The sequence below is a fragment of the Pelobates fuscus genome, chromosome 3 (genome assembly GCF_036172605.1).
Source record: "Pelobates fuscus isolate aPelFus1 chromosome 3, aPelFus1.pri, whole genome shotgun sequence".
NCBI classification, from domain to species: Eukaryota; Metazoa; Chordata; class Amphibia; order Anura; family Pelobatidae; genus Pelobates; species Pelobates fuscus.
Window position 1 is genome coordinate 52,696,681 of NC_086319.1, and position 60,948 is coordinate 52,757,628.

General features: G+C 39.6%; 1 protein-coding gene across 1 annotated transcript; it reads right to left on the reverse strand.

The window, feature by feature from the left end:
- Positions 1–30,177: 30,177 nt before the first annotated feature.
- On the reverse strand, positions 30,178–58,998 carry IRAK3 (interleukin 1 receptor associated kinase 3). Its single transcript, XM_063445134.1, has 13 exons — positions 58,765–58,998; positions 47,413–47,595; positions 44,667–44,734; positions 42,173–42,233; positions 40,415–40,566; positions 38,976–39,040; positions 37,273–37,387; positions 36,857–36,975; positions 35,793–35,991; positions 34,689–34,751; positions 33,494–33,658; positions 31,565–31,955; positions 30,178–31,524 (listed from the first exon to the last, which is right to left on the reverse strand). Exons 1-12 carry the CDS (start codon positions 58,889–58,891, stop codon positions 31,569–31,571), a joined length of 1,704 nt encoding a protein of 567 aa, XP_063301204.1. The 5' UTR covers positions 58,892–58,998; the 3' UTR covers positions 30,178–31,524; positions 31,565–31,568.
- Between the last annotated feature and the right edge of the window lie 1,950 nt (positions 58,999–60,948).

The window sequence follows — 60,948 nt, forward strand, 5'->3', positions numbered from 1 at the left end:
CTGCTCTCCTGCATAGACCAAGCCTGCTGAGGTTACCCCATGGCTTACACGACGACAGCTAAGTACTCACACTTATTTCCATAGGGGTAATACCACGTTAACCACCAAGATTGGGGTGCGGGGGCCCGGGGCCTACATTTGGGGACACCATGGGTATCTAGGGAGGAAAAAACGATTATAAATAGGATGGCGCAAATGAGAGAAGGATCTTAGTACATGCAGCAACCAACAAAAACAAATCCTGGTAAAACGATTTGAACATAAAATAACTTACAGTGGTGATGGTGCGCAAAAAAATAAATAAAAAAAAATATATATAAATTCGTATTCACTATGGACCTCTTATAGAGAGTGAAAGTAACCCTGTGTACATAAAATGAGGTGTTTACAGAGTGGAAATACAAATAATTGAAAAACAAACAGTGGTTGTGGTGAAACAAAGCACAATCTGTAGGTATACTTGCAAACTTGGAAATCACTCTGACACCTATTAAGGAGACAAAAACAGAAAAAGAGCTCCTAGTGCAGCATAGTAATTAACTTATAAATATATAGAATAAAGCAAACAGAGGTGCCTTTTAGGTGTTACACTCACAAGATTGGAGTGGTAAAAGCACCACTCGTTGCTATAGCACTCAGGGAGGATCAGCCCCTAGAGTGCGTGGGATCCGTGGAAAGGAAGCTTGCAATCCGGATCTCAGGTAAGTATACTTTATTAATTTAAATTTAAAAACAGCAAAACTTGTTGTGGAGGTAGTTAGTCCGCTCACCAGCCTCAGGAAACCGCAAAGAAAGTTCCATATACTCATGTAATGTAAAAAAATCTTCCGGCTGCTATCCTGGCTGCTGTTGCTGACTGTCTCCAAATCACTTCCTGGTTCCGGGTCCGTAATATTAAAAAGAAAAAAATATATATATATAGTTTTTATTTATTTTTTTTATTTATTTTTTTTAATATAAACTTGGAACAAGGGTTATATTGCCTAAACCGAGTGTTTCACATATTTCTGTGGGCAATAAGAAACTCTACAAAAACTTATTTCATTCAATTAGCATTATGAATTTAAGTAGATATATACATTTAAAATTCTAAATAAAAAAGACAATTTCTTTTCTTAAAATGGCAGCACACATTCTCATAATACCACTAAAAATCCATCTAAAAACCGGATTAGGGAACAAAAAACATATACACCCCTACATAAATGGGGGTATTTACCACTTTGAAACTTATTTCATGGCAGCTCATTTGTTTAGAAAAAAAGAGAAAAAGAAACAACTACTTTTGAAAATACTTAAAACTTGATAAAATGGGGTATATTGCCTAAACCAAATTTTGCACATATTTATATATGTGATAAGAAATTCCAAAAAACTATTTTAGCTTAATTAGCATCGTGAATATAAATACATATGTTCACGATGTAACAATCAGTAAAAAATATATACTACAAAAAAAATATATATATATTTTAAGATATAAAAACATACATTTATTTTTAAATACTACAGAAAATTACAAAGTTCAAAATCTTTGTTAAGACCGGACGGAGTTAGTGTTTCCATTTGAAATATCCATCTCATCTCCTCCTGTCCGATCTTACGAATAAAATCACCTCCCCTCCAGTCCCGCTGTACCTTCTTAATGCCTACGAACTCTAGTCCCCGTGGATCCTGTCCATGCACTTTTTAAAAATGTTCTGAGACACTATGACTTTCTAATCCTTTTCTAATATTATAAATGTTTCTTATCCTTACGTGGAGTGGACGGGTCGTCCTTCCCACATACTCCAATCTACATGGGCATTTCAACAAATAGATCACATTATTGCTGTGACAAGAAATGTGCTCTTTAATCTTGAATTCTCTTTGCGTTCTCTCTGACCTAAATTTTTCCACTTTGCTCTCTTTAATATTCCCCATATTCCTACAGGCAAGACACATCTTGCATCTGTAGAAACCGATGGGGTGTCCTAGGAAATTCTCCGTTACTCTCTTAGGCTTGTTTCTCAAATAACTGTGTACAAGATTGCTTCTTAAACTCGGAGCCCCTCTAAAGGTAATTTTGGGTTTGGAAGGGAGAAGCCCACTTAAGTCTTTGTCTGTTTTTAATATTGGCCAGAATCTGTTGATAGTTTTTTTCAAATATTTATGCTGATTATTAAAATCAAAGACTAACACTTCATTAAAACTTTCCTGATTCATATTTTTCACTTTTTCTTTTTTAATTAGATCTATTTGTGCAATTGGTTTCACCTCGTTAAAAGCTTTTTTTAGGATGTCTTCTGGATAGGATTTTTCCCTAAATTTCTTTAGAAGGTCTTCAGCCTGCTGATCAAACACTTTTTCCTATGTACAATTCCGTTTCAACCTAAGTAGTTGGCCCTTGGGTATGTTGTTAAGCCATGGTGAATAGTGCCCACTGTGATATGAAACATAACCATTCACATCAACTTTTTTTTAAAAAGTCTGTGTTTTCAGGACCCCATTTTCTATGTATATCTTGAGATCTAAAAAATCAATGGATAAAGTGCTGATATTACTTGTAAGGCGTATGCCCCAAGTATTATTATTTAGGTATTCTAAAAAATCTCTAAAATGGTCTTCTGTGCCTTCCCAAATAAAAATCATATCATCAATATAACGGCGATAGGCCCGCACCCGCGCAGTCCAGCTATGTTCATTATAAATAAAAGAATTCTCCCAGTGGGCCATAAAAATATTTGCATAGCTGGGTGCGTAAGTGCTGCCCATCGCCGTTCCTCTTTTCTGTAAATAAAAGGAAGAGCCAAACCAGAAGTAATTGTTATTCAGAGTCCATCTAATACATTCTACTAAAAAATCAATTTGTGCAGGTAATAGTGTCTGATCTTGTTCTAAGAAATACTTGACTGCTGCACATCCTATATCATGTGGTATACATGTATATAGAGAAGTGACATCACAGGTTACCAGGCAATATCCCTCCTTCCATTCTAAGTCCTTCAGCATCCTCAGGATGTCTGTTGTATCCTTCAGAAAGGACTTAGTTTTAAAAACCACTGGTTGAAGAAAGGAATCAATATATTTCGATAAATTGTTCGAGATAGAGCCAATCCCCGAGACAATCGGTCTTCCTGGTGGGTTATGGAGATCCTTATGCACCTTTGGTAGAATGTAAAAAACTGGGGTCCTGGGTGATGCAACATTTAAAAATTCATATTCCTTTTGCTTCAGGATACACGCCAGTTTACCTCTATCCAAAAGTACTGTTAAGGATCTTCTCATCTTCCCCAACGGATCTCCATTGAGTTTTGTATAAACCTCAGTATCCTCTAATTTGCGTGCACATTCAGCCAAATATTTCTCAGTGTCCATTATCACCAAGCTACCGCCTTTATCTGCGGGCTTGATGACAATGTGATCATTTTCTCTCAGACCTCTAAGGGCTGCCATTTCACCATGTGTAAGGTTCCAATTCTTATTCCCTTTTTCCAGTTTCATTAAAAACTGCCTTCTCAAATGCCTCAATGCTTCCATGTTTGAGGTGACTAGGGTTAAAATTTGATTTGTTATGGAAAGTTGTATGTTTAAAACTATCTACTTCATCTATCTTTTGTCCTGTAGTAAAATTCGTATTTAAAAAAAACTTTTTAATAGCCAATCTCCGACCATATTTCATCAGATCAATGTATGCAGAAAATGGATTAAAGTGCCGCATAGGTGCAAACTTAAGACCCTTATTAAGGACCATTATCTCACTGTTTGTTAGGATGTGTGAGGAGATATTATTAATCCCTATTGGAGCTATCGGTCCTGTCTCTTTCCCCTTTTTCTGTTTTCCTCCTCTGCATCCCCGAAACTTATTTTCCTTGACCTTTTTATAGGGAATTCGTTCCTCCTCGGTTTTCTTTCTAAAAAATCCTGCTCTGCATCTTCATTTCTCAGGATCTCAAACCTATTATGAGAGGTGTTCCCTCTAGGGCTTAATAATCTATCTGATCTTCCATTATCCTTTTTGGGGGGGTTTGGTTTCTTAGGAGATTGTCTTTCTTCATTATATCTCCTGTACCTGTTATACCTGGGTTTAACCTCAACCCACTCCTCCCTTCTATTTCTTAAATTATTAGATCTAGAGTCTTCTCTACCTGGAGTCTCAAAATTATGTTGTGGTGTTCTGCTCTGAGGTTTGTTCAAGTTTCCCTGATTCTTCCTATTTGTTTCATACTTTGGGTAGCTCCCCTTAGTAGACTTATCCCTTTTAAAATTCCTCACTCTTCCTTCTTTGTAGTCCTCCTTGTCTCTTTTATATTTTCGGATTTTTGTCTCTTTAATCTCCCTCTCTAATCTTTCCAGGCTATTCTTAGTTCTCTCTGATAATTCCTCAAAATCCTCTGTCCCTATACATGGTTCCAAACTATGTTGTATGGCATGTATTTCCTCATCTATCTTAGTAATTGATTCTGATCTGCATGCTATGAGTATACTCATGCATTCAAAAGAGAAGCGCTCCAGAGCCTCATCCCAGATTCTGGAGTACTTCTTATTCTCCTTCTCAAAAGTGGGGGTTTTGAAGAAGCGCAAGCCTCTTGGTGTAATTTTTTCAGCTAGATATCGCTCCATTGTGGCAATTTCCCACTTATATTTAGTTTCTTTGATGAGTAGTTTCTCTAGATTTCTAAATATTTCCTCAATGTCATTCCCCATTCTGTCTACTTTTTCCACTTTCTCTTCATCTTTATCAAACTTATATGATGATTTTTTTCTATAATCAAAAATAGACATGTTTATGCAGCCCCCTATTTACTATTACCAGACAAAAGAGTCAAAAGAAAAAACGATTATAAATAGGATGGCGCAAATGAGAGAAGGATCTTAGTACATGCAGCAACCAACAAAAACAAATCCTGGTAAAACGATTTGAACATAAAATAACTTAAAGTGGTGATGGTGCGCAAAAAAATAAATAAAAAAAAATATATATAAATTCGTATTCACTATGGACCTCTTATAGAGAGTGAAAGTAACCCTGTGTACATAAAATGAGGTGTTTACAGAGTGGAAATACAAATAATTGAAAAACAAACAGTGGTTGTGGTGAAACAAAGCACAATCTGTAGGTATACTTGCAAACTTGGAAATCACTCTGACACCTATTAAGGAGACAAAAACAGAAAAAGAGCTCCTAGTGCAGCATAGTAATTAACTTATAAATATATAGAATAAAGCAAACAGAGGTGCCTTTTAGGTGTTACACTCACAAGATTGGAGTGGTAAAAGCACCACTCGTTGCTATAGCACTCAGGGAGGATCAGCCCCTAGAGTGCGTGGGATCCGTGGAAAGGAAGCTTGCAATCCGGATCTCAGGTAAGTATACTTTATTAATTTAAATTTAAAAACAGCAAAACTTGTTGTGGAGGTAGTTAGTCCGCTCACCAGCCTCAGGAAACCGCAAAGAAAGTTCCATATACTCATGTAATGTAAAAAAATCTTCCGGCTGCTATCCTGGCTGCTGTTGCTGACTGTCTCCAAATCACTTCCTGGTTCCGGGTCCGTAATATTAAAAAGAAAAAAATATATATATATAGTTTTTATTTATTTTTTTTATTTATTTTTTTTAATATAAACTTGGAACAAGGGTTATATTGCCTAAACCGAGTTTTTCACATATTTCTGTGGGCAATAAGAAACTCTACAAAAACTTATTTCATTCAATTAGCATTATGAATTTAAGTAGATATATACATTTAAAATTCTAAATAAAAAAGACAATTTCTTTTCTTAAAATGGCAGCACACATTCTCATAATACCACTAAAAATCCATCTAAAAACCGGATTAGGGAACAAAAAACATATACACCCCTACATAAATGGGGGTATTTACCACTTTGAAACTTATTTCATGGCAGCTCATTTGTTTAGAAAAAAAGAGAAAAAGAAACAACTACTTTTGAAAATACTTAAAACTTGATAAAATGGGGTATATTGCCTAAACCAAATTTTGCACCTATTTATATATGTGATAAGAAATTCCAAAAAACTATTTTAGCTTAATTAGCATCGTGAATATAAATACATATGTTCACGATGTAACAATCAGTAAAAAATATATACTACAAAAAAAATATATATATATTTTAAGATATAAAAACATACATTTATTTTTAAATACTACAGAAAATTACAAAGTTCAAAATCTTTGTTAAGACCGGACGGAGTTAGTGTTTCCATTTGAAATATCCATCTCATCTCCTCCTGTCCGATCTTACGAATAAAATCACCTCCCCTCCAGTCCCGCTGTACCTTCTTAATGCCTACGAACTCTAGTCCCCGTGGATCCTGTCCATGCACTTTTTTAAAATGTTCTGAGACACTATGACTTTCTAATCCTTTTCTAATATTATAAATATGTTCTCTTATCCTTACGTGGAGTGGACGGGTCGTCCTTCCCACATACTCCAATCTACATGGGCATTTCAACAAATAGATCACATTATTGCTGTGACAAGAAATGTGCTCTTTAATCTTGAATTCTCTTTGCGTTCTCTCTGACCTAAATTTTTCCACTTTGCTCTCTTTAATATTCCCCATATTCCTACAGGCAAGACACATCTTGCATCTGTAGAAACCGATGGGGTGTCCTAGGAAATTCTCCGTTACTCTCTTAGGCTTGTTTCTCAAATAACTGTGTACAAGATTGCTTCTTAAACTCGGAGCCCCTCTAAAGGTAATTTTGGGTTTGGAAGGGAGAAGCCCACTTAAGTCTTTGTCTGTTTTTAATATTGGCCAGAATCTGTTGATAGTTTTTTTCAAATATTTATGCTGATTATTAAAATCAAAGACTAACACTTCATTAAAACTTTCCTGATTCATATTTTTCACTTTTTCTTTTTTAATTAGATCTATTTGTGCAATTGGTTTCACCTCGTTAAAAGCTTTTTTTAGGATGTCTTCTGGATAGGATTTTTCCCTAAATTTCTTTAGAAGGTCTTCAGCCTGCTGATCAAACACTTTTTCCTATGTACAATTCCGTTTCAACCTAAGTAGTTGGCCCTTGGGTATGTTGTTAAGCCATGGTGAATAGTGCCCACTGTGATATGAAACATAACCATTCACATCAACTTTTTTTTAAAAAGTCTGTGTTTTCAGGACCCCATTTTCTATGTATATCTTGAGATCTAAAAAATCAATGGATAAAGTGCTGATATTACTTGTAAGGCGTATGCCCCAAGTATTATTATTTAGGTATTCTAAAAAATCTCTAAAATGGTCTTCTGTGCCTTCCCAAATAAAAATCATATCATCAATATAACGGCGATAGGCCCGCACCCGCGCAGTCCAGCTATGTTCATTATAAATAAAAGAATTCTCCCAGTGGGCCATAAAAATATTTGCATAGCTGGGTGCGTAAGTGCTGCCCATCGCCGTTCCTCTTTTCTGTAAATAAAAGGAAGAGCCAAACCAGAAGTAATTGTTATTCAGAGTCCATCTAATACATTCTACTAAAAAATCAATTTGTGCAGGTAATAGTGTCTGATCTTGTTCTAAGAAATACTTGACTGCTGCACATCCTATATCATGTGGTATACATGTATATAGAGAAGTGACATCACAGGTTACCAGGCAATATCCCTCCTTCCATTCTAAGTCCTTCAGCATCCTCAGGATGTCTGTTGTATCCTTCAGAAAGGACTTAGTTTTAAAAACCACTGGTTGAAGAAAGGAATCAATATATTTCGATAAATTGTTCGAGATAGAGCCAATCCCCGAGACAATCGGTCTTCCTGGTGGGTTATGGAGATCCTTATGCACCTTTGGTAGAATGTAAAAAACTGGGGTCCTGGGTGATGCAACATTTAAAAATTCATATTCCTTTTGCTTCAGGATACACGCCAGTTTACCTCTATCCAAAAGTACTGTTAAGGATCTTCTCATCTTCCCCAACGGATCTCCATTGAGTTTTGTATAAACCTCAGTATCCTCTAATTTGCGTGCACATTCAGCCAAATATTTCTCAGTGTCCATTATCACCAAGCTACCGCCTTTATCTGCGGGCTTGATGACAATGTGATCATTTTCTCTCAGACCTCTAAGGGCTGCCATTTCACCATGTGTAAGGTTCCAATTCTTATTCCCTTTTTCCAGTTTCATTAAAAACTGCCTTCTCAAATGCCTCAATGCTTCCATGTTTGAGGTGACTAGGGTTAAAATTTGATTTGTTATGGAAAGTTGTATGTTTAAAACTATCTACTTCATCTATCTTTTGTCCTGTAGTAAAATTCGTATTTAAAAAAAACTTTTTAATAGCCAATCTCCGACCATATTTCATCAGATCAATGTATGCAGAAAATGGATTAAAGTGCCGCATAGGTGCAAACTTAAGACCCTTATTAAGGACCATTATCTCACTGTTTGTTAGGATGTGTGAGGAGATATTATTAATCCCTATTGGAGCTATCGGTCCTGTCTCTTTCCCCTTTTTCTGTTTTCCTCCTCTGCATCCCCGAAACTTATTTTCCTTGACCTTTTTATAGGGAATTCGTTCCTCCTCGGTTTTCTTTCTAAAAAATCCTGCTCTGCATCTTCATTTCTCAGGATCTCAAACCTATTATGAGAGGTGTTCCCTCTAGGGCTTAATAATCTATCTGATCTTCCATTATCCTTTTTGGGGGGGTTTGGTTTCTTAGGAGATTGTCTTTCTTCATTATATCTCCTGTACCTGTTATACCTGGGTTTAACCTCAACCCACTCCTCCCTTCTATTTCTTAAATTATTAGATCTAGAGTCTTCTCTACCTGGAGTCTCAAAATTATGTTGTGGTGTTCTGCTCTGAGGTTTGTTCAAGTTTCCCTGATTCTTCCTATTTGTTTCATACTTTGGGTAGCTCCCCTTAGTAGACTTATCCCTTTTAAAATTCCTCACTCTTCCTTCTTTGTAGTCCTCCTTGTCTCTTTTATATTTTCGGATTTTTGTCTCTTTAATCTCCCTCTCTAATCTTTCCAGGCTATTCTTAGTTCTCTCTGATAATTCCTCAAAATCCTCTGTCCCTATACATGGTTCCAAACTATGTTGTATGGCATGTATTTCCTCATCTATCTTAGTAATTGATTCTGATCTGCATGCTATGAGTATACTCATGCATTCAAAAGAGAAGCGCTCCAGAGCCTCATCCCAGATTCTGGAGTACTTCTTATTCTCCTTCTCAAAAGTGGGGGTTTTGAAGAAGCGCAAGCCTCTTGGTGTAATTTTTTCAGCTAGATATCGCTCCATTGTGGCAATTTCCCACTTATATTTAGTTTCTTTGATGAGTAGTTTCTCTAGATTTCTAAATATTTCCTCAATGTCATTCCCCATTCTGTCTACTTTTTCCACTTTCTCTTCATCTTTATCAAACTTATATGATGATTTTTTTCTATAATCAAAAATAGACATGTTTATGCAGCCCCCTATTTACTATTACCAGACAAAAGAGTCAAAAGAAAAAACGATTATAAATAGGATGGCGCAAATGAGAGAAGGATCTTAGTACATGCAGCAACCAACAAAAACAAATCCTGGTAAAACGATTTGAACATAAAATAACTTAAAGTGGTGATGGTGCGCAAAAAAATAAATAAAAAAAAATATATATAAATTCGTATTCACTATGGACCTCTTATAGAGAGTGAAAGTAACCCTGTGTACATAAAATGAGGTGTTTACAGAGTGGAAATACAAATAATTGAAAAACAAACAGTGGTTGTGGTGAAACAAAGCACAATCTGTAGGTATACTTGCAAACTTGGAAATCACTCTGACACCTATTAAGGAGACAAAAACAGAAAAAGAGCTCCTAGTGCAGCATAGTAATTAACTTATAAATATATAGAATAAAGCAAACAGAGGTGCCTTTTAGGTGTTACACTCACAAGATTGGAGTGGTAAAAGCACCACTCGTTGCTATAGCACTCAGGGAGGATCAGCCCCTAGAGTGCGTGGGATCCGTGGAAAGGAAGCTTGCAATCCGGATCTCAGGTAAGTATACTTTATTAATTTAAATTTAAAAACAGCAAAACTTGTTGTGGAGGTAGTTAGTCCGCTCACCAGCCTCAGGAAACCGCAAAGAAAGTTCCATATACTCATGTAATGTAAAAAAATCTTCCGGCTGCTATCCTGGCTGCTGTTGCTGACTGTCTCCAAATCACTTCCTGGTTCCGGGTCCGTAATATTAAAAAGAAAAAAATATATATATATAGTTTTTATTTATTTTTTTTATTTATTTTTTTTAATATAAACTTGGAACAAGGGTTATATTGCCTAAACCGAGTTTTTCACATATTTCTGTGGGCAATAAGAAACTCTACAAAAACTTATTTCATTCAATTAGCATTATGAATTTAAGTAGATATATACATTTAAAATTCTAAATAAAAAAGACAATTTCTTTTCTTAAAATGGCAGCACACATTCTCATAATACCACTAAAAATCCATCTAAAAACCGGATTAGGGAACAAAAAACATATACACCCCTACATAAATGGGGGTATTTACCACTTTGAAACTTATTTCATGGCAGCTCATTTGTTTAGAAAAAAAGAGAAAAAGAAACAACTACTTTTGAAAATACTTAAAACTTGATAAAATGGGGTATATTGCCTAAACCAAATTTTGCACCTATTTATATATGTGATAAGAAATTCCAAAAAACTATTTTAGCTTAATTAGCATCGTGAATATAAATACATATGTTCACGATGTAACAATCAGTAAAAAATATATACTACAAAAAAAATATATATATATTTTAAGATATAAAAACATACATTTATTTTTAAATACTACAGAAAATTACAAAGTTCAAAATCTTTGTTAAGACCGGACGGAGTTAGTGTTTCCATTTGAAATATCCATCTCATCTCCTCCTGTCCGATCTTACGAATAAAATCACCTCCCCTCCAGTCCCGCTGTACCTTCTTAATGCCTACGAACTCTAGTCCCCGTGGATCCTGTCCATGCACTTTTTTAAAATGTTCTGAGACACTATGACTTTCTAATCCTTTTCTAATATTATAAATATGTTCTCTTATCCTTACGTGGAGTGGACGGGTCGTCCTTCCCACATACTCCAATCTACATGGGCATTTCAACAAATAGATCACATTATTGCTGTGACAAGAAATGTGCTCTTTAATCTTGAATTCTCTTTGCGTTCTCTCTGACCTAAATTTTTCCACTTTGCTCTCTTTAATATTCCCCATATTCCTACAGGCAAGACACATCTTGCATCTGTAGAAACCGATGGGGTGTCCTAGGAAATTCTCCGTTACTCTCTTAGGCTTGTTTCTCAAATAACTGTGTACAAGATTGCTTCTTAAACTCGGAGCCCCTCTAAAGGTAATTTTGGGTTTGGAAGGGAGAAGCCCACTTAAGTCTTTGTCTGTTTTTAATATTGGCCAGAATCTGTTGATAGTTTTTTTCAAATATTTATGCTGATTATTAAAATCAAAGACTAACACTTCATTAAAACTTTCCTGATTCATATTTTTCACTTTTTCTTTTTTAATTAGATCTATTTGTGCAATTGGTTTCACCTCGTTAAAAGCTTTTTTTAGGATGTCTTCTGGATAGGATTTTTCCCTAAATTTCTTTAGAAGGTCTTCAGCCTGCTGATCAAACACTTTTTCCTCTGTACAATTCCGTTTCAACCTAAGTAGTTGGCCCTTGGGTATGTTGTTAAGCCATGGTGAATAGTGCCCACTGTGATATGAAACATAACCATTCACATCAACTTTTTTTAAAAAAGTCTGTGTTTTCAGGACCCCATTTTCTATGTATATCTTGAGATCTAAAAAATCAATGGATAAAGTGCTGATATTACTTGTAAGGCGTATGCCCCAAGTATTATTATTTAGGTATTCTAAAAAATCTCTAAAATGGTCTTCTGTGCCTTCCCAAATAAAAATCATATCATCAATATAACGGCGATAGGCCCGCACCCGCGCAGTCCAGCTATGTTCATTATAAATAAAAGAATTCTCCCAGTGGGCCATAAAAATATTTGCATAGCTGGGTGCGTAAGTGCTGCCCATCGCCGTTCCTCTTTTCTGTAAATAAAAGGAAGAGCCAAACCAGAAGTAATTGTTATTCAGAGTCCATCTAATACATTCTACTAAAAAATCAATTTGTGCAGGTAATAGTGTCTGATCTTGTTCTAAGAAATACTTGACTGCTGCACATCCTATATCATGTGGTATACATGTATATAGAGAAGTGACATCACAGGTTACCAGGCAATATCCCTCCTTCCATTCTAAGTCCTTCAGCATCCTCAGGATGTCTGTTGTATCCTTCAGAAAGGACTTAGTTTTAAAAACCACTGGTTGAAGAAAGGAATCAATATATTTCGATAAATTGTTCGAGATAGAGCCAATCCCCGAGACAATCGGTCTTCCTGGTGGGTTATGGAGATCCTTATGCACCTTTGGTAGAATGTAAAAAACTGGGGTCCTGGGTGATGCAACATTTAAAAATTCATATTCCTTTTGCTTCAGGATACACGCCAGTTTACCTCTATCCAAAAGTACTGTTAAGGATCTTCTCATCTTCCCCAACGGATCTCCATTGAGTTTTGTATAAACCTCAGTATCCTCTAATTTGCGTGCACATTCAGCCAAATATTTCTCAGTGTCCATTATCACCAAGCTACCGCCTTTATCTGCGGGCTTGATGACAATGTGATCATTTTCTCTCAGACCTCTAAGGGCTGCCATTTCACCATGTGTAAGGTTCCAATTCTTATTCCCTTTTTCCAGTTTCATTAAAAACTGCCTTCTCAAATGCCTCAATGCTTCCATGTTTGAGGTGACTAGGGTTAAAATTTGATTTGTTATGGAAAGTTGTATGTTTAAAACTATCTACTTCATCTATCTTTTGTCCTGTAGTAAAATTCGTATTTAAAAAAAACTTTTTAATAGCCAATCTCCGACCATATTTCATCAGATCAATGTATGCAGAAAATGGATTAAAGTGCCGCATAGGTGCAAACTTAAGACCCTTATTAAGGACCATTATCTCACTGTTTGTTAGGATGTGTGAGGAGATATTATTAATCCCTATTGGAGCTATCGGTCCTGTCTCTTTCCCCTTTTTCTGTTTTCCTCCTCTGCATCCCCGAAACTTATTTTCCTTGACCTTTTTATAGGGAATTCGTTCCTCCTCGGTTTTCTTTCTAAAAAATCCTGCTCTGCATCTTCATTTCTCAGGATCTCAAACCTATTATGAGAGGTGTTCCCTCTAGGGCTTAATAATCTATCTGATCTTCCATTATCCTTTTTGGGGGGGTTTGGTTTCTTAGGAGATTGTCTTTCTTCATTATATCTCCTGTACCTGTTATACCTGGGTTTAACCTCAACCCACTCCTCCCTTCTATTTCTTAAATTATTAGATCTAGAGTCTTCTCTACCTGGAGTCTCAAAATTATGTTGTGGTGTTCTGCTCTGAGGTTTGTTCAAGTTTCCCTGATTCTTCCTATTTGTTTCATACTTTGGGTAGCTCCCCTTAGTAGACTTATCCCTTTTAAAATTCCTCACTCTTCCTTCTTTGTAGTCCTCCTTGTCTCTTTTATATTTTCGGATTTTTGTCTCTTTAATCTCCCTCTCTAATCTTTCCAGGCTATTCTTAGTTCTCTCTGATAATTCCTCAAAATCCTCTGTCCCTATACATGGTTCCAAACTATGTTGTATGGCATGTATTTCCTCATCTATCTTAGTAATTGATTCTGATCTGCATGCTATGAGTATACTCATGCATTCAAAAGAGAAGCGCTCCAGAGCCTCATCCCAGATTCTGGAGTACTTCTTATTCTCCTTCTCAAAAGTGGGGGTTTTGAAGAAGCGCAAGCCTCTTGGTGTAATTTTTTCAGCTAGATATCGCTCCATTGTGGCAATTTCCCACTTATATTTAGTTTCTTTGATGAGTAGTTTCTCTAGATTTCTAAATATTTCCTCAATGTCATTCCCCATTCTGTCTACTTTTTCCACTTTCTCTTCATCTTTATCAAACTTATATGATGATTTTTTTCTATAATCAAAAATAGACATGTTTATGCAGCCCCCTATTTACTATTACCAGACAAAAGAGTCAAAAGAAAAAACGATTATAAATAGGATGGCGCAAATGAGAGAAGGATCTTAGTACATGCAGCAACCAACAAAAACAAATCCTGGTAAAACGATTTGAACATAAAATAACTTAAAGTGGTGATGGTGCGCAAAAAAATAAATAAAAAAAAATATATATAAATTCGTATTCACTATGGACCTCTTATAGAGAGTGAAAGTAACCCTGTGTACATAAAATGAGGTGTTTACAGAGTGGAAATACAAATAATTGAAAAACAAACAGTGGTTGTGGTGAAACAAAGCACAATCTGTAGGTATACTTGCAAACTTGGAAATCACTCTGACACCTATTAAGGAGACAAAAACAGAAAAAGAGCTCCTAGTGCAGCATAGTAATTAACTTATAAATATATAGAATAAAGCAAACAGAGGTGCCTTTTAGGTGTTACACTCACAAGATTGGAGTGGTAAAAGCACCACTCGTTGCTATAGCACTCAGGGAGGATCAGCCCCTAGAGTGCGTGGGATCCGTGGAAAGGAAGCTTGCAATCCGGATCTCAGGTAAGTATACTTTATTAATTTAAATTTAAAAACAGCAAAACTTGTTGTGGAGGTAGTTAGTCCGCTCACCAGCCTCAGGAAACCGCAAAGAAAGTTCCATATACTCATGTAATGTAAAAAAATCTTCCGGCTGCTATCCTGGCTGCTGTTGCTGACTGTCTCCAAATCACTTCCTGGTTCCGGGTCCGTAATATTAAAAAGAAAAAAATATATATATATAGTTTTTATTTATTTTTTTTATTTATTTTTTTTAATATAAACTTGGAACAAGGGTTATATTGCCTAAACCGAGTTTTTCACATATTTCTGTGGGCAATAAGAAACTCTACAAAAACTTATTTCATTCAATTAGCATTATGAATTTAAGTAGATATATACATTTAAAATTCTAAATAAAAAAGACAATTTCTTTTCTTAAAATGGCAGCACACATTCTCATAATACCACTAAAAATCCATCTAAAAACCGGATTAGGGAACAAAAAACATATACACCCCTACATAAATGGGGGTATTTACCACTTTGAAACTTATTTCATGGCAGCTCATTTGTTTAGAAAAAAAGAGAAAAAGAAACAACTACTTTTGAAAATACTTAAAACTTGATAAAATGGGGTATATTGCCTAAACCAAATTTTGCACCTATTTATATATGTGATAAGAAATTCCAAAAAACTATTTTAGCTTAATTAGCATCGTGAATATAAATACATATGTTCACGATGTAACAATCAGTAAAAAATATATACTACAAAAAAAATATATATATATTTTAAGATATAAAAACATACATTTATTTTTAAATACTACAGAAAATTACAAAGTTCAAAATCTTTGTTAAGACCGGACGGAGTTAGTGTTTCCATTTGAAATATCCATCTCATCTCCTCCTGTCCGATCTTACGAATAAAATCACCTCCCCTCCAGTCCCGCTGTACCTTCTTAATGCCTACGAACTCTAGTCCCCGTGGATCCTGTCCATGCACTTTTTTAAAATGTTCTGAGACACTATGACTTTCTAATCCTTTTCTAATATTATAAATATGTTCTCTTATCCTTACGTGGAGTGGACGGGTCGTCCTTCCCACATACTCCAATCTACATGGGCATTTCAACAAATAGATCACATTATTGCTGTGACAAGAAATGTGCTCTTTAATCTTGAATTCTCTTTGCGTTCTCTCTGACCTAAATTTTTCCACTTTGCTCTCTTTAATATTCCCCATATTCCTACAGGCAAGACACATCTTGCATCTGTAGAAACCGATGGGGTGTCCTAGGAAATTCTCCGTTACTCTCTTAGGCTTGTTTCTCAAATAACTGTGTACAAGATTGCTTCTTAAACTCGGAGCCCCTCTAAAGGTAATTTTGGGTTTGGAAGGGAGAAGCCCACTTAAGTCTTTGTCTGTTTTTAATATTGGCCAGAATCTGTTGATAGTTTTTTTCAAATATTTATGCTGATTATTAAAATCAAAGACTAACACTTCATTAAAACTTTCCTGATTCATATTTTTCACTTTTTCTTTTTTAATTAGATCTATTTGTGCAATTGGTTTCACCTCGTTAAAAGCTTTTTTTAGGATGTCTTCTGGATAGGATTTTTCCCTAAATTTCTTTAGAAGGTCTTCAGCCTGCTGATCAAACACTTTTTCCTCTGTACAATTCCGTTTCAACCTAAGTAGTTGGCCCTTGGGTATGTTGTTAAGCCATGGTGAATAGTGCCCACTGTGATATGAAACATAACCATTCACATCAACTTTTTTTAAAAAAGTCTGTGTTTTCAGGACCCCATTTTCTATGTATATCTTGAGATCTAAAAAATCAATGGATAAAGTGCTGATATTACTTGTAAGGCGTATGCCCCAAGTATTATTATTTAGGTATTCTAAAAAATCTCTAAAATGGTCTTCTGTGCCTTCCCAAATAAAAATCATATCATCAATATAACGGCGATAGGCCCGCACCCGCGCAGTCCAGCTATGTTCATTATAAATAAAAGAATTCTCCCAGTGGGCCATAAAAATATTTGCATAGCTGGGTGCGTAAGTGCTGCCCATCGCCGTTCCTCTTTTCTGTAAATAAAAGGAAGAGCCAAACCAGAAGTAATTGTTATTCAGAGTCCATCTAATACATTCTACTAAAAAATCAATTTGTGCAGGTAATAGTGTCTGATCTTGTTCTAAGAAATACTTGACTGCTGCACATCCTATATCATGTGGTATACATGTATATAGAGAAGTGACATCACAGGTTACCAGGCAATATCCCTCCTTCCATTCTAAGTCCTTCAGCATCCTCAGGATGTCTGTTGTATCCTTCAGAAAGGACTTAGTTTTAAAAACCACTGGTTGAAGAAAGGAATCAATATATTTCGATAAATTGTTCGAGATAGAGCCAATCCCCGAGACAATCGGTCTTCCTGGTGGGTTATGGAGATCCTTATGCACCTTTGGTAGAATGTAAAAAACTGGGGTCCTGGGTGATGCAACATTTAAAAATTCATATTCCTTTTGCTTCAGGATACACGCCAGTTTACCTCTATCCAAAAGTACTGTTAAGGATCTTCTCATCTTCCCCAACGGATCTCCATTGAGTTTTGTATAAACCTCAGTATCCTCTAATTTGCGTGCACATTCAGCCAAATATTTCTCAGTGTCCATTATCACCAAGCTACCGCCTTTATCTGCGGGCTTGATGACAATGTGATCATTTTCTCTCAGACCTCTAAGGGCTGCCATTTCACCATGTGTAAGGTTCCAATTCTTATTCCCTTTTTCCAGTTTCATTAAAAACTGCCTTCTCAAATGCCTCAATGCTTCCATGTTTGAGGTGACTAGGGTTAAAATTTGATTTGTTATGGAAAGTTGTATGTTTAAAACTATCTACTTCATCTATCTTTTGTCCTGTAGTAAAATTCGTATTTAAAAAAAACTTTTTAATAGCCAATCTCCGACCATATTTCATCAGATCAATGTATGCAGAAAATGGATTAAAGTGCCGCATAGGTGCAAACTTAAGACCCTTATTAAGGACCATTATCTCACTGTTTGTTAGGATGTGTGAGGAGATATTATTAATCCCTATTGGAGCTATCGGTCCTGTCTCTTTCCCCTTTTTCTGTTTTCCTCCTCTGCATCCCCGAAACTTATTTTCCTTGACCTTTTTTTTTTTTTTTTTTTTTTTAAATTCTTTATTTTTGCGTGCAAGAGATAAGCAGATGCGATTACATTTGCAGTGCCCCAACGGCATACACTCATTGTTATACATAGGTTGTTAAGTTAAGAGGCATAGCATAGAGTTACTGTGCACATTTTTATATTGTCACGATATATAGTCGAGTATGTGTCGCTTGTGTGAACTTGGTGTAAGCATATAGTGAGTCAGCGCTTGAAATCAGTCACCCCGAGCCATCAGAGACTGGTACTCCCATGTGTGCATAGCAATAAGTGGTCGAGTATAGTGCTGTGTTGTATGCATGGATACGGCCTTGTGTAGGCGTTTAATGTGAGAGTGTTCCCCCAGGCTGTGTACATATGAGGAGACATGTCTGCTGTCATGAGGGTAAGGAAGAGGTCATCAGTGACATGCAATATCAGTCCTCAAGCACTCTGTGGTCCCCACATGGTACGGGAGGCATAGAGACTGTAGTGGATAATCAGCAGTTAGCGTCTCTGAGCATGTTCAGGATGGTTGTTGCTGGTATATCGGCCTCGGCTTGGCATGTGGAAGTCCTTAAATGTGGGTGCATGAGGTGACATTAGGTTGCTCACGTGAGGCATATTCGCCCATAGTCCCCTTGATCTGTAGCTTGTTGTTCTCCCTCCATGAGCCTTTCCCCATCCTGCTGCGTGTCCATAGTCGTGGCTTGTTGGTGGTCTTGGGCTGCTGCTGGATATGGGATGCTGTTTGGTGGGTTGATTGATGGGGGGGGGGCGTTGTGTTTAGGGTTCCGGCCCTCGGTTCTGGCAGAGGGAAAGTAGCTCTGCGCATGGCGCAGGTGGTAGTAGCTATGGTGCTGCTTTTCGCTGTGCCTCTCCCCCCTCCTTCTCCCATCTGCCACTGGGGGTAGGTGTCTCTTAGGGGCCCCGCTCTGCCTACTCACTGTGAGGTGCCTGGCATGTCTGTTCTGCGGGGATCAGCAGTCTGTGTCAGGCGCCATGAGGCAATGTTGTCACACGCGGCCTCCGCCATCTTAGATGCCGGCCGTCTCTGCGAGGACTCTGAGTGCGGCCACGGGGTGCGGACCGGGATTACCCCCCCGGTCCATGGGGGGGGGGATCAGGGCCAGGTCCGTTCCAGTGCAGCGTGGCTATCGGGCTCCGGGTGGCAGCATAGTGGAGCGGCGGCCGTCCACTCCACCCACCGCCCAGAGAGCTCCCGCCCGTTGCGGCAGAGAACTCCCCTCCGGGGGACTAAAACCCATCAGGCACGCCTCTCCCCGGTCCGGTGGCCCCCATCCATCGAGGGTCGCAGTGATGGGTACGTTGGATGAGTTTAATCTGTAGTAGTAGTGGGCTTATAGGGTCATTGTGTGCGGGAGCTGATCTTCCCTGCGACCGCTCCGCTCGGCGGTCCGGCCCCGCCCCCTTCCTTGACCTTTTTATAGGGAATTCGTTCCTCCTCGGTTTTCTTTCTAAAAAATCCTGCTCTGCATCTTCATTTCTCAGGATCTCAAACCTATTATGAGAGGTGTTCCCTCTAGGGCTTAATAATCTATCTGATCTTCCATTATCCTTTTTGGGGGGGTTTGGTTTCTTAGGAGATTGTCTTTCTTCATTATATCTCCTGTACCTGTTATACCTGGGTTTAACCTCAACCCACTCCTCCCTTCTATTTCTTAAATTATTAGATCTAGAGTCTTCTCTACCTGGAGTCTCAAAATTATGTTGTGGTGTTCTGCTCTGAGGTTTGTTCAAGTTTCCCTGATTCTTCCTATTTGTTTCATACTTTGGGTAGCTCCCCTTAGTAGACTTATCCCTTTTAAAATTCCTCACTCTTCCTTCTTTGTAGTCCTCCTTGTCTCTTTTATATTTTCGGATTTTTGTCTCTTTAATCTCCCTCTCTAATCTTTCCAGGCTATTCTTAGTTCTCTCTGATAATTCCTCAAAATCCTCTGTCCCTATACATGGTTCCAAACTATGTTGTATGGCATGTATTTCCTCATCTATCTTAGTAATTGATTCTGATCTGCATGCTATGAGTATACTCATGCATTCAAAAGAGAAGCGCTCCAGAGCCTCATCCCAGATTCTGGAGTACTTCTTATTCTCCTTCTCAAAAGTGGGGGTTTTGAAGAAGCGCAAGCCTCTTGGTGTAATTTTTTCAGCTAGATATCGCTCCATTGTGGCAATTTCCCACTTATATTTAGTTTCTTTGATGAGTAGTTTCTCTAGATTTCTAAATATTTCCTCAATGTCATTCCCCATTCTGTCTACTTTTTCCACTTTCTCTTCATCTTTATCAAACTTATATGATGATTTTTTTCTATAATCAAAAATAGACATGTTTATGCAGCCCCCTATTTACTATTACCAGACAAAAGAGTCAAAAGAAAAAACGATTATAAATAGGATGGCGCAAATGAGAGAAGGATCTTAGTACATGCAGCAACCAACAAAAACAAATCCTGGTAAAACGATTTGAACATAAAATAACTTAAAGTGGTGATGGTGCGCAAAAAAATAAATAAAAAAAAATATATATAAATTCGTATTCACTATGGACCTCTTATAGAGAGTGAAAGTAACCCTGTGTACATAAAATGAGGTGTTTACAGAGTGGAAATACAAATAATTGAAAAACAAACAGTGGTTGTGGTGAAACAAAGCACAATCTGTAGGTATACTTGCAAACTTGGAAATCACTCTGACACCTATTAAGGAGACAAAAACAGAAAAAGAGCTCCTAGTGCAGCATAGTAATTAACTTATAAATATATAGAATAAAGCAAACAGAGGTGCCTTTTAGGTGTTACACTCACAAGATTGGAGTGGTAAAAGCACCACTCGTTGCTATAGCACTCAGGGAGGATCAGCCCCTAGAGTGCGTGGGATCCGTGGAAAGGAAGCTTGCAATCCGGATCTCAGGTAAGTATACTTTATTAATTTAAATTTAAAAACAGCAAAACTTGTTGTGGAGGTAGTTAGTCCGCTCACCAGCCTCAGGAAACCGCAAAGAAAGTTCCATATACTCATGTAATGTAAAAAAATCTTCCGGCTGCTATCCTGGCTGCTGTTGCTGACTGTCTCCAAATCACTTCCTGGTTCCGGGTCCGTAATGCATTTTCGCCCCACCCACAGGGCTTTGTCAAACGGCTGATGCTTCCTCCCACTGTCCTGTGTCTTATATACACCAGTCCATGTTACCCACCATTTTAAAATCAATACAACTTTTCTCATCAACATTTCAAAGTCCAAAATAAGTCTCTTATTAGTAGCACTGCTGATCCCAGTGCTAACTGATAGAAATGGGGTCTCAGATATTAAAAAGAAAAAAATATATATATATAGTTTTTTTTTTTTCTCCGCTCCCGCCGCTCGTACGGTGCCGTTATACAGCCATGGCGTCGGGCTTCCGACCCTCGCCTCTACTCCTAAGGACACATAATGTCCGCGGCCTTAACTCTCCCGATAAAAGGCGGCACCTGCTGCGCACACTCTGGTCACAAAAGGTCTCAGTAGCGTTCCTCCAGGAAACGCATCTAAAAGGGGGTGAGGCCCCACAGGTCAAAGACAGGCGATTTCCATTAGGGTACTAAGCCAATCACCCTGACGCTAAACGTGCAGGGGTTGCCATCATCTTCTCACACAACACACCATTTCTTAGCTCAGCCACACAGGCTGACCCCATGGGCAGGTTCCTATTTGTTAAAGGCACGATAGCTGAACACAAGTACACGTTCGCCACTGTCTATTGCCCCAATAAAGGACAGCACCGATTCCTAGCAAAAGTTCTCGCGGAGTTAGAGAGATTCCGGGAAGGAACCTTGATCCTAGCTGGCGACCTCAACATCCCCCTGGACCCCCGGATGGACTCATCCGCGGGCACCAGCACCATCCCCCCACATTGTATCCAACAGGCCAAGCAAGCCCTGTCCAGATCGGGTCTGGTAGATTGCTGGAGGGTGGCGCATCCTGATGATAAAGATTTCACATGTTACTCCGCAGCACACAATAGGTATAGCAGGATAGACTATATCTTCCTAGCCCAGGAATACCTCCCCTTCCTGATATCTTCCTCGATAGGGATTCAGCACGATTCTGATCACGCACCGGTCTGAGCCACACTAAAATCACCGCTTTTCAAACCCAGTGAACGCCACTGGAGATTAAATGAAAACATACTGACGGACAATAATGTCACCACACAAATAGCCCAAACACTGACCCAATACTTCGAAGACAATGTCAGGCCAGATACTGCTTCCCTCACAATATGGGAGGCGCATAAATGCGTAATACGGGGGCAACTGATTAATCTATGCACCCAGCGGAAAAAGGAACACATAACCAAAACACAGGAATTGATACACGAGATAGCCACCCTAGAGACGCGACATAAAAGTGACCAGATAGACGATACCTATCGACGCCTCACAGACGCACGCAGACAGCTCAGAGACCTGCTATCCCAGAATTTACTCCAAACCATACACAAGTCACACAGACACTTTTATGAGTTCTCTGACAAATGCGGTAGGACTCTCGCCCGTACCCTAAAGCAGAGACAAAGGCAGCATCACATCCACCAGATTAAGGGGAAAGATGGGACGCTGAAAAGGGCACCGACGGATATTCTGCAGGCCTTTCGGCTCTTCTATGAGGAGCTCTATAACTTAGACACCACCGCACGACGTTCAGACGGACCCCAACACCGACGTAACATAGACGCTTTCCTCACAGAACACGTAGGCCGAACGCTCACAGAGGAGCTAGCCGGGGAACTAGAACAACCACTTACTGGGGAAGAACTCGCCGCCGCACTCAAAAGTTCTAAGTCCAATAAGGCACCGGGCCCAGACGGTTTACCGGTCTCATACCTGCGAAGGTTCAAAGATGTACTGCTCCCACATCTGTTACAGGGTCTTAACTCCTTGTTGGAAGGGGGTCGGTTCCCGGCAGACTCCCTACGCGCCACGGTCACGGTCATACCAAAGGAGGGGAAGGATCCCACCGATTGCGGGAGCTACAGACCGATCTCGCTCCTCAATGCTGACCTCAAGCTCTTCGCCAAAGCCATAGCCATGAGACTCTTCCGCGTCCTCCCCACACTGGTCCACCCAGACCAGGTAGGGTTCGTCCAGGGGCGAGAGGCTCGAGACAACACCATCCGAGCCCTATACTTGGTCCACTCTGCCCGGTCGACGAATCGGAGCCTAGTCCTGGTCTCCACGGATGCGGAGAAGGCTTTCGATCGGGTAGACTGGCAGTACCTCGAAGCCACCCTCTGTCACATGAAGTTCGGCCCTCACATACGCTCGTGGATCCTCGCCCTATATACTAACCCGACGGCCCGCATTCGGATTAACGGCGGTCTCTCTGCTCCCTTTGCCATTCGAAACGGAACCAGACAGGGCTGCCCCCTGTCCCCCCTCCTGTTTGCCCTCACTCTAGAACCATTCCTAGAGGCGGTCAGATGGGATGGGGGAATCACCGGGTATAGGCACCACCACACAGTGCATAAAGTGGCCGCCTATGCGGACGACATGTTATTTTTCCTAGACAACCCCACAATCTCCTTCCCCAATCTCCTCCGAGCCTTCAGAATCTTCGGGGAGGTCTCCAACCTTAAGCTAAACCTAAGCAAATTGGAAGCCTTGCCGATTTCACTCACCGCTGAGAGAGTCACGCATTTAAAATCACAGTTTCGCTTTTCCTGGTGCGACGTCAAACTCAAATACCTCGGCGTCTGGCTGCCCAGTGACCTAACACACCTGTTCCGGCTAAACTTCGTTACCATACTCTCGGTCTTACAAGCAGACCTACATCGGTGGAAGGGCCTCTACGTCTCCTGGTTTGGCCGAATTAACGCCATAAAGATGAATGTGCTGCCGCGCCTTCTGTATCTGTTTCAAGCGATCCCCATAACTATACCCAGGTCATTCTTCCAGACACTGGACACGGCAATAAGACAGTTTGTTTGGAGCGGTAAAGCAAGCAGAATAAGTAGGAAGCTCCTTGAGCGCCCTAAAAGTAAAGGGGGGGCAGGCCTCCCATCCCTCCGGGGATACTACCACGCAGCACACTTACTCAGGGTAATAGATTGGCATGCCCGTCCCACAGCCAAACTTTGGGTTCCCATGGAGCAGGCACAGGCGGGGGGCACACTCCCATCCCGTTTATGGCTCAGCTCCCTCACTCTAACAACTCTGCGAACAGGTAATCCCTTGACCGATGCTACGCTACGGGTTTGGTGCAAGCTACGGTTCACACACCAACTCACCACCACCGACGGCCCCCTTACACCCATCACACATAACCCAAAGGTGGGAGGGGGACTCACGCCCTCAGACCTACGCGCATTCACGGACACTGGCTGGCTTAGCTTCCGACAGCTACTGCGAGGAAACCAACTCAGACCTCTCACAGACATAATGGGGGACAAGACGCCTACTGGCATAGATCTCTTTCATTACGCCCAAATACGAGCTTATTACACGGCCTTCCCAAACAAACAATGCCTGAACAGGCCACCCACGCAGTTCGAATCCCTCTGCACAGCCCAAACACATCCGGAAAGGGGAGTCTCGCTGCTATACGCGACCCTTCTCAGCAGTGAACACCAGTCCCACCCGAGGTATATAACAAGGTGGGAAATGGAGACAGGGACCACGCTCACAGAACAAGAATGGGAAAAGATCTTTATACTGTCTCATAAATGCTCCATCAGCTCCAAGCTCCAGGAGACAAGCTTTAAAATCCTCACACACTGGTACAGAACCCCAGACATCCTACACCGTATAAACCCAGAAATACCAGACGAGTGCTGGAGGTGCGGGGCCCCGGACGGCTCTTTTATCCATATCTGGTGGAGCTGCCCTGACATTGCGCCCTTTTGGGCAGCAATCAGGGAGAACATCCGTCTCATAACGGATATCACCCTCCCTCCCCAACCCCTTCACTATGCTTCTTCACCACACAGATATGTCCATCTCCACGTACAAAAAATCCCTACTTAAACACCTGCTCTCTGCGGCAGCAGCGATGGTCCCAACTAGGTGGAAACAGAAGGATGCGCCTACCCTCCGGCAGTGGCTGGACAAGGTGGGAGAGATACACCACATGGAATCGCTCACGGCAGCGCTTCACGGGAGACTAGAGAAATGTGACCGCACCTGGGCACCGTGGCTATGGTACCTCATGATGGACGGAGCGGGGAGCCGAGGGTCTCCTCTCCCCCCCCTTCCCCCTCCCCCCCTCCTTTATCCCCCCCTCCTTTATCCCCCCCTCCATTATCCCATCCACTCAACTGATTAATGAGTCGGAGTTCATGCCGACTGAGTTCTGACTAAACCACAACCCGCTGACACCCGCTCCCCTAAGACTGTCCCAATGTTGACCCTCACACATGCCCTTACTTACCTCGAATCCTTCACTCTAGACCGCACACCCCTACGGTCTTGAGACAACCTGGCACTGAATACAGCAACGCTGACTATGCACAGGCCCGAATCCCGAGACCTACACACATGGTCCCTGACGCAAGACCAGCACCCTGAAGCGATTTAGAGCCCGTAGAACGAACATCTACGACCGGACTTATTAAAGTAGAGCTCCCACACACACTACCCCCTGGCAGTGGACCGGATACGATTCGCAACTTGACCGGACCTTACTCACTAACTGTCTCCGAAATCACCTTCTTGGTCATATGCAGCCGGGTAACTGAGCACTCCATCTGAGGAACTATCCTCCTTACCCCGCTCATAGAACACCTAAAACCCCTAGCTGAGGGAAGTTCACTTACGCCCCATTAGATAGGGACATCCCGTTTCCCCCCTCTCTGTACGGTTTCTGTCATCCACACCTGAAAGAAGATGAACCTAGTTACATGATCCAATGTATTTGAATGTTACCGTTCACAAACAGCATGCAGTTCATTGAACTTACTGTCCACAATTTTTTGTTGTACACATCACTTAACCATATTGTCTTCTATAAATGTTGTTATGTGCATAACTGTACCACCCTATTGACATATGTCAAATATAATGCAAAAATAAAGATTGTCTAAAAAAAAAAAAATGTGAGAAGCTTTTTTAAAACATGTTTTTTTTAATCATATTTAATGGTCTTTGCCTTTATTTTTATGCATTATCTCTATATTTCATTTAAAGAATATGTAATCTCCAGCTTGGAGTGTCCTTTCAATTCCATCATAGCTGATATTTAAAAATAATTCTTTCACGGCTGGTGTCCAAGCATAACATTTTCTAATCTGATATCCGAACACTGTACTAAGGCAGTAATTTAAGATTTAGAAGCTCCAGATCATTCAGCAATTAGATTTAATCCTTAAAATGTCACTTCCCAACATAATATTTCACACAATCTTTATCTAATTCTGCCCAAGTCATTTGGTAAGAAGACAATTGTCGTGTTTTGTTATATTCTAAGAGTCTTGTTATTTTTCTTTACTGTCATATTACATTTAATCAGGAACATGTCATTGCAACAGATAATGGGCAGAATTATAGCATTCAGACAAAACAGAATTATATTTGATTTTATGTAGCATACATTTGCAATTAGAAATGACAATAAGCAAGAATTCAAGAACACATAATTAGTTCAAGATAGCATTTTTTTTTATAGTTCTATAAAGGACTGGGTGCATGGAAGGATAGAATTAGGGTACCAGTATTGGTAATGAGTGAGGGTAATGAGGAGGAAAGGATGGAGGAAATGAGGAGAGAAGACAAGTGCAATGAGAAATGGAGAGGAAATACAATGATAAGATTGGATAAGGAGGAATATTGAATGAGTTGAAGAGTTTGATTGCCTGGAGATGGAGAGGAAGTGATAGAATTACATTGGAAAATGAAGTGAAACTAGAGGGAAGAGCTAAGGTTCATGAGATAAATTAGGGATTTGAAGGAACAAGGTGGAGAATCATTTGTATGAGAAATTAACCCATCTCCTTACGGTGTACGGAGAAGGAAAAACTGGCATAGAGAGGATGGTGGGAAATTCATCTCGGGCAGGAATTGGGAAAGAATAAATAGGTTAGATTCACCCGGCTAAAGAAAACTAAAAATTACATGTGGACGGGCTTGTCATATTTGACCTGACCCAACAGTTTATTGATCAAAAATAATTGGACGGAGTTAATCTATACTTTGCTTATGGGGCTGTAATAAGGAGGCCAGGGTAATGCGACGGAATGATGAGTGGATTAATTGAGGACACAGCTTCAGAAGTGAAAGGCCAGGATGACGGTGAACGTAAAGGTTTAAAGGGGTATAGGAGTCATGTGATTGGTTGAAGGATCTCTGCGGGTGGAATTTATGGGGACATGTGGGGGTGTTGGGTAATGTAAACTGTGATGTTCGAGTGATTTGACGCCTCACAAAATCCAGAGTGCAGCGATGGAGTAAAGGTAAGTAAAACGTGGCGTGGGGGAATCTAAATTGGTAGTAGGACACTATAGCGTTAGGAATGCATGTTTTTATTCCTGATGCTATAGTGTTCCTTTACATTCTGGAAGCAGAGGCCTCTTTTCTCTTTATTGTAACCTTCATATTAAAATGTAAGAGCAGAGACCCATGTTCACTATATTGTACGATGTGTGTTAGAATATAAGGTTTATATGCAGGGACTTCCAATCCTGTTTTTAATATAAAATATCCAGCAATATGCAATTACATCCATTACTTGGTTCATCTGTTTATTTCAGATATCATTCAGCTGGCTTTTTATTTATAAGATTAATAATTAAGAGACATACTGCGTATAGTGTTGTGATAATGGGGAAAAAACATAAACTATTCAAATGCAATAAAAAAAATACCATATTTTGACGGTAACTTTGGGGAAATTGGCTTGTGATGGGTTAATATTTCTTTTTAGTACTGACATTCTTATTTTATGTTTTCCACATACAAAATGATTTTCTAGTACTTACAAAATTTGTAAAAGCTAATGTCAGCTTCAAAAGAAATGTTCTGGCAGATTTGATGGAATATCATGCAGTTGCAGAATTTTGAGTTATTCGCTCAATTCTCCTGGAATCTTGATTGAATTTTGGTTGATTACTTTCATTTTTATTATGATGTGTTTTTTTATGCATGCCATTTACATGAAATGATATTATTGGGAAAGGGTAATTTTCTTGAAAATAAACAATAAATTGCTCGCCTTTTGTAAAACACCTTTTTTACTTGTTCTAATACAGTTCTATACATGAAATGTAGTCATGGAGTGGTGGGAGGAAGGTTTTTGCTGCTGTTCATAAGGGAAAATCATTTTTTACTTTTTGAATTTTTATTGTGCCTGTTGGCAGCTAGCCTACCACTAGGGGGAGCACATTGCCCATTCATTTTCTCTTGGGTGGTAAAATTCTCAGAAAATACAATGCCAACCTCTAAATTCAGTGACTTTTTGGCTTGTTAGACTATTATTTCATTTAGCTTGAATATTGTTTCCTTATAAACAGATCCTATTCCAGGAAAAGATAGAGTTAAAAAGGATCCCATCGCTTCATGCTCTGCGTTGATAAGTTATTAAGGATATGATTACTCTCTGGGTTAATAAGGATGCCTTCGCTTCATGCTCTGCGTTGATAAGTTATTAAGGATGTGATTACTCTCTACTCCTGGGAAAAGAGTGGGTTAATGAGGATACCATTGTTCCCTGCTCCTGCCGATGCGAGGGTTGATACCACTCAACTGTATCACTTTTTTATTGTCTGGTGCGCCACTTATGGGAACTCTGCAGACCAAGAGAGCAGAGGGCGAGCATGCCATGTATGATGCACAACAGCGCACTCAATGCATGGAAGAACTTTGAGTGGGACTGGCCAGTGTGAATGCCACTCTGATATGCCCCCTTGTCATGGCATCACCAGTGACACGTACAGTGTATCCGTCACATATCACCAAACACGGTGTTGTTTTTATTGCGCCTGTATTCATTTTGTGTTTCTCTTTTAGCCTTCACTTCCCGGTACATATGCCTTTCATGTTAATGGAGCGCTCTCAAAACCATAACCACTAAAGTGCGCTGGCGCCATCCCACAGATAGCCGTCAAACTATTTACGAAAGGCTTGCCACTTACCTGCCTTTTTTTAGGCGCACACAGTCCTTGTAGTCTGCATTGATATGCTCTAGCAGAAGTTCATACTTCGGCATTAGCAATATCAATTTCGTGCAAATTTGGACATTATTCTTCGTCTCAGAGTGACATGGTGCTTAAAGCATCTATTAAATATATCCATGGCATTATGCGTTACCTTTATTTACACAAATCATTCATCTCTTACGCCATGTTAACCGGCTATATTTTACTTTCCCTGCCATATATAAACCACTGTATGCTCATTATCAGGGTCGTTCACTAAAGTGAAAATTCAAGGGTGAATTGAAACTGAATTAAAAATTTAAGGCCAGAGTAGCAGAACTGGAAACATTCTCCAAGTCAGCTATAATTTCAGTGTGGCTACTCTGGCCTTAAGTTTAAAATTCACTTTGTATTCTTATTTTAGTGAATGACCCTGTATTTGCGTCTTGATCATGGTCCAGCAGTCGGACCAGAATGTTGATCACTGCTTAAATGTTTAATAAAGCAGCTCTTCACTTGAAGGACTCATGAGTGCTACAAGCCCTAAACAGATATGTATTGATTGTTAGACGGATCGACAAATGGCTAAAAAGAAATGGATAGCTTGCTAGTTTTGTTAAAGGGAATCTAAAGTGCCTGCAAAACAACGTTTTTTTCCCAGGCTCTAAAGCTCCCTATAGAGCCCCCATTCATCGTGGCCTCCCCCTTCCCCCCTCTCCCCCCCCCCCCCCCCCCCCCCGGTGCTCCTGCATAGCATTAGGACATCAAGATTCAGTTCGGTGAGCAAATGTCGCCTAATGACCCGGAAGTCCCTCTAATGGCTGTCTGGTAGATGACCAATAGAGGTGGAGTTAACCCTCAAAAGGTAATTATTGCAGTTGATTAAAAAAAACTTATACAACATAACTTATACAATATGCAACATATACAGCCATTCCATACTGGGCTGAGACTGCTTGACCTTAATTAGGGATCTGGGTAGTAATAATTCTTAAACACTGATACAGCCAATGTGCTTACAAACAATACATTGATGAACAGCGCTACGGAATCTGATGGCGCTATATAAATAATAAAATCTTAATATTAATAATAATAATAATAATAATAATGAACCCACATGTTCTGTACCACATCCTGTTAGATAAGGCAGCAAGTTCATTTTGCTTATAAAAGGAGGTTTTTTTTAGTAATGGATAGAACCACTCATTAACTCCACTAAACACAAAAACAGAATCGAGTTGTATACATTTTTTTTTTACATTTTCTGGTTTTAAGCATATTAATCACACCTGGAAGTGTACACATCGTAAACAAATACATATGAATATAGCTAGTGCATCAGACAATAAATATTATGAATAATGAAAATCACACTGAAATGATAAATAATAAAGTATATTACGTAATGGAGACTGCAGTACCCATCTTAGTTGCAAAATGTATTACAAACAGTTTTATCTAGCATTCTTAAAAATACAAATGAAAATTGCAAATTAAATAAATTAGCACATTTAAAGAAAATATTAAAACATAAAGAAGAGGTCTGTACAATACTGAGTATAACAGCAGACACCAATAATAAATGGCAAAAAACAAAAACAAATCAGAGAATATCAATAATTTCACAAAACTCATTATATGTCAATATCTCAGTAGGAAATCAATATAGAGTCAGCTCCCAGGGGAGCAGTCGTGAAATATTGATTCAGAATTCAAATTCAAGTCATTCATACGTCTGGAAACGGCCTGATACCTGATATCATTATGTACTAAAGAAATGTGTACTGCCGAAGTATACAAAAATAAACATCCACTATTGTAAAGTTTTTTCACGTGTGTACAAGAATGCATAAAGAGCATAAAATGTAATCTATACAAATTTCTAGCAAATGTCGCATTCCCTCGAATCTTATTGTGCAAGTGGAAGCTGTACATCTATCGGGCCGTCGACTCTTCCTATATTTGTTTGTCAAATTTTGCATTGTCTCTGATGTATTGTACTTTGACTTTATCAATAGTACCCATGTAGAGTGCTGCAGAATGCGTTGGCGCTTTATCCATAAATTATTATAATGATACTAATTGATTAAAGCATAGTATCTAAAAGAGCCAAAAATAATAGCTTGGGGAATAAAAACACTCTTGAATTGGAGAAATCTTTTCCCCATTTTATTATTTTCCAGTTTGATTTTTTGTTGTTGTCGACGCATTGTTTTATGAATAAACAACAAAATGAAAGGTTTGGATCCTCCAGCATAAAAACAGTTAAATAAAATGGGCAACATTTAATACAATTTATATATACAGTTTAGACCAGCCTAAAAACAGGATGGTGTTATTAAAGTATAAGAAAGATGAAGTGTGCATTATTATAAATGTAGCTTATTTTGTTTGATTTCATAATTATGCACTAATAAACAAAACGTGAAAGGTAACTAAAGTGACAAACTGTGTCTAGAGTCCAATATATTGGGCAGCTGTTACTTCAATACCATTACTTTCAATGTAGCCAACAGGATGAACTTGGACATTAAGTACAGTAACCCTGCTGCTATGGACTATGCTGCTCTCCTAAGCAGCAGTACCCCAAAAAGATCTAGGGCCTATTTAACTTTCGATGGACCTATTTAACTTTCGATGGACCTATTTAACTTTCGATGATATTGCTGTGTCCATATCCACTTGCTATGCAGTTTTCGCAGGACGTCAAGCTCTCTGTCTCTGTGGAGCAGCTACACTCAACAGGTTTGTGTGAATTGGACTCGGGAAGCAGCATGAACTCAGAATGTGATGGATGTCTGGGTGTTCCTAGGAATGTGACCTCCGACTGACTGCATTCACAAGGAGTTTCTGTCAATTTCTTTTTTTGCAGCAATCGGATTGGATAGTCTTGGCTTTCGTCACTCTCCTCGGGGACATTGCAAAGATTTAATGAAGTTGGTGAAGGACATTGGGAAGGTGGAACAGACTTCAGTGATTTGGGATCATTTTCACTATACTGGCTGTTCTTTGAGTTTCCAATTGCTTCAAGTACCTGAAAAGGCCATAATAATATACAATTTACAAATTAAAATTAACAAGTTCTTGTTACATATTCACAAATTTAAATCAGGTGCATGCTTTTAGTTGGGTGCATTCTTATCTAACTCCTTGACGTCTGATTATATTTCCAAACTATCCGTAAAACAGAGGGATTTACCTACAAGGGTTTTTTGGAGGAACGTTTCTGTATGTGAAGTAGTCTCTAAACGAGCCATGCATTTTGCAAGTTGTTTTTCAGCTCAGTCTATTGTAAAATACACCACTCTGATTCCAGGGAGAGGTGTACAGCCGTTTAATGTAAGCGGTAATTCAGACAGGGAGCAAGATGCTTATGGAGTTTACTGGGATATACGCATATTCATCACCTGAACGCTGACACATGATTGCCCAAATAATAATATATTTTTCATTGTAGGTCTTTCATCAACATGATCAATCCGATATTTCTACAGACGGCAAATGATTATATATGTTAAAGTGACACTACAGTCACTATAGTTTTGGTGTATAGATCATACACCTGAAGTGTCACTGCTCAAGTCTCTGCTATTTAGGAGTGAATTTTACTATTGTTTCTGGTTATGCAGCCCAAGCCACACCTCCACTGGCTGTGACTCACACAGCCTGCATGAAAACAAAATGATTTCAATTTCAAGCAGATGTAACACACTTTAAAAGTTTTTATCTCCTGCTCCGTAAATTTAACTTTAATTACACACAGGGTGCTCCTGCAGGGGCTAGCAAGCTATTTGCAGAGCAGGAGTTAAGGAATTTTAAATTTAACAGAATTTGCAATAAAGGAAGTGTAAACATTAGTTGACTCATTACAGGAAGTGTTTATTCAGGCTTTGCAAGTTACATGCAAGGAGGTGTAACTAGGGCTGTATAAACAAAGTGATTTAACTTCTAAATGGCAGAGAATTGAGCAGTGAGACTGCAGGGGCATGATCTGTACACCAAAACTGCTTCATTAAGCTAAAGTTGTTTTGGGGACTATAGTGTCCCTTTAACAAAAATCAGCACCGTAGGCCCTCTTATTGAAATAGAAAATGGTGTTCTAATATGTCAATGTTTCACTTTGTAACATACATTTGATCAGGAGTCTGAAATCTTGACATATTAAAACACCAGGGTCTTTGTTCTTTTTGTACATTTGGTGCATGTGACTAACCAGCTATTAATCCTTTCACATTATCATATTTCACACTTGTATGTGTTTAACCAGGAAAAATGGCAAAAGAATTAGAAATTTGAAGCTAATTTAACTGAATTGTTAAAACGTCTCCAATACAGTTATGTTTTCATCTCGACCATTGAAGCCTCAAGGGATTAATTCCTTTGTCCTGTTTCAGTGAAGAATCCCCAATGTATTTCATTATGATGTTCAATGTGAAATAAATCATACTGGTTTCTCTGTTAAGAAATTATATCTAATAATTCATAAAGTCACAGACTTTTAGGTAGTGCTGAAGATCTACCAGACACAGAATCACGAGTGATTTATGATACTATAAAAACATAGGCGCTGACCTCTGCCATGGTGGGTCTTTGCTTGACACGCGATGAAGTGCAAGCCATGGACAAGCTCAATAGTCTGTGTGCAGTAGCTTCAGGCCAGCTATCACATTTATCATCCAGAATTGGCACAAGAGACTCCACTCCATTTTTCTCTGTTAGCTCCCACAGTAACTCTCGCTGTTGAAATGACACACAGAACAATATTCGTTACAAAACATCTGTCAAATAAAAGGACACACACCAACCAAGACAAACACTTTTGAAAAGGGCACATGCCACACTATTTCTATTAGAACCACATCAGTTAGAATACCACACATCACTAACAACTACTACAGCATCAGTTACCTCAATTTAAAGACCACGCACACAACATAACTACATCAATTCGTTTACTACACGCACTTACACACTTACATCAACTGTGTTACTTACTACACAAGTTATTTAGCTACAACAATTAACATTCCATTCCAACAACATACTATTCATACATTGATTACTTCAATTAGAACAAAACACACAGTGGACTAGTTACAAAAGAACTGCAACAATTTAAATGCCCCAGTATTTAAACAAGACCTTCCACGGTAAAAACAGCATGTATATATAGCAGTATGTGTGCTATTTATACCAGTTCTACAAACATCTTGATTTAAACACAAAAACTTACACCACACTAGTTATACAACACCTAGCTCATTTAAAACAGTTTGCAAACACACACACACACACACACACACAAACCACATAAGACTGTTATAGTTAGAATTTTAAGCATTGCACCAGTTAATAACACTTACACCATTAAAACACCATGCATATCACAACTTCATAAAATTACACAAAACAATTAACACTGATAATATATAATGACCACTATGAAAATGGTGCCAACAGTCTAAATTAAATCAACATACACACAGCATTATGTACACAGTTACTATTGTTAAAGGAACACTACTACTACAGTGTTACGAATACAGATATGTGTACCTATAGTGTTATGCTGACAATTTAAATGGGGGCCTCCTCATTTGCAAAGAGGAAGACAGCCGTAGAGGTGTGTTTAATATTACAAACTTAAGATTGCTATATATACTAAATGGCAATGTTTTAGTTTGCATTGTTAAAAACTAAAGGGCCAGTGCACTCTGACCATTTCATTGATGCATTTTGCATAACAACATCCATGTAAGCAGCTTACCAAAAATATGTTTTCAGGTCCTTTTAGAACAGCTTGATGTCCGGTTAAAACCTCCATCATTATCTAGAAAATTCAGAATAAAATGAATCACATGCGTGTCTGAATATTGATTTATCAGGCAAATTTTCAGTTATACACAAAATACCATGACAATATTTTCCATTGGCACAAGTTGAAAGCTGGTATAGCATGGGGAGTCATGGGAATTGTAGTTTTTGTAGGTAGTGCTAGAATATTGTTTAAATGAATGACATGTTCCTAATTTATTCTTCCCAATGCCTCTAGATCAATCTCACAATGCTTGTAGTCACTCAGGCGAGTCATTTTGGGATTGAGATCCAGACATATTAAAAGGAACACTATAGCGTTAGGAATACAAATATGTATTCCTAACGCTATAGAGCCCTAGTCACCTAAATGGTGACTAGGGCCCCGTTCTGCGGCAAATAAATAGGTAATTAACCATTTATTTGCTTACCTTAATCCAGCGCCGGGCTCCCTCAGCACTGGTGACCTCTCCTCCTCCATCGACGTCAGCTCCCGAGTGGAACCGAATGCGCATGTGCGTCCAGAGGCGGTCGCACTCGCACATTCAAACCCGCCCATAGGAAAGCATTAATGCTTTCCTACGGGGATCTTTTTTAACGCTAGAGGTCCGTGTGTAAGTCCAGCGTCAAATATGTGCGATTTACTCAGTGGAAATCGCGGAAGCGCCTCTAGTGACTGTCACAAGAGGCTGGATTAACCCCGCAGTGTAAATAGCAGTTTTTCTGAAACTGCTATGTTTTCAGCTGCAGGGTTAAAACTAGGGGGACCTGGCACCCAGAACACTTCATTGAGCTGATGTGGTCTGGGTGCCTATGGTGGTCCTTTAAGCACATACTTACCTACTGCAGCAACGCAAAAGTTTTATATAAATATCTCTTTGGAAAAGACTTTTACCAACTGCTTTCTATAAATTTATCCAGCAAAATGTAGAAATAAAATATGGATTATCTACCAAGTGCTGCATTTTTGATTGACAGGTGCAACATTTGCTCAGTGCTTCCAATTGCCATTATACTTTGTTTTGGAATGAAGGGGTTAATTTTGGTTAATACTCACAACGCCATAGCTGTACACGTCCGTTTTAGAAGACAGATTTCCTCTCCTAATGTACTCCACTGGCAAGTATCCCAGAAACTTGAGGGTGGCATGATCCATCTTTATGGTGTAAATGTGATTTATCAGGTAGGACCGCAAATGGACCATGGCAAAATCTGAGAGTTTCGGCTGAAAGTGCTGATCAAGCAGTATATTTTTGCTGGAACACCAGAAAATGAGAATGAGAACCATTGTGCGGAAAATGTGAAAATTGTGCTATTCCCCAATGTTATTATGTATAATGTCACACACTTTATTCATAGTGCCAGTGGAAAGAAAAATCACTAAACTCTCCCAGATGTATTATCCTCTTGACCTACAATGAACTACAGCAAAGCAAATGGTTAAAGCCTACAGATGATCTATGCTTCACATACTCTATCTATGCCAAATATAATATATCTAAAAAAAAGGTCAAGTACGCCAACTGGTGAGAGTACCGATATGTCATTACGTTCGTAATAGAATGTTCTCCTAGAAACATCATCACATCAATCATGGCACCATGTATATTAGTGACAAATAGGAAGATTTATTGCAGGATGCTGAGAAATAAATAAAATAATACATTGGATCATTCACCAAACCAGGAGTTATGCAAATTTGACTTCAAAATAATTTGGATAAATTCTTCAAATCAACTCTTTTTGAACAAAACTTTACAATTCCCTTTTCAAATCTTCACAAATTCATTGAATAGCCCTGAAATATCATCAGCCTTACCCAGATTTGGAAACGGAATAGATTCAAATTTATTAAATGTATCCTATTATATGCTGTGAGTGAAATGTATTTAAAATCCTTAGCGCAATCATTTATGTAATGTTTGTTGGTGGGCGAAATAAATATTTTAGGGTGATATAGTACTATTATTTAATAAAGCATTACAAAATGGATAAGGGATCCTTACAAGTAACTGTGACAAAGCAAGGTTGTTATTCAGGAGGTGTCGTTCGTGCTTAAATGAGCTTATAATATAACAATACGCACAATGCTAGCAGTAGATAGAACAGGTTCTTATTTACCTGGTTATATTGCCACATATAACTGGAGAAGGTTTCATGGTGTGCAGGTATTGAATGGCTTTTGCTACGCCTTGCAGAATATTATAACGAACTTTCCAAAGCAATGGGTCGCTTTTACCCTAAAAAAAAAAAAAAGTGTAAAATGGCAGGCATGTAGATCAAAGATAGGTGACTTGACAATGCAGGTACGGTATACGTAAACTACATTTCCCATAACGCCCAGCTAGTTACTTTGCAAATATCCTGTTGTGCTACAGTTATCAATCGCTGACAGCCACAAAATAAATTCATGTCTGAACTAGTGTCTTTTATAGAGAACACACAATCTATCTGATTCTCTATTATGAATTCTCTTTAATAGCCCGTGTTTTGTAATAAAGAACTTAATCAGATCTTTAGATGTGTTTAAAACTTACAATGCACTGTATCCTGTTGAAGAGTGATCCATTGCTAAGGTATGGGTACACCAAACATGTGGCTTCGTAAGTTGAACTATATCCAAGCAATTCTAATATATTTGGATGTTTAAATCTAAAGATATATAAAAATAAAAGGTATTATGACAAGACAATCAATGAGATAGAAAAGAAGAGTCACTTGGTACAAAGTTTGATTTGTTTTTTAAGTTTGATATATAATAACTATTAGATTAAAGGGTAACTTTATCCACCACAACCACTTCACTGATTTGAAGTGGTCATGGTGTTAGGAGTAACCTTTTTTTTTTGTAAATCTTTCTTTTATTGTGGCATATGGCATATGAGATATTAAGGGATAACATACGTTAATGATAACAAGATGGTTTATACTACACTCCTATGAGAGACTGACATATTTTTCTTTTTTAAAACATGAATAAACATAGCGAACCAGGCTTAGAGGAGTAACCTTTTAACCGTGATCCCAATGCCATAATGATGGAGGAAAGAACCAACCAGGGAATTGTAGAGTTTAGGCAATAAAAGATAAGCTGGCCATTCTGAAATCTTCACAATTTCCAGTGTAAGTGAATAAACCCGTCAAGTACTTTGCTTAATCCTCCAACCTGTTCAGGTCCCTACTTGCACATTTGAATCAATGTTGGTAGTAGATTATCTGGTAAAAGAACATGTCCATGCTATGTATATCATATTCCAGGCTGGGCATAAAAAAGTAGAACTAGCAAGAATTTTTTTTTTTTTTATTATAATAATTTTTTATATTCTCAAAACACAGAAACAGGCATCTTATAAAAGAAAATCAAACAAAGGAAAATAAAGAACATCCATTCAATATCACTGCATAAACAAGGTCTACGATGGATATAAAACCGGCCGACATGAGCCACTGATGATAAAATGTCAGTAGGGCTTACATAATGCCCCCAAAATTGACAGGTTCATGTGTAGTAAGATTGTGGGGTAATATTGGTCGAGAAAGATAATGCTTATTAGTTTATTACCCCCAACAGAGGAGACAGAGCAATCTGACAAACAGACAAACTAGGAGACATTTAAAATGAAAGGACATGGCTCATAGAGTGTCCTTTCGTGTAACAAGACTTTTCTCCACTGATGTCTGAGCAACAGTTAACACAATTGTGCTGCTTTGTAAACATTCTCATTAAAGTGCAAACTAAAATCTATGACGTTCAAATGCGATTGTCAACATTTATGCATTAACCTTACCAGTGGTAAATTGCATGGAGTTCATAAAATACAGCACTATGGAATTTTGTAATAAAATAATAATAATAAAAGATATTTTAAAGAGAAACACTTGATTGACTGTAACACGCACAGAAGTATAAGACAATGTCTTGGGTAACAGTAACCCAAAGGAAAAAAATTACTTTATATTCTCTACTGACATCTAGTGGACACTGAAAAAACAGCACTAGATAATCTGATTCAATTATGTCAATCCAACTTCACATTTGCTGGTCTGCAGTTTTTATTTATTATCCCAGCCAATGGTTGTCATCGTCCTTCAGATTCTACACTGTAATTCCCATAATTCTCTACCAACGGCTGTCATGGACCTCCACTTGTTGGACTGCAATCCCAATAATTAACAGCTATCCCATGTCAGTCTAATAAAATAGAGAACGTGGTACGGTAGACATAATAAAATCGCTCACCTAGGCAAATCTTTCCATTGTGAATGAAATAATTCCCAGAGTTTCTGATCTCGTAGCTGTTTTTCCTGCAAACAGACAGAAAACAGACAATAGTAAGGGATTAATCTTGTAATGATCAAGTCATCGTAACAATCTTTTCTTTAACCCCTTAAGCACACATGACATGTGTGACATGTCATGATTCCCTTTTATTCCAGAAGTTTGGTCCTTAAGGGGTTAAAGATCCCATGCTTTTAACGAGTGCAGGAATCAATGCATTTGCCAAAATGAAATGAGAAGGACATCCGGTATTGGCATAAGTCTATAGGGTCCAGATTGTGATGACAACAAATTGCGATGATGGTTTATGGAGTTAAAGAATAATGGAATATACATTATATAATCATTCATATCCAACGCCAAGTATTAACTATAATAAGCAATTTAAAGATTTTGAACAATGCAATTTTCCTACATGAGAACATAAACCATTAAAATATATATATATGTGATCTAAGAATCATTTAACACTGTCATGATATAATGTGATTTGCCTTTGTCATGAAGGGGTTAAAAAGCACATGATAGCTAGATAGATACTTTGTGCATTGCATGTTTTGTTTTAAATCTGTTTACAAATGAAAATGCATTGCATTCAGTGTGCACCAACTCATTATTGTTATTGACAGGGAAACCCAAAGAGGCAGTAGCTACAATTAAAGGGACACTATATGCACTTTAACAACTTCAACTTTTTGAAGTTGTTATAGTGCCTACTGCCCTGCTCCCCCCACCCCCTTCTTCCCCCCCGTCATACCCCTAAAACCTAATATTGAACTAATTGGAAGGCTTAGAAGTGAGGCTATAAGCCACTCCTCCAAGCCCTCTGGGTATGAGAGCAGGGAATCTTACATCTCGACTCTCATACAGTGACGTCATGCGTGCTTGCGAAGTGCCATCATTTACAGCCATAGAGAATCATTGAATACAATAATTCTCTATGGGGGAATCGTAGGCACATTATGTCGAGAAGTGCACATGCGCCCACGTTCCCAAGTGCTCCTCAATGAGCCATCATGCTGGGTACACGCTTTCAAGATGATGCAACCTGAGGAGGGGGTCGTGGCAGCACCGAGGGAGACTCAGCGCTGGAGAAAAGGTACGTAATTATTATTTATTGTTTTTCAATTTAATTTTTGTGCAGATAGGGGAGGGCAACATGATTAGGGGGGGACCAGGACTATAGCGTTAGGAATACAGATATGTATTAGTAACGCTACAGTGTTCCTTTAAGAGCAATCAGGGTACATACAGGGGGACTTACCAATTGACTGACATGTAAACCTAAACATCAAGTACACAAAAAAAAGCCCACACAATTCACTTCACGCGGTTTCAATATGAAATCTCAACATTTCAAATCTGTTTTATAACAATTGAAAGTAACTGTGTTCCTTTACCTTTCTTAGCACTTTCACGACACACATCTGGCTTTTAATTTCTGCTTTGTACACATCAAGAAACTGTCCTTCTCCAATCAGGAAGTCTTGGTGGAAGTTTTTTGTCACGTCTTTGATTGTGTTAAACGAAACAGGTGGCAGGGGACTTTTCTCTAAGAGAGATAAAACCAACACAGTATTAGTATAACATCTCCTAATTGGGTTTCAATATCTAATCATACCATTAGATTCACTCTCCTAAGGACTAATTGCTAATACCTGGATAAACCGGATTTATTCCACCACTCTTACGATTTTAGTTCCTTGTTTTTTTACTCCGTTTTTCACATATTACATTTTGCCATAATTAAATTAAGATCTCTAAAGACCATTTTTTATTTATTTTTTACCAGTGGTAGCTGTATACAGCCCTACAGTCATAAAACGAGTGGGTCACTCCCAATCTAAATAGGATTCTTAAACAACAGTTTGTTATGGTCAAAAAGACCATTACCAGTCTTTAGGGGGTTAAAATTACTTTTAACTACATGTACTGTGTAAAAGTTGTTTACATTAGAAATTGATTGAGCTTTGATCTGTATATGAGCTGACCTCTGCTGTTTAATATCTCAGCACAACGACAGCCATGTAAAACGTGTCGTCAGACCGTAAGAGACTACAATATGAAAAAGCGAAGCATGCATGTGAAATCTGCGTGGTGGAAAGATATACCGCAAAATATGCTTTAATTTAGAGGAAGAGGGAATACACAAAGATTTCAAAACGATGACCAACTTTTTGTATTCTCTTCTCTTTACAATTGAACCCCTTAAGGACCCATAATAACTATTCCTAAATTATATAACCTTCTCATTGAAATGCCAAAAGTGACTAATACAGCTACCAAATAATCAGAATGTCCCTGGCTAACTAAAACTGTTAACAGCATGGATTGTTGTGTGGCAAAACCACTCCATTTATCATTAAGAAGTTTGGTGGCATTTGTTTGCACAACTGAGATTCGGCAGATATTTCTTGTGGTCTGTGATATAGGGCTTGCTGGGATTGCTGCGAATGGACCAGTAGAAGGATTAGTTACAATTTAAAGTAACTAGGGAGTACTGATGGTTTTATTAGAGACAACTACAGTATAAGAGTTCAGTAAAAGCTGTGGCATGGACACACTGCCTATTTTAGAATTATGCCACTGGTCTTTAGGAAGGAAATGATACCAGGCAGTCTGTGTTTCACTTCTGCAAGAAAGACTCCAACTTCCAAAAAACATGCAGTAAGATAATCAGTAATTCATTAGTCTTCTGGCACAGTTCAGTTCCTGCCTCCTGTTCTTATCATTGGTTCCCGTCCTTGTAGTTAATTAGCCTTGTTTTTGGAGACCTTAGAGTGACACTGGATCAGTACACAGAGAACACTGCAGAACCAACATGACCTTGCTAGAGTGCGGTTAATAAGGAATGTAAAAAAATATCAAAAAGCCTTTGGATGCACCCCAAGTGTAAACCAATCTGTCAGCATGCACGAATGAGACAAAACATAAAAGCAATGCACTATAGTTTTCTACTAACAACTTGAATTATTGCTCCCCCATGTGCATTAGATACACGACTGGGTGGGACTGTGGGGGCAGAGGGCCACTAGAGTGTTAGGAATACAGCTTTGCATTCCTAACACTATATTGTTCCTATAACATGTTTTTCATGCAATTTACGGATCATACATTTATATATTACTTCTCATATCACACCCTATTGCACACCTCACCTTTCTGAGGGGACAAAGAAACACCCCTTGCGACATACTCCAAAGTGGGAACTCCGCAGGTCTACAGAGAAACACACAAATAATACAATTATTATTGTCTGTCAGTTACAAATTAACAAAAAATATTTTGTATCATATGTATTTTGGTAGATTTTCCAAACAGTAAGCTGTACCGTACCTGGTTGAGTAATTGTATAAATGTCGGGAATTTGTTGTATGAATATGAGAGTGGTTATAAGTTTCAACATAACCAAGAGTCAAGTGGTAAACATTAACTGGAGTATCACAACAGATCCTCTATTTCCCCAGAGTGTGTCAGTTATATTACTTTATTAAGTGGCTAAGTGAGGGACAAGAAGCTTCTAGAGATAGAGAGCTCTGTTTAAGTTGGAAACAGCAAGTATCTCAGGAATGTCAACTACATGCAGTGGCATACATACCGTGGTCACAGGGGTCGCAGCTGCGACCTGGCCAGTCACTCCAGGGGGCCCGGCCACCCTGTGACCAGGTGCCCGCTGCCGTGTTGCAGCCCCGGCCCGCGCGCCAAACTGCCGGGGCAGCACGTTCAAGGGGCCCATAGGGTAGCCCATACTATTAGGGCCACCCGATAGAGATGAATTTTCAGGGGCCCCTGGTCAGCAATGCCCGTCACTCCTCCCAGCTATCAGAGAGAGCCCGCACGGGAGGAAGGAGATGGAGTCAGAGTCGGAACTCTGACTCCCACCAGCCTGAGCCACTAGTGGACCCCAGGGAAAGTCACCCTCCTGCACCTAAAAGGTAGGAAACAGGAGGGTGACTTAAACATTTTGTATATGTGTGTTTTTGTTTGTATGTATGTATGTGTGTATGTGTTTATGCGTCTGTGTGTGTATGTATGTGTCTGTGTGTCTGTATGTGTGTATGTGTCGTCTGTGTGTGTATGTGTGTGTCTCTGTATGTGTGTGTATGTGTGTCTGTCTGTGTGTGTGTGTGTCTGTATGTATCTTTGTATGTATGTATGTGTCTTGTGTGTATGTATGTGTCTGTCTGTGTGTATATGTCTCTGTGTGTATGTATATGTCTCTGTGTGTATGTGTCTAGAGTGAGTAGGGAGCTGCACTCACTCCCATCAATCTGAGCCAGGGTGCTTAGCTATACCAGGAATAAACACCAAATTCCCAAAGAGGTAATATAGTGAAGGAAAGCTGAAAGCTGAAAAAGACCAATAAGGTCGAAACGTTGCTGTGGTTATAATAAATTGCCTATTTTTTGAACCAAGGAGTGCCTGGACCATCTTTCCTTTACTATATTACCTCTGTGTGTATGTGTGTCTGTATGTACCGTATGTATGTATGTGTGTCTGTATGAGTGTGTATGCATGTGTGTGTGTGTCTGTCTGTATGTGTCTGTCTGTGTGTATGTATATGTCTCTGTGTGTATGTATGTGTGTCTGTATGTATGTGTCTGCGAGTGTGTCTGTCGAGGGAGGGAAGCCCATGGATCAGCTTTGCACCGAGGCCCGATGGATTGTGTGTACGCCACTGACTACATGTTTTCTTTAGCATGAGGTTAATGATAATCATGTCTGGAGTGGTAGATTTCATAGCACCTGATGAGATATTAGCCACATCTATATTTAACAAATATCTGGTCCACCTGCATGCTAAAAGTGGATCTTTCACTTTTCAATATTTCATAAGATATCTTCTTTATGAAAAACTGATCAGGACTGTGTTGGAATGTCAGTGAAATTCCAATACCATCTGAAGATACTATAAGACAAAGATACTATAAAGTAGGGACTAGTAGGGAAAGTAGGGAGTTTGACAATAATTGACACAAGACGGAACTCCGCGTCAACTTTTGTCTGATCCCAGCAGAAGTCACAATTGACAGCTGTGGGCTTCACACAACAATCTATGGAAGCTCCTGCAGGATCCTCCACAGACCTCAGTGCTGTACTCCTGCAAATAAAGCACCAGGAGCTAAAGAGAACAGCAGGATGAAGGTGGGGGCAGCTAGGAGGGACAGCTTGAGGTAAGTAGAACCCTGCACTCCAAAGCCACCAAACCCACACTGGATCTGTCATGTTTGGGATCTTTGTAAAATACATCCCCAAACGATCTGCTGTAGCCCAATTAAGACTAGTGCATTCTAATTTTGATACACAAATCTGGTCTTCAGAGGCACCGCTCTAATATGGATTGTTATACACATTTAGCATTAACAAGAACCTAGAGCAGTGGTTGTCCCCAGTGCTGATTTCTCTTGAAATAGGCAGTTTTATAAATTTGGACAAGGGGACATCCTGTTAACACCCAAAGCACTACAGCAAGCGCTTCAGGGGTCTGGGTTTTCCCTTTAAATGACTCATTTTGATGATCATGTGGATGGTCTTTGCATACTGCACATGCAAATATAACATTTTATATATAATCTGAGCAGAAAAAAGCAAGAAATATATCCCATGAACAAGGAGTTCTGAAAGCCCTGTAAGTGTGGAGTGCAGGGTTACCTCGAATGTGTGATTTTTCAATCCAGCGTACCTGTGATCTGAGCCATGTACACAGACCAGACCAGCTCCTAAAACATAAAAAAACAACACAGAATGTTGAAAGAACATTGAAACTGTTATTTGTATCTGACATTTAAAATCTTTCACCATAAGATACAACAAATATGCAGACATAAACGGAACACCCAAAGAAAATATAACAAAGCAAGAAAAAAAATCGTCTGATCTAGATCTATTTTTTGTAAATCAATAAAAAAAAGTCAATGTGGTGTAAAAATATTCCCTGAAACAAAGGACTCATAACTCCAATATCAGCGATGCTATGGATGGTGGATATCATTAACACCCATGATATTTAACTTAAGGCTGGCTGCTATATATCTGGGATACCAGACATAAATGCCTTGTACTTTAAAGAATTACAAAAAAATAAAAACAAAAAAAAAAAAATTTTGATGTGCATACCGGTACTGTAAGTTTGAGTGTACTAGAGTGGACATTGGATTTACAGTGGAGTAGTCTGCGAAGTCGTAGTGGTTTGCGGAATCCCACTGAGTATGGAGCCTCAATTTCTCTATTGGTCCTAGTGGTGGGATGATTACCCTCGATCCCAGGGGGGAGGGAAGGTGTTGTTTGCAGACCCTGGGTCTTGGGACTATAGGGGTGCTTCGGTTTGCTTACAGTGGGGGAAGTAGTCTGGGTCTTGGGATAGCAATGTGCCCTTGCTGGGTACAAAGTGTAGGTGGACTACGTGCCCTCTGTTATCTGGTGTCTTCATAGGTGATTACCGTCAGGCAGCTCGCTGGTGTAGGGCAGTGCGGGTAATGTTTGCTGCAGGGGGAGGGGAAGATAGTTGGCGCCGCTCTCCTATGCCTGTAACCACTAACCCAGGAGTGGCTACCCGGGGGGACCCGTATGGTGACGTCCATGTGTTGACCCGTGATAGTGCCCAGTAACAGTGTGGGCCTTGGTAAGTGAAATATAAGTTAAAAAAGATAATTAAACTATTAACTAAAACAGAACTGTATCTAGCCTCAGACTATGCATACTGTATGCCGTGTCCTGTGGAGGTCTAGTTGAGAAGACCCACTGCGGGAGTTCATGTGGTGGCTGTCACATAGGCATCAGATGAAGGCCTCCGGGGCACATGTACGAGGCCATCTTGGGCAGTGAAGCGCCATGTGCCTGCCGCCACATATCGCCAATGCTCATGACCACTCTCGGCTTATCCGCCTTGTGTTTTTTGGTTTTCCTACCCATGGTACTGTGGCTGATCTGGGGTTTAGTTGGAGTAGCTTAATTTGGGGTGGAGGTTGTAAATATTGATAATATAGGCCTTTGATGCCCGGAGCACTGCAGACATGCGACCGCTCAGTTCAGTAGCTTGTCTCCGCCCCCCATACTTAACTTTTTATAAAGGTTCTATATGACGAAAAAATATTTAGGCAGAGAACTCATCTAAGCAAGTCCTGGGACAGATTACATTGGTAATATTAATATTCTTTCATTCAAGTCCATTTGGTGCTCAATTATTCCTGTAGGACAGGGATTCCCAACTCAGTCCTCAAGTACCCCCTACCAGTCCAGGATATAGGGATTACCCTGTTGTGTCTAAAGTGTTTGTTTGTTTTTTCTTCTAAAAACACCTTGGACACAACAGGGTAATCTCTAAATCCTGCACTGTCAGTGGATACTGGAGGACTGGGTTGGAAACCACTGCTGGCCTGTAGGAGAATGGACTGAAACATGAATACCAAGTACCAGCTCCAAAAAAACATAGCAATAATCCAAAGATTCTGTCTGTAGGTAAAAGCTGTTGACTTCCAAATTTTTTTAATATTGTGACAATGTAAATTAGGTACCACCATGTTAGGCGATGGCATCTGTGTGCCGTACCAGTCTGCAATCAGTAGCTCCCCATTCACAAAACAGTTTAGGAACGCATATATTATTCTTAAGCGGTTTTTATGAATGGGGAGCTACTGATTGGCTTAGAGAGTGTCAATGACGCTCTCAGACATTCAGCATCACCCCTGTCTGAGGCAGTCTGAGGCTTCCTGTTTGAAGTTGTAGAATAAACTCTCTGACTCATTCTTAAAGTGTAATGTGACTGTCATACACCAGCAGACGTTAATCAGATGCCTAAGAAATGTGATGCCATTACAGTCAACCCTTTGTGGTATTAGTGTGGGTGATGATACATATGATGAGCTTTTTTCGGTCACTGAGGACATAAATTTAAGAACCACAGGGCTACAGTAAACATGTTTGGTAGTCATTCTAAGAACACACTGGGGCTTACATCCACCAGTCACAAAATTCTAGCAGATCTGAAATTTGAACTGCAAACGTTAGACCAATATTATTATTATTATTATTATTATTAATATTATTATTATTATTGCCATTTATATAGCGCCAACAGATTCCGTAGCGCTTTACAATATTATGAGAGGGGGGATTTAACTATAAACAGGACAATTACAAGAAAACTTACAGGAACAATAGGTTGAAGAGGACCCTGCTCAATCGAGCTAACAGTCTATAGGAGGTGGGGTGTAAAACACATTAGGACAGGAACAACTAATATGAAAGAACAAAACTGCAAGCTATTTTTGCTTAACTTTTTAAATGAATTTTTTAGTTGACTAAAATGTAATGATGTATACGAATAAAGCAATCACTATGATAACGAGAACATGATGTATCAGACAAAATACACACTACTCCCATAAGTTCCCTGTACCTTGGTTGGTGAATAAATGAATCGCTCTCTCGTGCCCCATTTCGTAAAGTACTGTCAACAAGTCGCCCACGGTTTTGTTTTTGTGCGCCCAGCTCCAGAGCAGCTCTCGTGTCCTGCTTTTACCTTGCTCTGCATACCTCTCAATCTTGCGGAACTCCATCCAATCCGTGGAGATATGTTCAGCTAAAAGAAAATAAATCACATTTAAATAAAAATATGTTTTTTTTAAATGTGCTAATTTTTTTTATGACATATCTTACGCAGTATTGAACCCAATCATTATATTTTTTAATAAGTATAAGAGCTGGGATATTATGCTTTGATTTCTGCAGTCATAACCAGTCAATGGAAAGATATCCAGCTACATGCAAAATAAATGAATAGCTTGCTGAAATGCTTTAGGGGTCAAATGAGTGTCTTCTCTCTCTTACATTATAAAAGTGCCTATTTCAAGACAAATTGGCACTTTTAGAGCGATGCTAGCCTGCACCCTCGCACCTGTCAGCAAGACAGTGCTTGTTCAGAGCGGAATGAGAGGCTTCTCACATATAAACACCGGTTTCATTGCTGACAGATCATGGCGATCATGGCAAGGCGCTCTGTCAGGAAACCATCATCACTGACGTGGGTTTCCTGGGAGAACAGGATGGACGCGGTGAGGAGACGTCTCACTACTAGATTAGAGATAATAGCTTTCTTTCCCCCAGAATTCTAAATAAACTATCAACCACTTCAGTGTTATAAATACATATATTTGTTTTAAACCCTGGATTGTTCTTTTAAAGTATTATTTAAGGAGAAAGCCATATATTCTTTGCAAACGTTAAAGGGACACTTCAAACCATAAAGCACAGATATTCCCATTCTATATAAGTCAGGCTATTTGGAACTTTTTTTTTTTTTAGATAAAAACCATATCAAAAACAAAACTTTATTTTTAAGTTGTTAATGTTATATCATTACACAGCTGGCACTTCAAGGTGAGACTGCCTGTTTTTTTGTTGGCATTTCCCCTTCTGTTATTTTTTTTGTGGGTGGGAACACCACTTCCTCACACTCTATGGCATGAGTTAGGAAGAGGGAAGGGGGGGTGGCGGGGGGCGGAATTTCCAAGCACAGGAAACGTGAAAATTCCCAGGTGTGTTCATTGCTTTATCATCTGTTAAATTCACTTTTATGGTTTCCGTAGGCTTTTATTTAACGTTTTGATTAGTGCTGCAATGTCCTCTCCGCAGCCAAACTATGACTATTGATGATTTACAGAATTTTTCCATATTGGCTAATCCAGACTGAATTATGCAATTCAAGTTTCCAGTGCACTACCGTACTTAGCGAATACACGCTTCAATCATTACTCAACATTCACTCTACACTTTTTATTCTCATTTACATAAAAATTACCATTAATTTAACCCCTTCCTGACATTAGGACATTCAATGCGATGAGCTGTATGCAGCTCTCAAAGGGAACGCTGCACATAACCCATTTATTTATTTTTTAACCTTTTGTGAAATTGTATTTTATTATTGTATTGTTAATGCATGAACAGCACAATGTACAGTGTACTAGACAGGGAATTGTTCAATGCCACGCAGGTCAATGTTAACATAGCAATATGTAACATTTACAGAATCTTGACATCCTCATAGCTTGCAGTATCATTTATCTTAATAGTGCATCGTTCTGTGATTAACCCATCGCATTGTGTAACAATGAGAACATATGTGGATAAAGGGACAGGATAATGGGCAAAGGATAAGGAGGGGATGGGGGGAGAAAAAGGTGAGTGCCACTATAAGAAATTAACAGCTTTTCATGTCAGGACATAGCAGAGCTTCTTGTTTTGGAATAATACACAGACCACAATATAATTGACGGCTAGATTAGGCATGTCTCACTTGGCACTGCATCGGTTTAGTTAAAGGAACACTATAGTCACCTAAACATCTTTAGCTTAATGAAGCAGTTTTAGTGTATAGATCATGCTTCTCTGGTTTTATTGCTCAATTCATTGCTATTTAGGAGTTAAATCACTTTGTTTCTGTTTCTGCAGCCCTGGCCACACCTCCCCTGGATCTGATTGACACAGCCTCCATGAAACAAAAAAATGGTTTAACGTTCAGATGTAACTTACCATAAATTATTTTATCTCCTGCTCTGTAAATTGAACTTTAATTAGACACAGGAGGCTCTTGCAGGGTCTAGCAAGCTATTAACATAGCAGCGGATAAGAAAATCTAAATTAAACAGAACTTTCAATAAAGGAAGGATAAACATTAGATGACTCTTTACAGGAAGTTTTTAGGAAGGCTGTGCAAGTCACATGCAGGGAGGTGTGACTAGGGTTCATAGACAATGTGATTTAACTCCTAAATCGCAGAGAAATGAGCAGTGAGGCTGCAGGGGCATGTTCTATACACCAAAAGGGTTTCATTAAGCCAAAGTTGTTTTAGTGACTATAGAGTCCCTTTAAATCAAAAAGCATATAACTCTTTAAATCACTGTAGTGAGAAAAATAGAGATAAGGGCTGCGCCAATTCTTAAAACAAAATATAATGAGCAGTGAAAATCACAACACAACATGTAAAAATAGGTAAATAATTCAAATATCATTAAAAAGAGTCCAATAGGAAAGATCTTACTCAGATCAAATATAGAATAAAGTGCTTGATCGGGAGTAATATCCTCAGTGTCTTTATCCGGATTAATCCACTCATATGAAAGACCAAAAAACAGATACAAAGCTACTCTAGTATGAAGAGCGTACAGCAGTATAATCCCTGCTGATATGTTGTGAGTTTCTTCCGTCTGGGGTATGGTCCACAATAAGGAAAAGGGTAAAAAGAGACAACTTATAGTGCTCAATGAATAAAAGCAACAATATGTAAAATAACTAAAATAGTACTTACAAGCGAAGAGCAGGCTAACTGCTCTTTGCTAACAGCATTGGTGGTATGATCAACACCTCGGATTTCTTGGAGTACAGGATACTAAAGCTTCCAGGTAAAATTCAAGTTTATATAAAGATAGTTGGCACAAGGGAAGTGACCAAAAAAATCTTTATTACAATACACAATGAAAATTCCACAAACACGTTTCGCATCAAGGCTTTATTAAAAAAAAAATAAGAAATCCGAGGTGGGGATCATATCACCAACGCTGTTAGCAAAGAGCAGTTAGCCTGCTATTTGGTTGTAAGTGCTATTTTAGTTATTTTACATATTTTTGCTTTTATTCGGTGAGCACTATTAGTTGTCTCTTTTTACCTTTTTCCTGAGTGTGGGCCATACCCCAGACGGAAGAAACTCACAACATATCCCATAAGCGGGGATTAAACCGCTGTACGCTCTTCATACTAGAGCTAGCTATAACTCTACTAAATGTGAGTTTATTTCCATTTGTTTCATTATTATTATTTATTATTATTATTGCCATTTATATAGCGCCAACAGATTCCGTAGCGCTTTACAATATTTTGAGAGGGGGGGATGTAACAATAAATAAGACAATTACAAGAAAACTTACAGGAATAATAGGTTGAAGAGGACCCTGCTCAAATGAGCTTACAGTCTATAGGAGGTGGGGTATTAGAAACATTAGGATAGGAAATATCAAGTAGGAGTGAAGCAGAGCTGGAGGAGAGAGCAAAGCACTATCCCATAGGGACAGGTATGTAAGGGAGAGATTACTCTGGGAGGCCATACGCTTTCCTGAAGAGATGGGATTTAAGGCCCTTCTTAAATGATTGAAGACTAGGGGAGAGTCTGATGGCAGTAGGCAAGTTATTCCATAGGAGAGGAGCCGCCCGTGAGAAGTCCTGCAAGCGTGAGTTGGCCGTACGGGTGCGAGCAGCGGTCAGGAGGTGGTCGCGGGCAGAGCGGAGGGTCCGAGGAGGGGCATACCTCTGGATCAGTGAAGAGATATAAGAGGGGCTGGAATTGTTCAGTGCTTTAAATGTATGGGTTAGCACTTTGAATTGACTCCTATAGGATACAGGGAGCCAATGTAAGGACTGGCAGAGGGGCGAGGTGTGAGAGGACCGACTGGATAGGAAAATCAGTCTAGCTGCAGCATTCATTACAGACTGTAGCGGGGCAGTATGGCTTTTGGGGAGACCAATCTGGAGAGGGTTACAGTAATCCATGCGGGAAATTACTAGAGCATGGACAAGCTCCTTGGTAGCATCTTGCGTAAGAAAGGGGCGGATGCGGGCTATGTTTTTGAGTTGGAACCTACAGGACTTGGCAACAAACTGGATGTGAGACTCAAAGGTGAGACCAGAGTCAAGTATGACGCCAAGACAGCGCGCTTGTAGGGATGGACTTATGTGGATATCACTGACTTGAAGGGAGAGTGAGAGAGGAGGATCAGTATTAGGAGGAGGAAAGACAAGGAGTTCAGTTTTAGAGAGGTTAAGTTTGAGAAAGCGTGACGACATCCAGTCAGAGATGGAAGAGAGGCAAGCAGTGACACGTTGCAGGACGGCCGGGGAGAGGTCCGGTGAGGAGAGGTATATCTGAGTGTCATCAGCGTACAGGTGGTAGTTGAATCCAAAAGAGGCAATAAGTTTTCCAAGAGAGGCAGTATAAAGAGAAAATAGAAGGGGACCAAGGACAGAGCCTTGGGGAACTCCAACCGAGACAGGGCGAGGGGAGGAGGTATCCTTGGAAAAGGAGACACTAAATGAGCGTTGGGAGAGATAGGAGGAAAACCAAGAGAGGACAGAGTCACAGAGACCGAGTGATTGAAGAGTTTGAAGGAGGAGAGAATGATCAACTGTGTCAAAGGCAGCAGAGAGGTCAAGGAGAATTAATATGGAGTAGTGACCTTTGGATTTAGCGGAGATTAGGTCATTAGTCACTTTGATAAGAGCGGTCTCAGTAGAGTGGAGAGGGCGGAAGCCAGACTGAAGAGGGTCAAGGAGAGAGTTGGAATTAAGGAAGTGAGACACACGGGTAAAGACAAGTCTTTCCAAAAGCTTTGATGAGTAAGGGAGCAGGGATATGGGACGATAGTTCGAGGGGGAGGACGGGTCAAGAGATGGTTTTTTCAGGATAGGTATTACAGTGGCATGTTTAAGGTCAGCAGGAACAGTGCCAGAAGAGAGAGAGCAGTTAAAGATGTGTGTTAGGATAGGCACAAGACAAGGGGAGAGAGATCTGATGAGGTGAGATGGGACAGGATCAAGTGGGCAAGTGGTGGGGCGAGAGGAACGGAGAAGTGCAGCCACCTCTTGTTCAGTAGCTGGGGAGAAAGTCTGAAGGGTAGGGAAAGCATGATTTATGTGTGGTTGAGAAAGAGAACGGCAAGGAGGGGAGAATTGTTTCCTTAGCTGTTCAATCTTGTCAGTAAAGTAATATGCAAAGCTATCAGCTGTAAGGTTAGTTTGGGGGGTGGCCACAGCAGGGTGGAGAAGGGAATTAAAAGTGTCAAAGAGACGTCTGGGATTGCGGGAGCATGAACTAATGAGAGAGGAAAAGTAGGACTGTTTGGCGAGGGCAAGGGCTGCGCTGTACGAAAGCAACATGAATCTATAATGAAGATAGTCTGCCTGGGTGCGGGACTTCCTCCAGGAGCGTTCAGCACAGCGGGAGCAACTCTGCAGATAGCGTGTTGATTTATTATGCCAAGGTTGGGGTCGTGTTCTCCTCGAGGTGCATGTTTGGAGTGGGGCTGCAGTGTTCAAGGCAGATGTGAGGGTAGTGTTATATGTGGAGATGGCCAGTGAGGGACAGGAGAGGGAAGGGATGGATAGCAGTTGTGAATCAATGTCAGCCGACAGCTGCTGGAGGTCAATAGAGTTAAGGTTCCTCCTGAGCTGAGGGGGGTTAGGCTGAGGTTGTTGGGTGAGGGGGTAATTGAGAGCAAACGATAAGAGGTGGTGATCAGAGAGAGGAAATGGAGTATTGCAGATATTAGATAATGTACATGAATAGGAGAAAATAAGGTCGAGGGTATTGCCAGCTACATGAGTGGGAGAATTAGCCCACTGCAATAGTCCAAGGGAGGAAGTAATTGAAAGTAGTTTAGAGGCTGCTGGGGTTAAAGGTGGGTTAATGGGAATATTGAAGTCTCCAAGAATTAGTGATGGAATGTTGGAAGAGAGGAAGTAGGGTAGCCAGGCAGCAAAGTGGTCAAGGAAGAGGAGAGGGGAACCAGGGGGACGATAGATGACGGCAATGTTAGCAGAGAAGGGTTTGAAAAGGCGAATTGAATGAATTTCGAATGATGGGAAAGAGAGGGAAGGGGGGGTGGGCAGGGTTTTAAAGGAGCAGTGGGGTGAGAGAAGAAAACCTACACCGCCACCTTTAATCTCCGCTTGTCTTGGATTGTGGGTAAAGTGAAGACCACCAAAGGACAGTGAGGCAGGGGTAGCAGTATCCGAGGGAGAGAGCCATGTTTCTGTTAGTGCAAGTAGGTTTAGGGAGTGTGAGATAAATAGGTCATGGATGGAAGTAGATTTAAAGGTGCTGCACACAGAGCGTGCATTCCAGAGGGCAGCTTTAAAAGAGGAATTATAGTGAGAATTACATGGAATGGGTATTAGGTTGTAGTGGTTTCTGGTGTTTGAACCAGGTGGCCGAGTAGTGGAGGGACCAGGGTTTGGAGAGACATCACCAGCTGCTAGGAGTAGTAGGATGGAAAGGAAGAGAAGGTGCGAGTAAGATTTAAATGTTGGGGATGAGAGCTTGTATTTAAGGGATTTAGGAGGGGTGTGTGGAGAAAGGCTGGATAAATATGAGTAAAGTGCATGTGATGAATACAGAGATGAGGGGAGCAGAGAGGGAGCAATGAAGATGGTGTTAGCAGGAACAGGTAAGTGAAATGATAGAGAGATTTTAATGATGAGGGAAGTGAGAGAGAAAGTGAAAAATAGAAGTGAGAACATTAGTAGGATAGTAGGTGCTGTGTTTTTAAGAGCTGTGGTTAGGAGGGTTAAGGGTTAAAGAGGTATTGTGTGAGTATAGCTATTTTGGGTGTGGGGGGCTTGGTGGACATAATTGGTTTAACAGGAAACCTAGGTAATTTGAGCTATCTATAAATGTAATGATTACCATGGGGGGTTTGGGGTGTGGGGTAGGGTGGGTGGGAAGTGATCATCCAGAAATGCTACCTCTGCTTATGGCAAGTCCTGCAGGGTTGTGTGCTGTGAGTCCTGGGTGTAGCTGGTTCTGCATCTACATATATATTAGACCGTACATATTGCACTATTGTTTTTTGTATCTGGTTTTTGTCTTTCATATGAGTGGATTCATCCGGATAAAGATACTGAGGATATTACTCCCGATCACGCACTTTATTCTATATTTGATCTGAGTAAGATCTTTCCTATTGGACTCTTTTTAATGATATTTGAATTATTTACCTATTTTTATGTGTTGTGATTTTTACTTATTTTATGTGTTGTGATTTTCACTGCTCATTATATTTTGTTGTAAGAATTGGCGCAGCCCGTATCTCCATTTTTCTCACTATCGTTGTATTTGAAGGGTTTTGAGCCTTCTAGGGGTGCTGCCCATCTGTTAATTTGTGCTTACTCTTTTCTCTTGTTGTACTTTAAATCACTGTGGCTGAATGATCCCATTCACTCATGATGATATTTCGGAATTTGAGGGAATACTGAGATAGTCTGCTAGAACGGGACACCACAGGGTCTGAAGAGACCTAAATGAGGTGCCCTACAGCTAAGAATGGTGATTGGTGCTAAGTGGTGCCTGCTGCCTAGCACAGATCCATATGTTATCATCAGAGTCAGGAACTGTAGCATGAGAAGTAGGTCCAAATCTCAGGCTGTAATCACACAGTACAGAGGGCTCACAATCCCTCTGCTGATGTCTGTATTAAAGTCAGCAAAGGGAATCCCTCGGAGTTAGGGTTAGCATTAAGGTTAACGTTAGGATTAGGATTGATGTAGGGGTAGGGTTAGTGTATGGTAAAAGTTAATGTTGGGTTAGGGTTAGTGTCTGGTAAAGGGTAAGGTAGATGCTGGGTTAGGGTTAGTGTACAGTTAAGGGTAGGGTAGATGCTGGGTTAGGGTTTGTGTAAAGTTAAGGGTACAGTAGATGCAGGGTTAGAATTAGTGATAGTGAAGTAATAATGCATTGTGTTAGGGGTAGGGTTAATGTAGGATTAGAGATAGGATTGGAATAGGATCAGCATTAAAGTACCAGTGTCATTGTGGCAAAACCAACCTCGCCACTGGGCATTGGAGAAGCCTGTTTGCCCGCCTCCTGCCTGCTGACTATGACCCTGGGAGATTTGGCCCTTTACTGTGGAGTTACTGGATGGCCACCATTTCATGTATCAGAGGCACATGGTGAGAACAATGGATGAAGCACATGGTGAGAACAATGGATGGCGGCCATTTTAACTCACAGACACTGTTTGGACTTTTCTACACGGTGCCATCTCGCCGGTATTTGGTGCACAAAGACATCGTGCATTAGTTTTAAACTATACAACAGGGGACACATTATACAGTAATTATTTTTCATATAGCCTGTATATGTTCTGCGGAATCTGCATTAAACTGTATCTTCCAAACTACTGAACAGATCTGGGTGAATTTTGGATATGTGGTTCACCCAGATCCCCCGGTTCAGAGGATATACTTTTATGGGGTTATTGCATGTTTTGGGGTCCCTGTGATATGTTTTATAATACTGTATTTCTCTGCCTGTGATAATTATATTACAGGCAGAGGGGAGGATTTTGTGTGGGAGTGTCTGTGTGTATTGTACGGATTGATTGGTTGTATTTCAAAACCCTGTGGGCAGTACTATGTTTGTGGATTGTGAATAAAAGAGGCTGTATGTGCCAGTACAGTCAGTTCTGCTTGACCTCAAAACGAAGTGTCGTCTCGTTATTGGAGGGAATTGGATTGTATGCTGATTGCCAGGAGTGTAAGCTGATTGTATGCTTTTGCTGTTCAGCTGTTTACAGCATTCATATGATCATTCGTATGCTTCTCCGGTTCGGTGGTTGTGGTGTCTGCTGCAGTGCTTGGAGTCCTCAGGAAGCGCTAGGAGCATCCATCAACGGAGGTACCCAGTCGGGGTGCCTGTCGATCCGTTGATCTGCGGACATTGTAGAATTTGAAAAGACCCTCGATGGTGACATTTCTGCTGGGAGTCCGGTGGCTGGCTGAAGGGCAGGTAAAGGTGAGATTTACCTCGTTGGGCGTGGCTATCTTCCTCCTGCAGCTCCTGGTGCTTCAAGAGGCGAACGGATGGTTTAACCCCAAAGTCTGTGTTCCAGTGCTGGATCTCCCTGCACCCTCTGTCCTTCCGTGTGTTCAAAAATGTTACACCAGGAAGCTCTCTCAGGCAATCAGTGATTTACCTTTTTCAAGGAAGTTTTATGAAGGGGGAGTCACTGATTGGCTGAAAGCATCAGCTGGCCACTCTCAGCCAATCAGTGGCACCGTTGTCCGATACTTCAAGAATCTTCAGATTTCCAGATTTTCAACAGGACAAAGATGCAGAGAGATCTGGAGCTGGAACACAGACTTTAAGTTTAAACTGTTTAAGAACAGCTTAACCCATAAAGGTGAGCCAGCACCAGAGACTTCCTGGCATCATAACAACTTCATTTAGTGAAGTTGTTATGGTGCCCAAACTGTTTTTTTTTAATACAGTCTGACTTGTGACATTCCTGTAATATGTTACCTGCTAAATGTTAAGTTTTCATTTGTGTTAAATAGTTGAATCCTTTTTCCTTTTTTTTTTCTTTCCAGCTGATTATTCTCAACCAATCAGCTGAGCCCTAAACCAGGCATAGGCAACCTTCGACACTGCAGATGTTTTGGACTACACCTCCCACGATGCCAGCATTATGGGCGTAAGAACATTATGGGGGGATGTAGTCCACAACATCTGGAGTGCCGAAGGTTGCCTACCCCTGCCCTAAACCATAAGACTTAGCTCAATGCAGAGAGCTTCTGGCTCTCATAGTGTAGGTGACCGGAGCACAATGGACCGAGGTAAGTTTTCACATTGTAGGGATGCCAGTCCAGAGCACTCCTGGCACCATGGCTACTACAGCGCACTGTAGTTGTTATGGTGCCTGGAGTGTTCCTTTAAGAAAAAAAATTGCTGTACCTTTGGAATTGTCTCATTGAAATGTACCTTGGTTCAAAAAAAAAAGTTAGAAACCATTGTTTAGTGAATACCCAGCTAATGCTCTACTAAGCTTTCCAGTTTCATCTCATTTTCCTTGACACGTTTCATATTAATGGCCAGCACATAAAAAGTTATGCCATGCAGCATGCAGACTATAGCCTCTGCAGACTTACTCGTTAATTAATAACTTGTTTCTTCCATTATAACTCGACATAAGACAAAGCAACATTCTTACTTCCACAGTTTCCATAAGAAACAGAGAATAAGAAAGAATCTCAAGATTATTTACTAAAGTAGGAATTGCTGGGAATTCAAAGTGTATTTCAAAATTTAGACCAAAATAGGCAAATTAGAAACATTCTCCAAGTCAAATCTATTATTGGTTTGGATATTTGGCTATAAATCTGAAATTCACTTTGACGTCCCAGCGATTCTCACGTCTGTAAATAACCCTGTCTCTGTCTGTGGTTTTAGGAACGTTGAAAGGGTATTTGGGTAATCTCCAAATGCCAAGTGCGAATGCTGAAGTGGAAGATAGCAGAATCGGAGAATATTGTTTTCCAATATTTAGCCTGAAATTTGCAACTGCTCACAATTCCTGATTTAGTAAATAAGGCCCCTTCGTTAATAAACGTCCCATATTGCTACGTATTGTTTCAGAGTGCAGATAAATGAAATGAATAAACGGTACTTAATTTAAATACAATAAATATAATAACTGTATTAGTAATGCAGCAACCTAAATAACGGCACTAGTCTAAACAATGAAATAAAATATAGACAATAATAATATAATAATGTGAAATAAAAAGAAAAAAAAACACAAAGTGAATGTGAGCACAAGAAAAGTGTGGGAGGGAGATCAACTCACTGCAGCACATACGCTATGTTGCTTTCTATTTTTTTCAATAAATTCCAGTGACTGGGACCCCTTCTTTTTTTTGCATATTAATCTCTGAAAGTTCTTATACAGTGTGCTCACGTCCACTTTGTGTGTGTTTTTAATTTCACATGTGCACATATTACTTCAGTTCTAGCATTGCAGGTATGATGCTCTGGCAATAAAAAGGTTAAAATTATTTTGAAATGTGTATATATATATATATTTATATTTTGAAATAAAAAAATGTTATAATACATATTTTAGTATTAAACTATCCCAGAAAGAATACAGCATGACGCATACTTTTAAAAGTAATTAAACCCTGAAATCAGACAACTTCTACTCACCAAGCCCCCTCCATCCTAAGTCCCCATCACTGCAGTCCATGAGTTTGCAGAAGGTTTCCATAGTAGATGGTGGGACATCAAACAGGTAATAGTTACAGCTGATAGACACATCTGATCCAGCCATCATTCCCTTCCGATAAGAGTTTAAAGTGATATATGTATCTATATCATTGCTAGTTACACAGCACTGTCAACAATGGGTCCGGAATTTCCCAGCCTGTTCCCTCCCACTGATTAAAGCAGTTTCACAAGCTAGGAAATCCTGTTGTTGCAATCGAAGAAGCTGCCTTAAAAGTAAAAACGAATGAAGGCTTTGAATTCAGTGCACGTTTTTTGTGTTTTTGTGGTTTTGTTTTATTTGTTTAAGTTAAATCTAAAAATAAACATGTCTGGTCAACAGCAAAAAAGAAAAAAATTGTGGTCAGGACTATAGTCTTGCAATAGGACCAGCAGGATGGCAAACGCAGTGTTAACATGACCTCAAACGTAATTGGAATCAGAAAGTAACCTATAAATATGCCAAACTAGAAAAAAAAAAAAAAAAAGGTTTTGAGTGAGGATAAGTAGAGTTCGTTACCCACTCCTGTTTTATTTTTCATGTCATAATAAGCAACTTATACTTATTCCAATGACTTTTATGTTGTACTTTGCTCGAAATCCAGTATACATGGCCCAACGCATTGATACCCACTTCTGACCTCACATTTAGTGTCACCTTTCTACCTAGAAAATTATTGCTGTGACTTTGATGTCTACCTACGTCTTCTAGGGCTATATCCTGATAAAAATAAATAGAAAAGGGGCAGGATAATAGACATATCGTTTGCTCAAAGATTTCGTGTATAATGCCTTACTTAATGCTGTTGTTGCAGGTCAAAAATAAATAATAAAAAAACCCAAAAAGTGAATTAATGGCTTTACTGGCATTGTTATGCAATGAGCGTCAGGTTGCTTAGAGCCGTTCTTTAGAACAATGTCAAGCAGCAGGTATTGGGGACAACAAAGCTACAGACTGACAGAGGGTGAAAACGCTTCTCCACTGTATTCATTCATATACATAGAAGAAAACTTGCTTCCTTCTGCTCTGACAATGTTCCATAACTCTGAGAATTGTTTTTTCCAGCAGAACAATGATGCTCCATATCCCAGAGTCAGGTCAATCAAGGTGTGGATGGAGGGGTTATCCCACCAAATATTGATATTTTTGAACTATTTATAAATTAGTTTAAAAATATCACAATTATAAATTAGAATGTTAGTATTGTGTTGTTTGAAAACAAGAGGCAAACTTGTTTTGTTTGCATTGTTCGAGGTCTGAAAACAATGCATCTTTTTTTGTTATTTTGAACAGTTGATATTTTCTGCAAATAAATGCTCAAAATGAGGATATTTTTATTTGGAATTTGGGAGATATGTTGTCAGTAGTTTATAGAAGAAAACACATTTTATTATTCAAACATATCTCTATAAATAGTAAACCCAGAGAAATTGATCATTTTCCAGTCATATAAATATGTTGCTAGACTAGTGATAAATCCTTCCACTCAGGCTATATAACATCAGTTTGCTGAGTGCTGAACCAAAGGCCCAAATAAACAATTTGTCTTTTCACTGTGAGTGCTGCCATATTACAACAAATTATACACTGAACAGAATTATAAACGCAACACTTTTGTTTTTGCCCCATTTTTAATGAGCTGAAAGATCTAAGACTTTTTCTATGTACACAAAAGGCCTATTTCTCTCAAATATTGTTCACCATTCTGTCTAAATCTGTGTTAGCGAGCACTTCTCCTTTGCCAAGATAATCCATCCACCTCACAGGTGTGGCATCAATGCATCACAGGCAGGGCCGCCATCAGGGGGTGACAACCATGATGGTTGTCATGGGCCCGGGGGCCCTGGGGGGGCCCAGCCGCCCAGGCCCCACGTAGAGCGGCGAAACTGCCGCAGGTGCATCTGCACCGGGGCCCATCAGGTGGCCCCACCCGATGAGCCCTATATCTTCAGGGGCCCGGTCAGCACTGTAATAGCGCGACCGGGCCCCTTTAAAAAAAATTTTTAAAAATGCGGCTGCACCGCAAATGCTGCTCGGCGTAAGTGACAGCCGGTCACTTCCTCCCAGTTTACTCCATGCGGGAAGGGGAGAGACAGCAGAGGAGAGGAGAGGAGAACAGAGAAGAG

What these genes read in the sequence shown, in the direction of transcription:
- IRAK3 (XM_063445134.1), bottom strand. Translation starts at nt 58,891, where the DNA reads ATGATGGCTGGATCAGATGTGTCTATCAGCTGTAACTATTACCTGTTT. An exon ending in CTTAGGATGGAGGGGGCTTG is followed by an intron (nt 47,596 to 58,764) that starts GTGAGTAGAAGT and finishes ATTTTCTTTTAG; the next exon opens with CTGAACATATCTCCACGGAT. An exon ending in TCAACAGGATACAGTGCATT is followed by an intron (nt 36,976 to 37,272) that starts GTAAGTTTTAAA and finishes TTTTTTTTTTAG; the next exon opens with GGTAAAAGCGACCCATTGCT.